This window comes from Lytechinus variegatus, chromosome 19 (genome assembly GCF_018143015.1).
Source record: "Lytechinus variegatus isolate NC3 chromosome 19, Lvar_3.0, whole genome shotgun sequence".
Taxonomy (NCBI): domain Eukaryota; kingdom Metazoa; phylum Echinodermata; class Echinoidea; order Temnopleuroida; family Toxopneustidae; genus Lytechinus; species Lytechinus variegatus.
The window spans coordinates 8347968-8420056 of NC_054758.1; the positions used below are offsets into that span (position 1 = coordinate 8347968).

At 35.7% G+C, this 72089-nt stretch overlaps 5 protein-coding genes across 5 annotated transcripts; 3 read left to right on the top strand and 2 right to left on the bottom strand.

Moving 5' to 3' along the window:
* Window positions 1–4268: 4268 nt before the first annotated feature.
* On the top strand, window positions 4269–6654 carry LOC121406378. Its single transcript, XM_041597418.1, has 3 exons — window positions 4269–4866; window positions 5295–5531; window positions 6164–6654. The coding sequence occupies exons 1-3, from the start codon at window positions 4586–4588 to the stop codon at window positions 6312–6314; spliced, it is 669 nt and encodes a 222-aa protein (XP_041453352.1). The 5' UTR covers window positions 4269–4585; the 3' UTR covers window positions 6315–6654.
* Window positions 6655–8350: 1696 nt separating this feature from the next.
* Window positions 8351–13336, bottom strand: LOC121406255 (the record flags this gene model as incomplete). The annotated part of the gene is made up of 6 exons (XM_041597274.1): window positions 8351–10130; window positions 10509–10657; window positions 11213–11384; window positions 11775–12032; window positions 12526–12712; window positions 13007–13336. Coding segments are annotated over 6 exons (1251 nt in total), but the record flags the coding sequence as incomplete, so codon positions are not given.
* Window positions 13337–14182: 846 nt separating this feature from the next.
* LOC121405669 lies at window positions 14183–21552 on the bottom strand. Its single transcript, XM_041596564.1, has 3 exons — window positions 21459–21552; window positions 14862–15029; window positions 14183–14428 (listed from the first exon to the last, which is right to left on the bottom strand). The coding sequence occupies exons 1-3, from the start codon at window positions 21513–21515 to the stop codon at window positions 14240–14242; spliced, it is 414 nt and encodes a 137-aa protein (XP_041452498.1). The 5' UTR covers window positions 21516–21552; the 3' UTR covers window positions 14183–14239.
* A 13840-nt stretch (window positions 21553–35392) lies between these two features.
* On the top strand, window positions 35393–42926 carry LOC121406076 (scavenger receptor cysteine-rich domain superfamily protein-like). The gene is made up of 6 exons (XM_041597086.1): window positions 35393–35462; window positions 36773–37105; window positions 39316–39642; window positions 40105–40235; window positions 40836–41055; window positions 42521–42926. The coding sequence occupies exons 1-6, from the start codon at window positions 35444–35446 to the stop codon at window positions 42601–42603; spliced, it is 1113 nt and encodes a 370-aa protein (XP_041453020.1). The 5' UTR covers window positions 35393–35443; the 3' UTR covers window positions 42604–42926.
* A 4325-nt stretch (window positions 42927–47251) lies between these two features.
* LOC121406256 (C-type lectin domain family 4 member F-like) lies at window positions 47252–64381 on the top strand. Its single transcript, XM_041597275.1, has 4 exons — window positions 47252–47569; window positions 58369–58523; window positions 60945–61051; window positions 64246–64381. Exons 1-4 carry the CDS (start codon window positions 47464–47466, stop codon window positions 64379–64381), a joined length of 504 nt encoding a protein of 167 aa, XP_041453209.1. The 5' UTR covers window positions 47252–47463.
* Window positions 64382–72089: the final 7708 nt, after the last annotated feature.

Genomic DNA, 72089 nt, shown 5'->3' on the forward strand with positions numbered 1-72089 from the left:
GATGTTTATTGTCAATGTTTTACAAAAACCATCTCTGAATACATTGAATTCATGAATGAATGATTTGTTAATGCTAATGTCAAGACTGTCAAAGTTTTAATTGTGATAATGTGAAATAGACCGCTATTGCGTACGTTAATTCACTGAAATTGAAAACTTGCCGACAAATATTGCTTTGAAATTAGGCCTATAATTTGTTGTTGTTGTTGATAGATGTTGGTAAATGAGATAAAATGGAGGTGAAACATGGTAAGGGTCCTAAAGTTTAAAAAATGATAAAGGCTACGCAGGCCTATAACTTAGCTACACCGTACACACCACTCATTGCACATACTATTTCAATGGTAAAATGTGCACTTTGTGTGTGGAACTGTGACTGGACGGAGTGACAAACGATTCCTATTCAATTTTTCGAGGAATTATGCAGAGAAAACTGGCGCTAATGCAGTTTTGCACCGGCCGATTACCAGCATACCTCATCACCAAAACTTGTTCCAAAATGTCATGACAGGTCCCACAGTCAGATTTCGATGTTAATATACCCAACGCTTTTCAAAATATTGGGAATGACTGTATTTAGTCTGCGATCTCGACGTCGTTGATCTAATCCGTACACATCACTTCGCGGATCGCTCGGATTCGCTGTAATATTTATATGGACTAAAGTTAGCAACCAAATCATGCTAACATGTGGCGAACAAACTGCCAGCATGCCGCATGCGAATATTTTGATCGCATAACTTCGGTCCATATCAACATGACGGCGAATCCAAGCGATCCGCAATATTTTGAAAAGTGGTGGGCATATTGTGTATTGATCTCAAAATGTGTGTAGACAATTCTGGTGGGGAGTTTTGCTCGAAGTTGCATGCACAACGAACAATTGTCCATAGACTGTGTACAACGGATAGATCGTCTCCGCAAAGCGATTCGAAGACCGCTGATTGGTCAATCGCGCAGATCACGTCATGACCACGTGGTCCCAAAAATAATTCCTTTGGACTGCGTGCGGAAGTATCGATAGCGATATCCGGTCACGTTGTGTACGCGGTAAATGGTCTTGGTTTGTGATCGGATCGCTCCGGTATCGATCGAAAATTATCGAAACTCTGCAATTTTATGCATATTCACGCGACGCTCCGAAACCCGGAAGCCAATTGACTTTGTGCACGTTGCGATAGACTCTACAAAAGGGGACACTAGTGTAAGAAAGCCACAATTTTATCAAACACATCGACTATTGCTCTCAAGGTGGGGGCACAGGTCAAATGTGCCCACTTAGATCTGCTTCTGCGATTGTCAATACCAGAAAATTGGAATTTATGTCATCGATTACCCTCCTTTTGAAAATTGCTGCTCTAGAAATTTGATTTCAGATGACATAGCTATTACTAGAATAAAGCATGCACAGTTATAATACAGCCTTGTCTGAACTACGCTGAATACTATCACATTTCCTTATTTTTATCCTGAATTCTGGGCTGGTCAGAGATCAATGAAAAATATCTTTGACATTAAAGTTCTAAGATCATTCTTTTTCTATTACTATATTAGTATTCTATTTTTGTTTGTATCTGCACATACATGCAGATTTTACAACACTCAAATTGATTTTATTTCATTTTCAAAGTTTGGACGACGGATACACTGGATGATAAGTTAGATGGTCCAGCCTTATCTGGGAATGACACGACGGGTGTTGAACACAGAAAACGTGCCGTGTACAAGAAACAATTGGAGTTTATGAAAGGTAGGTGTGTAAGAATTTTCTTGAGTAGAAAAAATTGCAAAGCTTCATGAGATAAAACAGATTGTATTCCTGCAGTGGCATAGCTGAAAAAAACCCTTGTCAGGAATGGTAAAAAATCCTGAGAAAGGACAAATGTCATCCCTATTTAGAGGAGCACACGTCTTTTGTGACACCCCCCCCCCCCAGAAAAAAAAATCAGTATGTTGGCTGAGGGGGGAAGGGTGGACACTTTCCCCAGGTATTCATTTGTTGTGGTATTTGTCATCATTGGGGCAACCTCCCATTAGATAATAGGTTATTGTCTACCCATCTATGGTTAAACATAAATTTATTTATATTTTACAAAATGTTTTGTTGATATTTGTTAATTGGTATCATTCAATTGAATGGTAGATTATACTGCAAATTTCTCGATATATAAAAAATATATGAACTTCTAAAGAAAGCTTACACACACGACAAGCATTCATATTTTGAACCCTTAGCTAATATACTGTCCTTTGCATTGTTTTCATCCAATATTTTTTATTGCAGCTTCAAGGAATTAATCCTGCCGGGTACCCATTCACTTCATCTGGGTCTAGTGATGCACAGTGTGGATGAATTTCGGGCTGAAGGAAAACACACCATGGCTAGGACTCAAATTCACGACCCTCTGTTTGAAAGGTGAGAGAAAGAACCACTAGACCACGACGTTATAAACCAGCTGATGTCATATCCCCACTTGTTCTTTTGTATTTTATTACAAGAAGTCGCGCTAATTTACATTTTGTCCTCCGAGAACTATAAAAATGGAGTGAAAATTAATTTCAAAGACATGTCCACCATAACAAAAAAGTTGATTTGATTAAAAAGAGAAAAATCAAACATAAAAATCGGATGAAAAATAAGAAAGGTATGACATTTTTAAGTTTCGCTCAATTTCACTTAATAGTTACATGCACATCCAAGTCGGTATGCAAATGAGGGAACTGATGACATCACTCATTCACTTTTCTTTGTTTTTTGAATATGAAATATCATAATTTTCTCCTCATTGTCCAATGAAATAAAGTTTTTTTTTATTTTTTTATTGTCAAATCTGTAAAAATTGAAATATTGTACAATTCAAACAATGAAAACCAAAACAAAAAGTTAGGGACATCATCGATTCCCTCATATGCATGTGGGTAAATTGTGTATATAACTATTTTGTGAAAAATAGGCGAAATTTCAAAATGTCATAACTTTCTTATTTTGCATCCGATTTTGATGAAATATTTTGCATGATGCTTGCCTGATTTTCTCTGTTGATTCAAAGTGGTGGACTTGACCTTTAATGTGAAGTAAGCATTGCTGGAAATAATGATATGATACTTGTGACATATCATACACACATGTATGAAAATATGAAATAATTATTTCATTTTATACAATAAGCCTAACAAATAATCCTGACGGTCATGTGTACATTGGGTTAATTTTTTACCAAAATGTTGTTAAATTTCAAATTCAATAACTTATCAGATTTTAATGAAATTTTCAGCATGATCCTTTTCTGATTCATTCTCTCCCTACCAAAATCTCCCCTTTTCTCATGCTTTCTTTCTATGGTCCCCTTCATTCTCCTTATAACTATGTTATATGTAAAATGTAACCGTCGTCCAACCAATTTAATTGAAGGGCTATAGGTACTCGAGACTGAAAGCTATGTGATATAATTCAAAGTGTACATCAGACAAACAAAAAACACTGAAAATTTCATCAAAATTTGTTGAGGATTAACGAAGTTTTGACGAATTAAAGTTGTTATTTTTTGGTAAAACTGTTCTCTGCAAGTCCTCATGAATATACAAGATCACAATTTATATATTTTTTGTATTATATGAATTTAAATTTTGTCCAAGCTCGGTTGTAAAAAATTATGATTGACTACTGATTTACTGTGTAAGACAATAATCATATTATTTCTCACACATAGTTGAGTTATTCATTTGATTCAACACAACAAAAATAGAAAAGAAATAAGTGGGTATCTTGTATATATCATTTTCTATATATTTTGCAAAAATGGTCTCTATTTTTCTTCTGTTTTTTAGTGTTCCAAATTGAATAATTTTCTTTCCCTATTTTCATTATATTTTCTTTCTATTTGTGATATATTATTTATTTCTTAATGTATCATTATTGTATTTATGATAAACTTTTGGCGTGTTTCTACAGTAAATCATTAAAAACAGTTTATCTTTTCCGGACACGAATAACCTTATCATTCTTAAACCAACCTGTTTCTACAGACCTAATAATCTCATTAATTTGCATTTCGCGTCGCAAATACGGCGGAAATCGGAAAATTCAACCTATAACCTCACATTGCATTTTGGTATGTCAAAAATTGCATCTTGTTAGGAAAATTTTCAAAATTCATGGTAGATCTCACTCATTGTAGCAGGTACACATTTTTCGCGATCAGCTGGAGAGATAAAAAACGGCCAGAATATATGTATACTGTGAAATCGCACTTCTTGGTTCAAGCACTTAAAGGTTTTATGACACTGTCACCTCAAATTTTTTTATTATGGTGTGTTTTACTCAATTTTTCATGATGAATACGAATCTGGCAATTGTTTCCCGTAATTTTGTCTCAATTCGACACAAATCAGGAAAAAGATCACGGTTAGGGAACGCCCACTAAAATTGTTCGAAAGTCTACCGATTACGTAATCGTTGTGTGACGTCATCAAGGGAATATCAAGCAGTGGGATCGCTCCTCTATAGCACGCACGCGTATACATTGTTATCCATTCATTGAATTCTCACAAGTTCTCGCGATATATCTTAAATTCAAGCACAATCATGAGTGATCTTTCAGGATCAGAGAGTGAATATGATCCTGCCCACTTGTCATCTGATCAAGATTCTCCATGGTCGAATTCAGAGAGTGAGCGAGAAGAAGAATTTGCCAGAGAAAATCAAGAAGAGGCCGGTCCTGATATTCCTGCTCAGGCTGCTGGCATGCAAGCAGTGGGTATTTTGCCGTACCAATTCGAGCCAGAGTTTCAACCAGGGGAAGAAATTCGGAATGTTGGTGCCATCCAAGAAAATGACATTGAGGGTAGACTTGGAAACAACAATTGGTAAGTTTATCTCATACATAATACTCCGTAACTAGTACCCTGAGTGTCTGATAAACATGATAAAGATGTCTCAGCTGAGAGGGTCGGATTGGAAGTGACAGAGCAGTTGCGTGCGCTGCAGCCGCTGCTACCCGACGCTTCCGGCTGGAAACACAGCTCAGTTACGTTGCTAAGCCGAAACGAGGCTGGTGAACGGATCTGTGCTGTGGCTGCTGCCCGATGCTCATGTGGCTCATGTGAAAATGAATTTATGAAAAATGTGTTGATATTGACCCAGTAGCATTTTGGTGTACCGAATATTAATAATCTCTTCTCATTTTTGAAAAATTTAAATGAGAAACTAGGAATCATTTTACTTGACTAACACTTGGTAACTTTCAGTCTAAAAATGTTTTCATTCATTTTTCAAATTTCTGTTGTTCATGCAGGTGTTCATGCAGCGGAGGATGCCAAGCAATGCCTCGAGTGGTCGAGTCTTACTGCTGCAAAGAAGTGGCTCAGGTAGTGGCGATGATGGAGCGGTACACTGCTGCAGAACTGAACTGCATCACAGAGCACCCTGGATTTGAAGGGGTTTGTCTAAATCCGTGGGTTTTAGACACTGCATACTTGGGGTATCGGCAGCAATATGGTGACAGGGCACGGCATGATGCAACTGAGAATGAGTGAGTGTTTTTTCATGAACAATTGCACTTATTTTCTGCAATCAAATATTTGAATAAGAAAATTATTAAAAAATGATTTTTATCAACTCAATTGTCCTGAATGGTATCATGTTTTATATCATTTAAAATTATGAAAATATGTATCATAAGGTCAGTGTTGAGTGTTGTAATGAGCTACGGTATATATATATTTTTTGAATGGTTATTTAGCAGTCTTCAATTTTATTCTTTTTTGACTCGGAGGTGTTGAATACATGTACAACCCCCTCCTTACTTATGAATCACCTAACATATATGCACATGTAGTAGTCAGCATAGGCGGGGGGGGCGTCCCCACCCCCTAAGTTTGAGGTGGGGGACAATCCCCCCTAAATTTTTTGTCGATCACCTTTTTTTTGTCAAAAGGTTTCCTTGTTCCCCCTCTGAAATTTTGGTTGATAACATTTTTTTTTTGGAAGGGGGGGGGGTTGCTTGTCAAAAAATGTTGGTGTTCCCCTCTAGATTTTTTTTTACCTCCGCCGCCATTGGTAGTCAGTGGGATTTTGGGGAAAATTTAATGATGTAGATTTAGAAATCATGTGATGTTCTGTATGTGATTTACTTATTTTTTATTTCTATTTATTGTTTTGTAGGAAACGCAGGCACGTTGGCTATCGGCAGCTCGCAAGATGGTGTTGGGGATTTCTAGGCAGATCTGTGCGCGTCCCCCTACCTTCCTGTGCGGTGACTCACATCCGAGCTACTTATCCATCGGATATTTACAGAGGTTTTGAAGAAGCGTAGACCTTCTTTATGTTGATTTCAATGAAGGCACCTCTGAATCAACAGATGGCTGATTCCATTGCAATGACTGGATGTACTTAAAGTCTTAAACATTTTATCGAGTGCCATTATTATTTTGTGATCTCTCAACTAGAAGTACATGTAATTTTAAAGAAATTTTTTACCAAGTATACCTGGTATGTAGAAAAATTTCTTTTTGTCACATTTTTTTACTGATAAAAAGTCATAATGATTCTGTTTTTATCACTGCTAAAGACAAGCACTCAGAGCTGTTGTATTATTGTATGTTTTGATTAAATAACAGGAAAGTACTGAGTGTATTTATTTCTGTTTTCTTTAAATAAAGGTGTTCAAACCCACTTTATTTTCTTGCGTTCTTTTCCAAAGTCAGTTAAGGCAGTCTTATTACAGTCCACTTCTGTTATAATCTTGATATTTATGGCAGCACTCATGCAGTACATGTGAAATTGGTACTGGAAAACTGCCTGTCATTATAAATCACTATATCTGATTATAATTATAACAAGAGTGAACTAATGAAACCAAACATTTTGGGTATGTTTTGGCCTACAATCTAGGCAGTGGCCGGTGCTATTCTCTTTTGCTGCCAACTGTAAATGTAAACTAACAACGGTTTGCAGCCCACAGCTTATACATGACAGTCTTGCATTGGTCAATTTTTTTAAAAATTATGGTCAACAAATTGGTGTGGAAGTTACATACAAAAATTCTGTGTTATCCATTGTCGATAAACAATGGCAACTATTAATGCAGGACCGGAGTGTATAGGTTGTGCTACTTTGTTGCCCACTGTTAACGGTTGAACGCAAAAGACAATGGCAGTAGCCCCGAGCTAGACTACAGGCTAGGGAATGTTGGATGATAGATGAATGATTGAATGTGGCAAAATTGCTTCGACTTAAAATGATTATAAGGTAGACTTAGGCAGAGTTACCTGTACTTAAACTCAGAGGTATGAGCATTGTACAATGTAGATTTGATGGAAGTGGAGGACATGTGAAAGAGGGACACAAGAGCGATAGTGGAATCTGGGGCCTTTTTCATAAAGTACTGTGACTGTTGTAACTTTGCCATTATGGAAAATAACCATGGTAACATTGCTCAGCAGCCAATAAAAATCATGGTTACCATGGTAGTTGCCATAACGACAAAACTACCAACGGTTGTAACTCTTTATGAAACAGGCCCCTTGAGTGCATGTAAAGAGGAATCCAACCAAGATAAAAAGTTGTTTTATGAGGGGAAAGAAAAGTGAAAGTGGTGAAAGTGTAAACGATATCGGAGTAACAAGAAAGTTATTAATTTCTGAAAGTTTGTAAAACTTTGTAATTTGTATACCGTTAACTATCATGGAGGCTTCACCGTATTGATGCTGTCATCGTGATGGAGGATAGGGAATATTTTCCACTTGCCTAATATACGAAAATGTGTATTGCATAAAAAGTTATTTTTATTCACATTTTTACTTAAAATTATATATTTTTTGCTCAGGAACATAAAAGATGCTGATATTTCAAGTACGACCGGCAGGGCCCCTACTTATGGGTAATACACAATTCCCTGATAACTGAGTATACAGCCCATTGGAAAGTTGTCCATGTCACTTGTTATAATTTACTTTCCAAATTGCCAACTTGCAATGTACTGTACAGTCTCGGAGATCTCCTTTTTAAACCTACATATAAAAATCCTTTATGGTTGCCATCAATATTTAGTCTAAAGATAAAATAGTCCACTCCCATTATAAGATTTTCCAGGGCAAATCAATTACCTCTAAATAAATGCGGCATCGATTTTACACTTTATAGTTGCATAAAAAATATGTGAATGCACAGTTTAGACATTTGGAGCATTGCAACAAGAGCGTCCTTCCAGTGCACATATAATGGTAGTGGACTGTATAACCATAAACTATGCAGTAGCTGTAGAAAGACAAGAGACAGAATGCTTTTTTTTAACCAAAAAATTCTGTAAACTATTATATTCTCAGAGAAGCATTGATTTGAAAGCAAATATGAGTGCAAGAGACATAAATATGAACAAATATAAGTTGGACAATAGACATGTTATGGCTTAACTTGTTCAGGACAATCAACCTTATGTGGTTAACGTAAATAATTTTTGTTTCAGAGCTATAAAAAATACACCAGGTATATTAGTAAGAGAGAGAAAAAAAAAATATGCATACATTGTACTCGTTTTTGAGTGACCATACTGCCAGGAATTTTATGAAGATAACCTTTAAACTCCTTAAATTGGCAACACATTGGAAGAATTGAAGACCAGTGTGTTTCATCGAAATTGGTGTTAAAAAATATCAAAGTTCCAAACCATGTATGTTGGTTTCAAAGACATCACATTCAATTAGAAGCATATAGCTTTAAAATAAAAAATATTGCTGTTGCCCATTTAAGGAACAAAATGTGATCACTTTAGTTGTTAAATAATTCCTGTCCTGAATGGGTTAAGATAAGTATAAACATGGAGGTAGTTTACAGAATTGCATGTACAAATGCTTGAAAAAAAAAAGATATCAAATTTTAGTAGATGTTACATCAGGGAAAATTTTGGAAGCTACCTGAATCATCAAATTCAGCTGTTTAAAACATGGAACACTTTGAAATGCATTTCAAATGTATTTTGACCACTTCACCTACATTTATAAACACAATCACATTTATCCAAAGAAATATCTATGTAATACATGATATATAACTTCTTTCACAGTTGCTTGTACAAATGCTTTAAAAAAAATGTTTTCTGATTTTAGTAGCCATTGCTTCAGGTCATGCAAGATTTTTTTGAGCTACATGACACATACCCGAGTCATCAATTGCAGCTGGCTAAAACGTGAAATACTTTGACATGCACATCAAATGTACTTCAACTACTTCATCTACATTTATAAATACAATCACATTTATGCAAAGAAATATCTACTTCTTACATGCAAATAACACAGTAGAGAAAACATTCTGATAATGCTCTTAAATCTTTAACATTTTATACAATTATTGCAGTAACTAATATTCCGAAATTGTATAGACCATGAAAGCTTTTTTTTGGAATAGTTGTTGGAGCTAGTGGTCGTAACCGGCCAGCATGAGAGATTTTGAACCACAACTCATGATAAGAACTGACCACCGTTATAAATGAATAATGTTTCTGACAAAACTCCTTGCAAAGAATTGTGCATGTGTTACTGTTGAACAAATCTTTTCCAAAAGTATTTCCTTAAAATTATGTTACTGATCACTCACAATTATGTGGAAGACTTTACTGTTGAACAAAACTCAAACAAATATAAATCCATAATAGATATGATTCTTTTTGTTTAATAATTTTGAAGCAAAGGTACCAAATTGCTCAGTCATCTGATTTGCCTTCACATTGTTATTTGTACAACTACATGTACATCAGAGATGTATGTCTTCATATCAAATTTGCTAAAAAAAAGTATACATACAGTTCATCAGATGAAAAATGGCATGTTTAATCATAAGGAATTTGATCGTTTCTGGTTCAAAAGAGTAACTAAATTTTCTCTTAAATGAACTTATGTGTTCAATCTTTCATTAGTCCCAATTTATCATGAAGCTGTATACGATATTAGCATGATAGGATTTACAGTTCACTTATTTTAATTAAAACGACTTCGGTGATCCTGAACAAGTTCCTCCTTGGAAGGAAAGGTATATTCACTGCATAAAGATGGCGGGGCATCCTTCCTCTCTGGCAGTTGAGATGATCCTGTGCACAATCGTCCGACCTCATCCATCAGATCATCAACAAATTCTGAGATACAAAATGGTCAAAAAGTGAGGTTCAACATGTACAGGTCAGCTACACCAGCTAATGGATATTCAAATATGTTGGATGGTATAGTTTTTACCAGTGTTTTTCTTATGCCATGTTAGTATGCTATAAAATGTACCACCAATGGGCATCAAGGAAAAAAAATGCTCCCTAATTTTCTTCTCGAGTAATCTAAAGCCCAATAGATTATATTGTTCAGAACAGTTATTGTGATCAACACAACACATGAGAAAAGTATGATTTAACTGATGTTACTCTAGTAATGAATCATTGCCATGGAATCATCCTTTTTCACAATATGTTACTGATATGATGATGAAACTATAGTCGATAACACACAGAACAAAATAAACTCACTGAATGTTTTTGCTTCCTTAACAGCTTTCACTGATGCCTTCCCTGGCTTGTACTTTGGTTTGCTGACCATGTACCGCTTGTCCCCTTTCAACGTTTTTGCCTGCTGTCGGTTTCCATTTTCATTGAAGTCCATAGCGGCAAGTCTGAGCCTGAATGATAACCAGAAAATAAATGCATGGAGTAAAATCATGTCTAATACAGTGCGTCCCAGAAACAGAGAATTATCAAAGACTTATCGCAGCATAAACACAATGCAGCATGCAATTGCTTTATATTTTTCACCTGGTTTAACTAAGATATTTCATCCTTGCAAAAGAAAAACAGTTCAAAAAAAGGATACCAAAAAGTCACTTATCAGGGCTATCTGAATTTTAAAAATAGAAATGTCTGCTCTTTAATTAGATTTCCAAACTACATGGAATAGTCACGAAATACCAAAGTTAAGTTTATTCAAACTCATGCTTGAATTTCAATTCTATAAAATGAATGTGGCCTCTTACTATCTGTCAGACTTTTTTGGGGGGAGGGAGGGGGGGGGGATTATAAAACCCTTTGCATCATTCCATATGGGTTTACATTTGATCTACCTTTTTTAATAAGAGTCACTATTCTATCTACTTTTGCTTGGAATTATTTTTTGTGTATGCTAAATAAAGAAACATGCTCCAATGTAACTCTTCTCAAAGAATATATAGTGCAGTTACCTGCTAGTCATTCCTTCATACGAATAAGACTTCAGCTTAGGCGCATACCGGTTCACCAGACTGTGATATGACTCCAGGGAGGATGTCTGTTGGTCTCCAGACAGCTTTTTCACATCGTTCAACAACATGGTGCTTTGCACGATACCTGTTAGTTTTTCACAGACTTTTGTGCCTGAAAAATTGATAAAAAAGGAACCGAATCATTAATAACAATAATAATAATGCAGTTCTTATATAGCACATTTCAGACCTGAAAGGACTCTCAGTGCACTTTAATTAAACAATTGTTGCCTTGGGTAACCAGTGTATCATGCCTAAAGAGCAGATGACGTCATAATTAGTTTTCAAAATGGAAAAATGCAATAAAATAGAATCAACACACTTTATGAGAATAATGGCAAAAAATTATAATGAATGGTATTGGTAGGCTTGCTGCACACATAATGCTGAATTGCATACTAAGTTCAGGAAGGAAAAATACAATATTCATAAGGTTTGATTTTTCTTGTTTCATATGATACAGATCTAACATTAAACAAATGAATCTTATTCCTGAATTTACCTGGTGTGAGCCATTTTTTCTTGCGACCTTGAGCTTCCAAGTCACCATGAAGACACTTGGGAAAGACTTCAGAATGACCTTCATGGATCCCTTGGATGTGGTTCATAAGAGACTTCCACTTGGCCACCCTTAGATCGTCTTCATCCTCTTCACAAGTTGCAGCCACCCAATACATATGGTTGGTGATGCTTGGTTCCCATTGCACAAGTTCTTCACAATCCTTTTGCTTTGCCAAGGCATGCACCTTCTTTCCAACACCTAATATAGGTAATAAAAAATATACCAAAACTAAAAACAAAAACAACAAAAATACCTGAATTGATGACATCATGCGAAATTTTTGTCATAGATAACTGCCTCACATTTTATTTATACAAAAAACCAAATGCAAGCATGATGCAAAAGAGAAACAAGGATATGGAATGTGAAATAGAAGCATTAATTTCTGGACTAAATCACTACTTGCTTCACATGAAATGACATCACAGAATTCAGGCCTTTGACAAGTGAGATACTGCTGTTTTTTGAAGCTTGCTAATTTGAGTGCCTGTAAAGCAAAAAACTCGCTTGGCAAGCAGTTAAATTAGATAAAACTCCCATTGTTTTCTGAGTATTTGCAGCTTTCCAAGAGTATAGTTGCTTTTGCTTAGGACCAGGAGTTCAAGCACTAAATATTTAATAATAAACAAGTCAAATTAATATTTAATTTTAAATATATTTTGAATGACACAAATGCATGATAATTACTCACCTTTGGATACATGCCAGACATCATACACATGAATAATGTGTGGAAGTGTGATTCTGATGTATTTGGCAAGTTGTCTATGTCGGTCCGTTACCACCTTCCTGATTACTAGTCCCTTGTCATCAAGAAAGTTGACAACTCTCTTGAAACCTTCCAACTCCATATGGTATGAACCCTTCACCTCATTACTCTATGAAAAAACAAAAAACAAAGTATGAATTAACATTGCATAACACACAGGAGTGATAACATGAAATACCAGTTAGGGGCTTGAACATCTAAATAGCCTTTAAATTTAATCAATTTAAACTGACAGACATGAATACAAAAAGTAACCAAGACAAGAGGAATTATGCTTCAACTTAACCCGTCTTGGAAAAATGCAGATTATTTTTATTTACTTTCTATTTCATGAAATAAAACTAGGCACTTGTGGTCATATGTATCATGGGAACATGAACTAAGGACAGCAAATCAGACCCACCTGAACCAGCTGAAAATGGACAATCTTGTTGATATTCAATTCCAGAGCAGTGTATACCCCAAACTTTGCGGAATGTCCTGGGCTATCCGCTCTTCCATCGCCCCCAATGGTGAGTGGCAGACCCCGTTCACACAGTTCAGTGAGCAGATGGTTCTGTTGCTTCTGCCATTGGTTGGTGATAGCTGGATGCAGAACCTTCTTCTGGTGTCTAAAGAAAGTCCTGCGTGAGTGCGTTGCTACGTTGAAATGTTTCAGCACTCGCAGCGACTCACTGGGGCTCCCGCCAGCAAACAATATTGCTGCTGACAGCTGGAGGTTGCCAGCAGGATAGGGCCTATCCATGGCTGGCTCTCCCATGTTGTCGACTTCTGGTCACAAGATAGGCACTCCCTTGTCACAGAAAGGAGGCTTCCAACTTCTCTCTTTACAAGGGACACATTTGAAGACTTGCAGGATGGACAAAACTGCAACAGCTCCAAAAGCTTGGACTCAAAAACAATGTATTTTTTTTCCTTGTGTGGAAGAATACCTTTGGCTGGGGCTTCCCATGGGGCCTTTTTGCTTGGTCGCCTTTTCCTGTATTTGAAATAAAAGACAACAAATGATATTGTTTAGAAATACAAAAATAAAATCCTTAAAGACGATGTAAGAATTTCATCAGCCTGCTGTCGCTGTAACATAAAAGAAAAGTTATCTAAAATGCATTATTTATTGAATTACTATAATGTGTCTGAGGTTTTTCTCAAAAGAATTTACAGCACTAGTATTGATTTCGAACAGGATAATAAAAGAACGAACCGTTTTCTCCGTCTTTTTTGTGGCTTGGCAATTACACGCTCATCTGATGATGAAGATGAAGATGATGGTGGCTTGTATCCAGGTGAGGAGGGTTCTGCAGCGTCACTTTCTGGTGATGATATCCTTTCTTCCTCCACTTCCTTGAATCAACTTTCTCTTCTGGTATATCCCCTTTGTCAAAAGAGGTCCCTCTTGAAATAAAGGCTGGAATATCGGGTGGTATCTGTGAGCCTGTGTTCTGCAGAAGTACAACCCTTTGTGACCCTGAAAATGTACATTTATATTTTACTTTTACATGGTTGTGAAACAAATTTCAGACATAGGGGAACACAACATATCTGCAATCCAGGGTTTAAGTTATCTATGGCCCGAATATACTGCGTAGGACTTATTCTTTAAGTGGATTTGCAACATTTACACCTTCAAATAAATCTATTATCTAGAGCATATGTTTACAAAAACTTTCCACAACTTACCAGCACCAGCCTCAAAAGGAAAATTGACAATATAGATAAACAAATGAAAAATAAACTTACGCTTTACTCTTGTTGCTACAGAGACCTGTATCCCAACAGAGGTTGTAAGGCCATGCTGCTGAAATTCCATTGCTGGATCTTTGAACGGCTGTTAATTGGATATCAATACAGTAGCCAAGATATGCTGAATACATTTACACACTGGTCAGTGACATGCAAAAAAATATATACATAAATAAAGTATGGTTTCCAGCACAAATACTAATCAAAACTACACCTGAATCAATGTTTGGATAAACTGTAATTTCAGTCACAGCCAGGTATGTTAAGACTTGAAGAGACAAGTATTATGAGTTTTTCATGAACCATATGTCTTGTTTGAATCACATGCATTGTTTTCTTGGAAAGAAAAAAATGTCAAAATAATTTACATGTATCTTACATTCTACTGAATTCATTGCCATTGATAATTTACTCAATACTATCCTTTATTTGCTGCTAAATTAAACATACCTTTATGTTTGTTTGCTTTCATGTTTTTTTACGGGGAGGGGGTGCACAATTTGAAAACAAATTCATACCTGTTCATCAAAGGATTCTTCAGACTCAGATGAATGTTCATCTGTCCATTGGCTGCATCCTGGCTCATCAGTGTCTGATTGACTTTCCATTGATGCGGGCTCCACTGCTGACCCTTGTTCCTCAGCATCCCTAGCCTCAACAGATGTTGACAGCAATTCATCCAGCATCTGTGAGAATAATTTGAATAAAAAATGAGAGAAAATATACACAATAGCCATGTGTTCTTACTTCTAAAATAATAAACTTAAGGAATTAATAACGTATAAACATGCTAATTTTAGCCTTTGGGCTGTGTAACATGTATTTTTTTAATACGAAATAAACCATGATTGAATTGAATGAAATTAGAAATCATCTTCCTTCAGATGTATTTTTCATTCAGACCTCGGTTAGATTTCACTACCTACTTATAATGTATGATGTACGGCAGTGAGTACAAACTGTTACAAAGTCACCCACACAATTTCATCCATGCATTGTATGGAGTAATCATTGGTGGGATAAGAAAGTACAAATATTACATTTTAAATTTTCAATACGAGAAATTAGATGTATGCATATTTATTCTAATTTGGGGCATCTAATTTGCTGAATTGGTAAAATAAGCATTAAGTATTACAATTATTAAAAATCATAAAAAATAGAAAAAGTGAGAAATTAATTATTGGTGGGACATGGAACCTCTAACGTTCTAACATTTTATTACTCTGAGGGCTATGTATAATAATATGCAAATTAAGTCATGTCAAAAGACAAAATGATCTATTATATTTTGGGACATTTTAAAACTTATTTCGCAGAGTACAAAAATTGCATCATAGCATCTTTAGGCAGACTTTCTGACTCATCAAGTATAAAAATGTAATACCACGAAAAAATAAAAAATACATGTACAATAACAAATTAGTTTTTTGTTTAGGGAACAGAGCAAAAATATATAGCGTGAAGCCTGCAGGGGCCATGGGGTGAACGCTAGAGGCATGGGGTAATCAGAATTAATCCACCATGCCGGATGCAGCCAGCATGAACGGTTGTTACTAAGTAATTGCCCCGTTCAGCACGCAGGCAGCATTGGGTCAAAGCCATGCGAAATTCAATTTAATCCCCCATGCCGGATGCAGCCAGCATGGGCCTCTCTACAACCCCATTCAGCACGCAAGCGACATGGGGTCAGATCATGGTGCATTTTCAAGATAATCCCCTATGCCGGACGCAGCCAGCTTGGACGCCCACTAATAGGTAATTACCCCGTTCAGTGCGCAGTCGGCATGGTGTCAAAGTAAAATGCATTCAAAGCTAATCCCCAATCCCGGACGCATTACTTCCATAAAAAGACGTATGGTATTTCGGGCCTTCTTAAAAGAGAGAGAGAGGGGGGGGGAGATGAAGTGACTCAATTTCCCCCCCCCCCCATTACATTCTCGCATCTGGCAATCATGTGATGTTGTATATAATTGCTCATAAGTGCTAAGGTATTTTCGCTTTATTTTGTTATGTTTATATGTTAATGTTGTGTACAAGTCAGCTCATTGTTCGGGGGGGGGGGGGGATGGGGAACTTTAATTGACGACTGGATACCATGCGCAAAAGGGATGTCTTTTTCAAGATCGAGAGTGTCAGAAAACACTGAATTAATGAAAAGATTATATATTTTCCTATTTCTACACTGTATAATAATGAAATAAATACTATCATGAACATACTACAGACACGTAATAATATTCTCGTCCACTCCAAGCTCTAATTGGTTCTGAAATAAATTACCACTCAGGCTATACCATTCCCGTATGCTTGGTACCATATGAACTCTTGTGAGCGGCATCTTTATTCGACAAATTAAAATAATAAAAAAATCATTAAAACAACATTCAAAATAGTTAGAATGCATTTTTGTCTCGATCGTTTTAATCGTTCAATCTAAAAGTACAGAGACGGCGGAGTTGGTAGGAAGTTTCAGTCCTCACCCCCTTCAGCAAACACGTACAAGAAAAAGCCGAAGTCTGTATAAATTTGTGATTTTTGTTGGCCGTCTACTCCCTCGATCTCACATTCAACTCAACCCCTCTATTATAAAAAAATGCTCAGCGGTCCATGTTTTTTGTTTATTTAAAAAATCAGATATTTTGGTTTTGATAACCAGGGTAAGCGCCCCAAATGTTTGTTTGCAGTAATGGAAAAAAAATGCGTGGGTGTTTTTTTTTGTATATAACGAGTTTAGTTGCAAAAGGGGTTAGGTCCACTTTTGACCATTCCGAGAAAAAAACATGTTTTTTATTCTCACTTACTGCAATATTCTTATGAGAAACTAAATTGTCATGATGTACTACCCTATCATGCGAACATAAAATTGGGTATAAAAGAAATCTACCAGTCTTCATTTTTTTCTATATATTCTTTTAAAAATCATTATCGTGGACTTAACCCCCTTTGCAACTAAACTGAAATGAATCCAATCGATTTTGATTAAAAAGTGATTTTTCCTTGCCACTTTTATTCATGTTTGCTTGTCAGTTTAAAAAAATAGAGGTTTTGAGACAGAGAACAATAAAATTTATGAAGAATGGACCAAGCTCCTTTTGAAAAAAATGATTTTTCTTTGCCATTTTGGATCACTTTTGAATAGGAATTTCAACTTTTCTTTGGTATCATCTTAATATAGTATTAAAAATCTATACATTGAGGCCCAAAAATCAAATTTGATGAAAAATGGTTCTAACCCCTTTTTCGAGTGAGCTCTTTATATGATTCTTTTCTACCACGCTATTCGTCGGTTAAAAAAAGAAAGAAATTGGCGAAAAGGTAGGAACATCAATAAAAATTAGATCGGTATCAACATATTTTTTTTTTGGGGGGGGGGGTAGGTCACAAATGAGTAAAAGATTGTAGGATTGAGAGGGTTCTGTGGGGACACGCCAGACAAACATGTTTTTTGCAGGGATGCCTTAACGTAATTTCTCCTCCTATATTATTTTATTTCAAGAGTTTTTATTTTTATTACAAGAGTAATAATAAAAAGTCATCAGTCCGACAAGGGTCTGAGGACAGAGTTGTGACAAACAAACCGTGTTTGTTTTTTAAAGTGATATAATCAAACTTTAGATCGGTATCAACATATATTTTTTTTTTGGGGGGGGTGGTAGGTCACAAATGAGTAAAAGATTGTAGGATTGAGAGGGTTCTGTGGGGACACGCCAGACAAACATGTTTTTTGCAGGGATGCCTTAACGTAATTTCTCCTCCTATATTATTTTATTTCAAGAGTTTTTATTTTTATTACAAGAGTAATAATAAAAAGTCATCAGTCCGACAAGGGTCTGAGGACAGAGTTGTGACAAACAAAACGTGTTTGTTTTTTAAAGTGATATAATCAAACAAATATTCGTTTAAGTAGATATTCATTGAAATTTAGCAAAAGCGCACTTGTCTATTCTCCCTTTTTATCTCTGTCTCTCATTCTCTCTCGTTATCCGTGACATCTGAGCATTTTCTTTATTCTAGAATTGCCCTAAATGATTCTTCTTTCATCCTTATACTTGTTATCACCCAGGGGAAGCGCTTTTACGCAATATGACTCACTGTCATAAGCACCTGTGTTGTCGGTAAATGAAACAAGGTTTTTTTTTTGAGATACTGGTTGTTGGTCGAAATAAAAAAGAGTATTCATAAAAGCTTTTTGTATTGCTAAGTTCGAAAAGCATTCAACAGGTCGTCCTGCCGATAAACACTAATCTTCCTTTTGTTCGGGGCGTTGACCATCTGTATCCTAGCTGCTCTTTTCGGAAGGAATTTGTTTGAGTGGCCGCCCAGACATTCTTTTGTTCGGGTAATGCCGATATATCATGCACTACATGGACGTTTCCCTTTTGAAAAGAGCATATGAATGGTGTGCTAAACTGCTTTCTTTTCTCTCTTTTTTTTCTTCAAAATAATGAGAAGAAGAGGGATGATGGGGTCAAAAGTGCACCGAGATCAGCTCAAAGTACTATGTCATTACTCTCGTCACTACAAGATTTTTGTTTTTCTGAAAATACAATTACAAATATATATATCATTCTAGAGATATATCTCCTTGATGAAACAAATAATAAGACGAAAGTGGTGAATAAACGCATAGCTTATTACGTGACGATCTTGCAGAAAAGATGTTAGCGTATACTCTCAGAACGATATGGATCAAATTACATGATCAGGTGCCTATTGCAGAAAGAGTTGCAATCCATCGCAACTGTAAAAAGCATGCGCAACTCGATTTTCAACCAATCAACAGCACGCATTTGGGACTTGTGATTGGTTTTTTGGCTTGCGTTTAAACGTAACTCTTTCTGCAACGGGCCCCTGGCCTAGTGCTCGCGCGCGTAAGTGCTCGTCATAAAACTTATTTCCCCGTCTATCTCCAACGAAAAAATCGGGTAAAGTCGAAATGATTTCCTATTTTCGGGATTTTTGTTATTGAAATAATTTTATAAAGGAAATAGTACGTGGCACAGGTTTTAGGACATAAAGATTTCAAAAAATTAAAAAAACTCCATCGAATCAAACCAAACAAATCTCGGCTTCTGTAGAAGCCCGTCGTAGCCCGTCGCACCCAAATGATTAAAATTTATCACGGCAGCACGCAGGGGGCATGGTGGATTATTTTCAAGAGCAACTGGCTGCAGGTGGAATGGTGGATTAAATTGGAAAGATTTTGCACGGCAGCACGCAGGGGGCATGGCGGATTATTATTTAGAACATCCGGTGTTAGGTTGCAGGGGGAATGGTGGATTAATTTATAGAGATTAGACGCGGCAGCACGCAGGGGGCATGGCGGATTATTTTTAAGAGCAAGTGATTACCGCCTGCAGGGGGCATGGGCTTCTTAATTGGAGCGTGCTCTAGGGGAAGCCTGCAGGGGAATGCTGTGATATTTTTGCTCTCGTCCCTTAATATACATTGTCAATTCATTCATTCCACTGTATAGATCTGCAAACTGCAACCATAATGACAATTGAGATGTTTCATTGTATTTATATCTCATTCAACCACTTAACTTCATTTAATTTTATTCTGCACATTGTATACATTAATCCCTGTATTGTAATTATTAAATCCATTCAGTTATGTTGTATTTGCTATCATAATTTTCATGCCTTATTATATATCTAAATCACTTCTTATAGAGCCCAATAGTTCATACCATTTTCATTATTTCTGTACACTATTAAAAGATTATATTTCTATCAATTTTTTTTTCATCTAAAATTTTATAGATCTACATGTTATAGCTCCATGGCATAAACTATTTATACAATCATAATTGTGAATATTTTAACTCTGTAAATTATTGCATGAACAACTTTGTACAAACATAAAAACATAAAACATATAATACCATGTTATTGAGAAGGTTCCTTTCATGCAGATTTGTTTACCCTTCTCATGACTTTGTGTAAAACAAACACTGAATTGAATTAATATAAAATATGACAATAGGCCTGGAATCTGGATCTAGAACATAATTTTTTTTTTGGCTTTTTAAAAATAAGGTAAAAATACTCTGTTTTAATTACCAGGGTAGCCACTTCAGTTAGGAAACTGGTCTACCACCAGGCCCAGCATAACATAATAATTAATACCTGAATGTAATTGTAATTATTATCCTTCTCCAAATCTAAATGTAGAGTGCCTAGAAACTAGTATTTTAGTAAGGCAGGAGGTCCCACTTTTTATGACTCGGTCGGGGATCGAACCCAAGACCCCCGTTCATACGGCGGGAGCTTTACCACTAGAGCCATCATACCCAAAAAAAAGGTTTGTATATTTCCTTACTTAAAAAATGAACCACAATGGCACAAACAAGAAAACTTTTAAACATTTGTAGACTTTGTAGACCTGTTGCCAATGTCATGAATATGGAGCCTGGACTCTTGAGGAAAGTTTGAGGATCACTTTAATTTCCTTTTTCATTGTTTTTTATTTTGAAGGCATATCCTATGGTTTGTTCCCCCAAGTCTGCGCACATGCATATCTACGCAATTCTAGTAAAAGAAGATACGCAACGGGCACAAGCTCTACACATGCAATACATTGACAGGTATTGAAAAAAAATATGACTCAAAATGGTGGAAAAATAATGAATTTAGGGCATTACATGTGACAGCATAAAAATGTAGCCTCATCAAAATCCTCGAATCGTGTGAAAAGATCGAGTGCGCAGACATGGGGTAGGCCCTATCATTTTTTTTTTCAATCTGAAAATGACAGCCCGAGGCTTTTTCAAAAAAATCCTATAATTATCTTTCCTTTTTTAATGAGAAATTTAGTATTACCATTTACCATTACTAAAATACTAATAATAATATAAGGAACATTATTAACTGAAAGATTTTGTAAAATAAAAGGAAATTCATGTTAACTCTTAACTCAAATTGTTTAATTCGCAGACTGTCTTGGGTTGGGGCCCACCATCATAAAGTGATAAACACCTTCTTCAAAATAAAAAGAAATAAAATAAAATAAGGAAATTGACGTGATCCTCACACTTTTCGTCGTTGGACTTGAATGTTTAACTGACTGACCACAACAATAGCAAAGATAACAAAATGTATTATGCTCACCCTCATTTTCTTTCGTTTGTCCGCCGCTGTCCGAGATCCACTCCTCTTTACTTGCATCGATGTCCCGCTCCTTATTTTAGGCACAGCGTCAGGCTTCAGCCCCCGGGTCCTCTTCATGCCAAAGCAGCATGCAACCCGTCATCAAAATCTGCATCTTCGAAGTGGCTACTGCACACCACGCTCCAGTCACTGGGGCCGCTCCAATTTGCTCGGGTCAACTTCACTTTCGAGACCCATATTCTGCGTAAATTTGCATCTTTGGGAAACAAATGTAAGCTGGCACCATCCTTCGTAGTGTTGCTGCAGCCTCCGACGATGCATCTCGCCGGCATCTTGATATTATCGCAAATATCACAAATGTACAAAACTTTTCCAAAAAGAACTCGGTAAACTTTCTTAACAATACAGCGCTACAATACGTAAACACAATAGACGAAAACTTTTTACGTGGGCGATCAATTGCGTTTGCTTAGCTGCCGGATTCCCTTGATGACGTATGGTCACGTGACTCGCGAGCTCAAGAGTTTTCGATCTTTTTCTGGAGGCGGGGCTTATGAGCGTGAGAAACTAAGAAATTAACTTCTAAAACCAGTAATATCTTATTAATCCGAGATAAATAAATCAAATTAATATTGTTAAAATTCTTAGAAAAACAATTGAAAACTAATAAGAGCAAAGTATAGTTGCATGACTCAGAACCTTTAAGCCAGACACGTATGCTATTTTGCCCCGTGTTTTTACAGAAAAGTAAAACGGATTAACATGGCAATAACCACCTCTCAGAGAGATGGTTATGAGAAACCGTATTTTGCGCGATGCAATTTATCAATAAACCGCATCGCGTCTGTTTCTACAGGAAAGTTATCCGGGATTCTGGATACTTACTGTAGGCGGGTAATACCTTTTAACAATTCTATGTAGAAACATGCCATTGATATATCTTTTTAGGTGAAAAGAAAAAAGAGACCAATTTGGGAGTACTATTTTCCCCCCTTTTGGGGATATTTCATTTCTTCTAGGTGTGGCACCCTTTATTCATTTGGCCATGAGAAGGCTATCACACATTTTTAGTTTAATCTTCGAAATTCGGTGTTCATTACTTTGTTGTCCAAACTCTGTCTTACATGTCAATGTTTATAGGAAGATTAACATAATATTTATGTGGAGTGCAATCATTGATCTCTTGTGGAGTCGCACAGTCACATGTATTCATAATATGGTGCTTTTATGCCATACCTCTCAATACTCTTTTGTTCTTGAACTTATTAGTAAAAAAATGTGTATTAATGTCGTTGAAATCAATTACACACAACAGATTTAACATCAAGTTTATTGTATTACAAGTATCAGGTTTGTATGCAGAACAGTGGTTTTGCCAAGTACTCAATCCATGTAAAAAGCAATATGAGAGAACAGGTTTATTCTTGGAAATGTTAGTCTTCATTTGTTGTGTTTTTCAATCAAACTCTGTCTTGATGCATGTTTATTTTTAGATAACAATATTGACAGAGTATAGATATCAACGAGTAGCTAAGTCATATATATTAATAACTTATGTGCTTTAATTATAAAGTCTATACTTGTGAATACTCTGTGCCATTTAGTCTTCATTTGTTGTGTTTTTCAATCAAACTCTGTCTTGATGCATGTTTATTTTTAGATAACAAGATTGACAGAGTATAGATATGAACGAGTAGCTAAGTCATATATATTAATAACTTATGTGCTTTAATTATAAAGTCTATACTTGTTGAATACTCTGTGCCATTTAGTCTTCATTTGTTGTGTTTTTCAATCAAACTCTGTCTTGATGCATGTTTATTTTTAGATAACAAGATTGACAGAGTATAGATATCAACGAGTAGCTAAGTCATATATATTAATAACTTATGTGCTTTAATTATAAAGTCTATACTTGTGAATACTCTGTGCCATTTATGCTGTACTTAAACTTCTTATAGTAAAAACATTTTATTGACGTTCTTGAAATAAGTAACTGTTTTCATTTTTTTTTCTTGTGTATACTTATTCCATTATTAAACCTACCACTAACCCAGAGATATGCTGTTCACCATGGTCTACCATTCACTGTACTTTATTGGCCTACTATACATTGCACATCGTTGTTCTACTGTCTACCATTCAGTGTAAACCATTGGTCTACCATTGAATTTACACTTGTGGTCTATAGTGTATGACCAATGGTGTTATTTGAATGGTTGACTAATAGTATAATGTGTATGACAGTATTGTATGGTAAATGGTAGGTCAATGGTGTGCGGTGTATGGTAAGCCAATGGTGTATGGTAAGCCTATGGTGTACGGTGAATAGTAGTTCAATGGTGTATGGTAGGCCAATGGTGTACTGTAAATGGTAGGTCAATGGTATACGGTGTATGGTAGAATGGTGTAAAGTGAATGGTCAATCAATGGTGAACGGTGTGTGGTGTACGACGAATGGTAGTTGAATGGTGTATGGTGAGTGGTGAATGGTACACGAATGGTGTACTTTGAATGGTACGTGAATGGTGTACAGTGAATGGTACGCGAATGGTGTACGACGAATGGTAGTTGAATGGTGTATGGTGAGCAGTGAATGGTACATGAATGGTGTACGGCGAATGGTGTACAGTGAATGGTACGCGAATGGTGTACAGTGAATGGTGTATGATGAATGGTACGCGGATGGTGAATGGTACACGAATGGTGAATGGTACACGAATGGTGTATGTTGAATGGTAGGCGAATGGTGTATGGTGAATGGTGTAAGGTAATTGGTAGGCCAATGGTGTCCAGTGAATGGTGGCTGAATGGTAAATGGTAGGCCAGTGAATGGTGGCTGAATGGTGAATGGTGGTCAATGGTAAACCTGTCTATAGTGGCCATATGGTAGATCAATGGTGAATGGTGTTTGATCAATGGTATATGAATGGTAAATGGTGCTCATGAATATGGTAATAGTAACGTCCGAATTATTTAAATTAGTTTGAATGGTATACCATTGAGGCTTGAATGGTATACCATTGGTGTATGGTGGGTGCTGTGCGAATGGTATTCCAATGGTATATCAATGGTGTATGACAAATGGTAGTCAATGGTATACCATTCAATTTTTTTTATAAGGGTAACTTTGCATTTTATTGAAATTACCATGGGAACCATGATTATGAATGGCTTCTGAACCCTGTTACCATGGTTTTTTTTTTTACAACAAGTGTCCAAGCCTTTTCTGTGATGTTGCCTACACTATACACATGGTGGCAGCTGTAACAATATGGAAGTCTCAGAGATGAAGACAGGAAGACATCAACCAGTGTTGGGAAGTTAAAGCTTTCACAATTGCTCGTGCGATCGCTTGCGATCATGGTCATTATGTTGCACAGAATCGCAACGGATGTAATCAGTCGCACCACCAATTGTGAAAGGGGCTTAACCCACACAGAAAAGCCGAACATCAATGGAATGCCTTATGCAGAACATGCACATTTGTCTCGGGGCGACAATCGGCGCGCCGATAGACGCCCCGAGACAAATATCCTGAATAAGAATGATCATTTACGACTGTGTTAAATCACTGACACAAAGGTATGCATCAGAAGATCACTTTCACTGCATCAGCACATTTATTAAAAGTCGATAAAACCTAAATTACATACATTTATGGAAGTATAAAAATGGACCAGTATTTTTTTTAATATTAATTGTATTGTCTGGTGTGTGAGATTTGAGTGGGTAATGACCAGCAAAAAAAATGATTTTATGTGGTTAATAAATGGAAATTATTGATATTAGAAAATGTGAATAAATGGTAACACGGCTTGATATACGATCGTGTTAATATATACCAGATTATGTAACTGCAAGAGAAAGGCCATTGATCAATCATAAGCCTTCTCATACGATCCGGGGGGGGGGGCACTTACATTGACGAGTGGATACCATGCGCGACCAAAAAAAAAACACGTAAAAAGGATGTCTTTTTCACGACAAGGCACGTTACGTACGTAACGTGATAGGGGTGTCAAAAACACAAAAATATTTTTAAAAGGGTATCTAATTCGCTAGGAAGATTACCTAATTAAGGTCGAATTTGCGGGGATGATAAAACAAAATTAAAATGTTTTATATAGGATGTCCTTTTTGCCCCAACACTTCGTGTTTAGAGTCCGATTTGCGTGAGGTGTAGAAGCTTGGGTCGTACTAAACTAAATAAAGTAAAGCCGACGACCAAAGGACCCGTAACAATAAAAAAAATTCCCGTACTTGTTTGGGGGTTCATTTCAGGGAATATTTGCCAAGAGTATCGTTCTTTCCAATACTTGTTAAGGGTAGGGTTTCATACGCCAGTACTTGTTAAAGGGTGCATTTTCAGAATATTGCAATTACGTGTTTAGGTTGCTTTTCGAGACGCCATGGTCGCGCATGGCATCCACTCGTGAATGGAAGTGCCCCCCCGGGCATACGATCCATCTTATGTAAAAATATATTTGAATTCTCCTTTTGAATGAGTTCAATATTTGACTTTCTTTTTTTATGTGAAAACCCTACGCGATGTTTCACGACTTTTTAAACAAAAAATATAATTGTTTTACATGGAGTATTATTAAAACAAAAAGTAGGCGTATAAGTTTTCCTTCTTCCATGGAAGAAAGTAGGCGCGAATATTTTTTTATAAATGATAAAATATTTATTGCCTCTATAGTGCATCCTTGAATGACAAATAATGAAAATATTGACTTAGTTGCCAATTTGGTTATCCCTTGATTGCCATTTGTGAATTTGTAAAAATTTGTGTAAACATGGTTGGTAATTAACATCCATCATGTCCAAGTATTGTGTAAACATCGCGTTTTGTTTCACTTCCTATTGATAATTCATATCCATTATGTAGCCCCGTGATACAAAATTTCATTCGAAGAAATTAGATATCATCAAATCTTTGCAGGAATCGTGAATAAAAAAATTACAAATGGACTTTTATGCCTATCAATGCTCAGTGTCAATCAAAGAGGAAAATACAGTATAAAGACCAGTTCGAACTATAACACATATTCAACACAGTCTCCTCATTAAGGCTAAAAATATGATTTGAAGAGGTAAATTGAAATCCGACAAGCATAATAAAGAAATTTCATTAAAATTAGATAAGGAATATATACGTTATGACATCTTTAAGTTTTACTTTAGTTCAGTGAAGCATTTCTTTTTCCTTGCATGCGTTCATGAATATGTCATCAGCAAACTATATGTTGTCATGTCTCCATTTATTCTGTTTTATTTTATGTTATCATAATCAATCAAAGTGTTTCCAACGAGAAAGGGGATTGATTGAATAGTAATTTTGTGTGTGAGATAATCATTACAGCAACTTATTTTCTTGTAATTGAGACATACACACATATATGGAAATAATATGACATAATTATGATTTCACATAATATGATAAGAGAAAAGCCAATGGGGACATGACATCATTAGCCAATCTTTTTTTAAATTCATGACGGCGTGCATTTACTCAAAATATGTGTGATAACAGCCAACACACACTCAAGCAAAGACACAGCAGTCATGTAAAAAAAATCATGCATACAGACATTGTATAGTAAGGAACTTAATTTTGCACACAGTTTTCCCTAAATATATTCCCTGCATATTTATACAAGGTTTGGTGCCCCTCCCAGGAAGAGGGGGGGGGGGGCAGCCGAATCAACTCTTAATCAGAAATTATTCGCAGACGAAAACGAAACAAATAAACAATCGAATGGAGTGTTTTCTATATTAACCAATTGACCTTGAGCGAATTTGTGTAGTTATTGTTTTCTTTTGCAGTATGACTAATTTTTATCCACACAACCACCGGGAAATAATCCGGATCTGATTATTTCCTGCACTCTGTAAAATAAAGAATTAACACTAAATGTGCTTGTATTACAGTGACTGCACTTTAGAGTACTAATTTTCATTATATATTCATTTTTAGTAAAGAATCAGCACTCTGAATTGCAGTTACTATGCAAGTTCCTTAAGTGCTAATTGAGCACTTTCTTTTTTATAATGTGCTGCCATTGAAATATATTATATTGGAAAATATCTAGTTTCTATAAAGTCACACTTTAAATTCAACGATTTCTTTATTTGTGTAAATCTGACTTTATTCATTTATTTCTATTTCGAAAAAAAATTGAATAGATATTTAACATAGTAACAAATGGTATTCAAGCAATTAATAAAAAACTTTGCTTCGCGATATAAACTTCTGATATTTTCGAACAGTGTCAGTTGCATGCAGGTTAAGCATTTTCATACACGATGTCAGGGGCCGCGGATGCGATAGAGGGGGTACTTTTTTTCCAAGAAAGTAACAAAAACGTAACAATTACCATATGATTGTGATTTTTTGCATGATCATCCCCTCCCTGCTTTTAGTTTTGCGTGTCTTAGCCCCCCCCCCCCACTTTAAAAACCGTTCCGCGACCCCTGGATGTGATTGATAATTGCTTGCCTGGTATATACATTTTTGATTATCTTTTTCCAATGACAATCGCAAATACCAAAACCAAAGAAACATAAAGCTAATGTACGGAGAGAATTAATTTATTTTCTGGTCGTCTAGTCACGTGATATGATAATCACAAGATTTATCACCATTTTTTAAAGGTATGTCACGTTTTATTTTTGTAAGGGAAAGTACTATAGAGATTTATTTAAAGAATGTTTTAATTGTAATCTCTCAAATCAAAATACACATTCATATTTCAAAAACAAGTTGTACAAATTATTTCAAGCATGATTATAAACATACATCAAACTTCAGAGACACTGGAAATTAATATGATGTGTTTCAACAATTATAAAATGGATTGTTTACAAGATGTTTTAATTGACATGGGAGAAAAAAAACGAACAAAAATAATGTCCCCCCCCCCTTCCCAGTTATATAGAGCGCCCTCGCCGTTATGACTATGCCCCGGGGACTCCAATTCCCCGTATTATAGTTTTTCTGCAAAAAGAGGAAGAGAAACGAATGTGTTTTTGTTTAGTTGTTTTTGTTTTGTGGTTTGTCTTTCGTTGTACATAGCTCTCTGCATCTGTCTCCCTATATAATTCGTTAATTTAGGTTTTCCCATTTCCCTAAATGTAAATACATCTTGCCTCTATCTAACGCTAACCTTTTTTTCTTCTTAAAATTTCCTTTTAATTCAATCCATGCTTGTGAGTGCGTCCTTTTCCCTCCATTTGAAGATTTTTTTTTTTACAAAGATTACAAAATGATTGACAAAACTTTCCTTTCCCTTTTCCTTTTATTCTACACTTACAAGAATCCCCCACCTTCAGTTACCCATAGATATAAAACAAAGCATCTCCTCACATCATTATTGCAAAACAAACACCGCTTTACATCATAACAAACATCTCCTTACAGTATTATTCCAAACCAAACAAGCATATTTACATTCCAAATATAGATGACGATAAACTTCCTCCTTTTTTAACCGGTGTGTTGGCTCAGTTGGTAGAGCGTCCGTCTCACATCCAGGAGGTCGGGGGTTCAATCCCCAGCCGTGTCAGACCAAAAAAAACGTTTAAAGATGGGAGTTGCTTCTACCCTGTTTGGCGTTCAACGATTAAAGCGGCTGCAGGGCCCACGATCAATTGGGCTAAGCAAATTTTTGGAGTATTTCATTTCATATGTATTTCGAACAACAAAATATGGATTTGGTTCATTTATTTTTTCAAATAACAACAAGTATTTTTATGGTATTAAGAAGGTTTTTTTTGTCAACAACTTCAATTCATAAATGTCATATACAAAATGAAATACATCCATAAAAATATATCTTTACAAATATATGGATACATTGAAAACTCATATAATTTACACTTTACATTTACTTTTTTTTCTTTAGTGTTGAAAAAAAACCTAATAAAACTCAACGCACTCATTTTTTTCTAGTGTCCAACAATCACAACACAACAGATTTTCCATATGCACAAAATCAATCATTATCACAATCTAGTCGAATTGAAGCCATTAACAAGGATTTTCATACCCCCCCCCACAGACACCTAGGCCTCATTCCTCAAATATTTCATATCTTATAACAACATCAGTGTCGGCCCTGAACCCTACCTACCCCCCCCCCCCATTTGTTTTTTATACTTAGGAATTTGAAAATAGCCAAGAAGCAAGAAAAAAAAGGAGGCGGAAGCAAAACAAAACAATACAAATGGATACATGTTTATATCGATTCACAACATCTCATTTTTGTAAAAGCATCTTTGGGGTGTTAACTCATGGTTATCGTTGCAGTTCTATACGTAAGTACTCTAAATATTTCATTTTAAAAATAATGAACTAGATTTTCTGTATTCTGACGTCCGCTTTTAGTGAGGCCATATGGTTTAACTCCGTGTTAAATTATGAGAAGACAACAACTTCAAAATTGCGCTCACATAATACTAGCCATACACCTTTGCTTGGTTTTCCTCAGTGGTTTGATCATGAAGAGTCCTGTTTCCGTAATTACTCACAGCCCTTTCATACGGTAAAAAATTGTATTTTCAATGATTCCAGTAAAATATAATGCTAAATAATGACGAATATTTAGCACATGGGAAACCAAACTAGGACATGATTAGAATCACGAACGCTGATCATAGTCACGATTACAATAGCAGTCATAATTACAATGATGATTCAAGATTGACGTATGAAAAGACCCGTTTTCAGTTATGGATGATGTTTCGAGAGTCAATAAAGCTGTCAAATCGAAATTGTACTGTTTAAGATCACAACCTTAAATCCTGGTTGTTTTATTTACTCTCTCTCTCGATTTGTCCTCAATGTTTCTTGAGGGAGTTATATTTACAATAGTATTTCGTTTAAACATCCTACCTTGCCATGCCATCAGAAAGAGAATCGATAGAATGATCCACTGTGACGTAGAAATTGGAGTAAGAGGTGACTTCCTAAGACCACACGTTGTGTATAAATCCCCCATAATTCCTAAGTGTCAATCGTAGCACCGTCTGAATATCCAAATCCACTACACGCTGCTATTTTATCCTCATCGTGTTTTAAAAGCTCCCATAGTTCGGCTCGGCAAATCCATTCAAATAGTAATACAACTTTCCAAAAGTATTGGTTAATTACTGGTTTGCAAACCTGTAAAGTATTTTCCCGACGGGAACTGTGTGTGTGTGCATATATATATATATATATATATATATATATATATATAAAATATGTAAAGCTATACATGACGGCTTGTCATTGTTCAAAACCCACCTTCACCCGACAAAGGTAATTGGTATAGTGTCGAAAATCTGTCTTTCTGACGGTCAATCGGATCTCGGTCGGCCTAGCCACTAGCCCGTCTCTGTGGTCTAGTGGTTAAGGCACCGGCGTTCAAAGCTGGGGGCCCGGGTTCGATTCCCGGCAGAGACATTTTTTCGGCATAACCAATTTTTCCAAAGGGTAGATAGCTCTGGGGAACCTTGATTTAAAGCTACGTCTACCATTGTTCTCTTCATCCATTTCTTTACAATATATATATATATATATATATATATATATATATATAAATATATCTCAAACGTATAAGTTTCAAATGATGATGTCTATATTTTGATGTTAAAAGATGCTCTGTCTTATCTTTCAAATGCCATTTAGTAAATTCAGTTCGTTCATGCTTGAGCGAACACGAAACGTTTTTTTTGTCAGGGGTTGAAAAAAGGCTTTCGCCAAATGGGACAAAATATTGATAATCAGACTTCATGCTAATAGATTATTTTTCATGTTCTGTTGGAAGTAAATCTGAATCAAATCATCAAACCTCCTTTTAATCTTTTCATTATCTTTTCCAAAATTTTAGAAATATATTCCTTTTGAAATCTATTCATTTACTTGAATTGTTCTCTTCTTGTTTTTTCAAATATGGTATCTTTCAGCGGTGATTTTTTTTCAAAAGCTAAAGGAAATTGACCCAAGTAAGTTAGTTAGTTAATCAAATATCTGTATTATGTGCTGCAAAGGCTATGGTGCCTTTTAGTTTGAAAGACATGAATCCTGTTAGAATTAACATTGTCCTGTCAAGAACACAATTTAGCTTGTTCAATGAATTAATGTCCCCTTGACAATAGGGTTCATGACTTTCAAAGGCACCATAAACTTTGTTGCACATGATAAAAGGATATTTTACAAGCTTTCCTCATGAAAAATGGAAATATCCTTGGTTAGGTCATGGATCTATATATATTTTTTTCTTACTTATCGAAGAATATTCAATGCTAAAAGATAGCATATTTACATGAAACAAGGTTGTTTGTGAACCACGGATCTCATCTGATTACGCGATGATTAAAATATGAAATATGATTTTTTTTTACCCCAAGGTAACCTTTGACCCCATCATCTTAATGGATACACATGTCGTATCACCCAATGTTCATATTTATTACGTATGAACATAATTGGTGGAAAAATAAAGAAATAAGAGCAAGTTGAACAAAAAAAATTAAAAAGGACGGAGATGGCCACATATCATTTTACATTTTGACCCCTAGATGACTTTCGACCTCATCATCCCTTGAGCACATTTGTGGTATTACTCAATGATCATATTCACCAAGTATGAATATAGCTGATGCAGAAATTTGGAAATGGGGACAAGTAAAATAAAAACTAGAAATAAATGTGAGGTTTAATATTTTCTAATTTGATGCCATTTGGCGCAAGCATTTTGTTTGAACCCTTGACAAAAACGTTTCTTGTTCGTCCAAGCATGAATAAAACTAATTTTAAAAATTGCATTTGAAAGATAAGACTTAAGAGCATCTATTAACATCAATATATAGACATCTAATATTTGAAACAAAATTTTGAAAGACTTTTCAAAACTGTCCTATTTTTGTTTTGATACGCACTGTATATTACAGTGCGTAACAAATAAAAATTTACACTAAGAACAAATCTTGTAAAATGTTGCATTTGTAATATTTTGAACATTTTTCCACATTTTAACATTGGTAGAGATCCATTTAAGCAAATGACGATATAGCTGTGTAAAAATATTTCCGCTTGAATGAGCACCACTTACTTTTGAAATATATTGACAAATGCTTTGCGCAGAACTTTGAAGTAGTTATATGCAAATGAAACTAGACGTTAATCATGAAAAACGCGTTAGATTTAGCTTTTAAAATTGATTTAAAGGCACCTTTTACCCTTTTTAACATGTTAATCTGTCCAAAACACTTCGAAAAAGTGCATTGCGCCCCACCCCTCTCCCCCACACACCCGAGCCCATCGTGACGACATTTGCTTTACACTGAGCTCTGATCTACATAAAACGGCTTAGGCTTCACTTTCATTTTTTTTAATCATTGTAAAGCCTGGGAAAACTGTGGAGAAATAAGTATTAGTGAAAAAGGAAATGTAAACTCACTTTAGATGATGAATACCTAGTGAAAGAAATGCTGGAGATGTCTGATATAAATTTTTGTTCAGATTCAGTTATGTCCTCAGATCCAGCTGGCACAAAAAGGTAAAAGTTGTGCTTACTTTCAAGTTGGGTGGCAAAATTTTAACAAAATGCTTCAATGTATCCGTTTTATTTCAATTGACCAAAAGTGCAAGGGAAATGTATGAGAAATGTTTTGCAGGGTAAGTTTAATTTCGCCCTTATATCGTCGGCTAGTACCAAAGGGCCTAAACCAAATTTTGCGGTGATTTGAATTATTTGTGTCATCGTATACGTCTTTACATACTTATTTTAAAATAATGTCCATAATTTGTAAAAATTCGTTAAAATTAAAAAGATCATTATAAATTCCATAACGCCCGTAACAAGTATCCCGATTTTTCCGTCTGCCAAAGGGGCTTTGAATAGGATGATATTGAACACAAACATGACAAAGGTATTAACTTACACAATGCATTACAACATACCTTTTGGCATCATATTCAACGCGCCTCATTCATATTTCTTCAGGTCAAAAAGTCACTATTGGATGCGCACACTGTTTAAAGGCCTTTTTTACGAAGACACCAGTTGGTGTCTCATGCCAGAAGGGCACAATTTAAATAACGCATGCATATTTTTCACGTTGTGTATATAGCTCCATCTATTGTGGAAACAATAGCTGGCTTTCCTGAATATGGTCGGATAGAAGTAACAATGACTGATTACTGATTTCGAGGAACCATCTGCAATGACACGATGACTCAGGCTGTGGCCGACGTGGTCTGCCGGGACGCAGGTTTTTCACGAGGAGCGCGAAGGTTCTTTACAATCGGAGAAGGGCAGACAAGATACATATATGCAGTGGCGTAGCTAGGATTTTTTTCCCGGGGGGGCACTGGGGGGTCCTTGTTTTTTCAGGGGGGGCACCGGCCATTTTTCCGGTGTGTATGTGTCCACAACGGCGGATCCGACTTTCGCCAATAGGGGACGGGGCCCGAAATTATATCTTCACCTATATCAGTCACTTATTAGTTTTATTCTTATAAAACAACATAAACATAAAATAATCTCATAAGCCTTATAAAAAGTGCGAGCGCGAAGCGCGAGCGATTTTTTTTTACTTTAATGTATTTTTTTCCTGAAATTTAATTTTCTGGGCACTGTTATGTGTGATCCTGAACAAGATTCGTTTGTACCCCCAAGCGCGAACAGAAATATTTATCAACTGTTCTAGCATTATCGAAAAGGGACCTGTTAAGGACTGCTTACAGTTTCCCACGAAGACGGTATATATTTCAATAATGCGAGCGCGAAGCGCGAGCAAATTTTTTGACATTCCGACCTTAAAAAAAATGGTCATTCTAAGCACTTTTTGTATTATTCAATGTTATAGGTATGTAACTAAACAATTGATGCGAGCGCGAAGCGCGAGAGGAAGAAAATTTAGATTTTAGACCTAAAAGCGGGACACTCTATTCATATTTTGTAAGTCATAAATATGATACAGTCAATTGGGTATCATTGTCATTTTTTTCAAGCAATCTGCTTATGATGACAATCCTTCTCCTGCAAATTGTGAACATCATATAGTTAATCATTTTTGTCTGGAATTATCTTTTTAGTAATCTTTATTTACAATTTATGCCAAAAATGCTAACATATTATGTTTATTATGTTATGAAAAATGTATTATACAAATGTTATGGATGCAGAAGAAAACAATAAATCAAATCAAATTAATAATGCGACCGTGAAGCGTGAGCAGACAATTATTGATATTCTGATGTAAAACTGGATAATTTAAGTACATTTTAAATAAAGAACATGCACGCTATCGCGCATGTTAAATATTTAGACCTAAAATCTGGGCATTCTGAATACATTTGTTTAATGGAACATTATGGAATACACGTAGACAATATGAACTTGGCAAACCAAACAATGTGACCACGCAGCGTGAGCTTAAAATGCTGATATGTAGACCATAAAACGGACATTTTACAGAGCACTTAAATTTGTAAATGAAAAAAAATAAATAATGAAAGCTTGATGTCCGAGCTAAAATATGTTTTGCATATTGACTTCAAAACTTGCTCCACATCAGCCTATTGAGCAAGATATGAATCCCATCGAACAGGCAATTGTGGCGCGAAGCGCCAGCAAAAATTTATATAGTAATGAAAAGATGAAAACATGAAAAGATTTATTTTTAATTGCAAGTCTTCCCCTCACATTATTTCATTCAGTCGTCTTCCTCCTCTTATTTTCCTCTTCTTTTTTCTTCTGTCTTTCTTCTTCTTTTCCTTTTTCTTTCTCCTTTTTTTTTTTTTTTGCTCTGCCAATTTTTTCTGGGGGGGGCACGCCAAATCTCAGGGGGGGGGGCATGTGCCCCCAGGCCCCCCGTAGCTACGCCACTGCATATATGAAAACGTACACTGCACTGGAGATGAAGCCAGCTTTGCCGATTGCAGGAGCCAGCTAGTCTCAGTTCAAGACTCGAACTGCAATCACGATCAAGACATGGGAGTTGAATGTTTTGGTAAGCCTGTTTGTTACTTCGAAACCCGGGCAGAGATATAATAAAAATATCTGAAACAATTTTCCTGTTTTTGCGACACAGCTATTATGTCGCCTTTATACCGTAGTGTCTTGTTAAAACGAGGTAACTCATTTCAACGAGATAAAAAATAGTTTTATCTTTTCCTTTCCGAAGCTCCAAACAAATAATTGCATAATCTGCACAAATATCTTCTTTTGTTCATTTATTTAACTTTTTTTTATTTATTTATTTTGTAAAATTATTTTTGAAGGGGAGCGATCGGGATTGTTGAAATGTACGAGAGCATACTGAAATAGGCAAAGAAGTAAATCGACATAAAAACAATAGATTAAACCAAAAATTGTCTATAGTGTTAACTTTTTGTGGACTTTTATGAAAGCATGTATTACGTTTGTGTGTGTATGTATTTAAGGAGAATGTACAGACACATTAAGTATTGTATTTTGACCGTCATGATGTCATTTATCATTAAAAACAAGGGTGCATGGAAATGTTTGTTTGGGGTTACATACACTAACAAATATTATAATCATCAATCCAAACTCATTTTCGGACAGTGAAAAAGTGTGGTAACCGGTGACGCATTCTACTATCCCACACAAATGTAATTTATTGGTCGATCGGAATCATGAGTTTTCTAAATGAGACGGTTTGAAATGAGATGAGGAATCGATTTGGACCGGGGACGCCCCCGCTCGACAAATAAAATGTTAGAAAAATGTTACCAGAAGCCGGTCATTACGTATCCCTGTCAAACATAATTACACGCATCCACCAACGTTCCCACATCCTTACGCCCACCCACACACAATTTCGAGGAGTGATCTATTTAATACGTCCCCATGTTTTGCGACATCTGAATGGATGAAGTTTGGAAGATAACACTGGTGTCACTAGTTTATCACTGACAATTGCCCTTGTCATGTATACTTGATTTCATTTCGTTTATGATACAATTTGACTTGTTTGTGTGCGTAGCTTTAATAATAACATGGCTGCATAAACACGAACAAATCACTAGTGCTGTCAGTTGACAGTGTATAGTATTTTCATTTTCTTTGAAGATGGAAAAAAGAAAAAAGGGTCAACACAAAAAAGTTATTAATTTAGCCCAACACCATGCTCAGTGTTTGTACATCGATACATAGGCTGCAGTCACACTGACATTTTCCGATTCAAAACCGATTGTTCGTGTGTCATTAAAAATAACGCAGTCGATTAGGTTGGGCAGGGTTCGATTTCACCGTTGTGACTGTCGTATTTCTCTGTGATTTTTTTTTCATCTACAGCAAATGACATCGATCTGATTTACCTACTGAGTGGGGCAGGGTCGTATGAGGGCGCTGTTCTTTATCGAGAACGGGATCGACGGGCGTTACTTTGTGACGATACTTGGACCAACCGAGAAGCAAGTGCAGTGTGTCGCATGATCGGATATGAAAGTGGAACTGCCGTCAGAGTGATCGGTATGATACCAGATACTTTCGATGACGTCTTCCAGTGGGACTTCGTGTGTGCTGGCGATGAGGAACGACTGGAAGATTGTACGGTGACCAAGAGAGAGAACCCTACAACATGTGCTCCTGGAAGCATTGCTCAGGTCAGATGCGGCCCAAATGTGGGTAAGTAATGTCATTGTAGTTACCATCGTCTTTATTTGGGGGGGGAGTACCTTTTATTTTGTAAATAAAAATATGCTAAAACGTCTAGGTGTTGTGACTCAGTGGAATTTGAACCACAAGGTTTATCTACATTTGCCACTCTCGACCCAGGTGTAGAAATTGGGTACCCGGTAGGAAGGAATTCCTTAAATGCTCAAAGCGGCCGATCAGGGTATCCGTGATAAAGAGGTAATAGTATGCAGGGCTTAGAAACATTTGTATTTAGCGCTATACAGTGCGTATCAAAAGAAAGTTTACACTTTTAAAAAGCCCTGGGAATTAAAAATATACAACATGTGGGTAATTTTTTCACATATAATCTTGGGTTTGGGTCTCATCTATCCAATGAAAATAAAAGTTTTGTCAGAATGTTACAATTGAGTGAGCGCTGTCCATTTCTGTAAAGCTCGCAGAAATCTGTTTGCGCAGAAATTCTCGTTTTCACGCTGCAGGGCGGGGAAAGGGCGAAATCAAACTTATCCTGCAAAAGATTTATCACACATTTCCCTTGCACTTTTAGTTTATTGAACTAAAACGGATACATTCAACCATTTTTTAACCATTTTGCCACCCAAATTGAAATTTCAACACTTATTAAGCACAACCTTTACCTTATTTGTGCCAGCTGGATCTGAGGGCATAACTGAATCTGAACAAAAGTTTATTTCAGACATCCCCTGCCTTTTTTCAGTTAATTTTTATTACTGAAAGTGGGTTTACATTTCAGTTTTCATTTAATACTTGTTTCTACAAACTTTTCCCAAGCTTAGCAATGATTAACAAAATGTAAATCAAGCTTAAGCCATTCCATGTAAATCACAGCTTAGTGTGAAGCAAATATCGTCACGATGGCCTCGGTGTGTGGGGGAGTGGATAGGGCGCAATGCACCCTTCGAAGTGTTTCGGGCAAGGAAACAAGTCAGACAAGCTCAAAGATATCTTCAAATCAATTTCACTAGATAAATTCCACGTGTTCTTTATGATCAAGGTCTACTTTTATTCGCATAACTATTTCAAAGTTCTACGCAAATAATTTTTCACTAACTTTTCAAAAGTAAGTGGTGCTCACTCAAGCGGAAATATTTTTCGACAGTTATATCGTCATTTGCTTTAATGGACATGTACCAATGCTAAAATGTGGAAAAAATCTTCAGGATATTACAAATGCATAATCTTACAGGATTTTCTCAAAGTGTAAACTTTTTTTAATTCTCACTGTATAAATGTTGCATGCTATTATTAATATCATTATTATTCTAAAACACTAATCTAGTGCGTTATCACCTACTCAACCGCCTTTCACCTATTATAGATTGAGCTCCCCTCCCCTTCAAAAACGTTCCACAGCCCCTGATATGTATGGATGTCTTTCCTTCTATTACGCGTGTTGTTGTGAAGGCATTATTCAGGATTTTCGCAATTACAACAGAGATAGATTCAGGAACACAATGAATGTACTGGAAATGCCTGTTAAATGACAATGAATTGTTGGAAGGTCTTTGTCGAGAATTGGTGAACTAGAAGTTTCGTCCCTAAGATTTGGAGCAGACGAAAATTTAAAAATTTGTCGTTTGTCCTGAATCCAAGACAAAACTGCTGTCTCCATTTACATTTTTTTTAAACAAACACTTCTTTGTTGACACAAGGAGCATTTAAGAATGCAATTTCTTTGTTATTGAACATGTTTTGCGTCTTGGTGCGCAAACTCCCTTTCACTCTGTGTTGCTGTGAAGCTAAACTGCCGATTCGTCTACTGCCAACTCGTGCATTCATCACATGGTCTACCTTCATTAGTCTAATGCCATTACGTCCATGAACATTTTATCCAAGAACCATTTTGTCCAATAATCACTTCGTCTAATCACCAGTTCGTCTTCGACCATTTCGTCTAATAACCAGTTGGTCGAATACCCGTTTTTTCATTAATTTCACCCGATCAACACTTATCCAATTACTGACCAAATGGTTTATGAACTACATGGCCATTGGATCAAGTGGTTATTAGTCGAAATTGTGAGTTGTCGAAATGGCTATTAGACCATGTGGATAGTGGACGAATCGATTATAGACCAAATGATAGTAGACGAGTTGGTAATTGGACGAATTGGCATTAGACCCATTGGAAATAAACCGCTGTGAACGCAATGATTCTCTATTTCTTTAAAACCAAGATGGAAACCTTCGGATAACCGGAAGTGACTATACTGAACAAGGACGGGTAGAGGTCTATCAAGATGGACAGTGGGTCCATGTCTGGCTGCTTCCGACCGCCAACAAAGATAAACGTTTCTATGACAGACTTTGCATTATCCTGGGATATGAAGAGTCGGTTTACCAATACTTTGGACTTGGACAGATGCCTTTTGAAGCAGGATCCGGTACCTTGGGACGTCTGTGCGAGTATGTACTGTCAACCGGACGTATCCACTGTCAAGATCTTACAAATCAGACAGGAGGCGGGGAGGATTTACAAGTTGGTGTCGTTTGTAAGCCAATTGGTGAGCTTTGAAATATTCGTATGTCCTTATACTAACGAACTTAGAGGGCAGCAACACTATTTAGTCAAAGTAGTGTAAAGTGTTGCTGCCCTCTGCGTTCGTAGGTACAGTTATTATAATTTTATTAAAACAAATAAAATAGGGCGGTACTTGATGAGGGCTTTACCTTGAGAACTGAGAACATAATGATAATAATAATGATGATAAAAATCTCCAGAAAAAAACCGAAAAATAACATTAATCAGACTCCTGATATAGACCTCTTGACACCACCTGGCTATATTATGTATCTGCATTTGTAAACGTTTAACCATGTTAACGTGTATATACTAATTTTACTAATCAGAAGACTTTTTGTCATATTGGGAGACAAAACAAATCATTTTTCTTTCACGAGCACAAACGTAATGATTCATAGACGCCGTATATAAGTTTATATTATTCTTCGGTCTCTCTTTACAGATATAATTGCATACCATCCCATAAGACTAGCAGACATGAAAACAGATGAGGTCAATAACCAATCTGGTTATGTAGAGATGTATCATGATGGTCAATGGCGTGGTATTTGTGAGAACATTCTTCATTCTCATGTGAGATTAACGAAGGGTATCCCCTTCCACCATCAATTATCATGAGACAATTTGCCAATCAAATAATCAATTACAATAGTACTTTTCCCTTTTCTACCCCAATACGATTTCTCAGGCAGATAAATATCCACACATTCAAAACGTTAATAATTATAACAACAACAATAACAATATTAATGATAATAAAATAAACCCGACATTACATCACTGTGATTGCAACAGCACCGAAAAATAATTCAAATGGAGCAATTTGGCCCAGTGGATTAGTCTCCCGACTTTGAAGCAGAGGTTCGTACATGTAGGTTCAAAGACGAGCCATGGCGTAGTTTTCTTCATGAAGAAATTTATCCACATTGTGCTGCACTTAACCTAGGTGAGGTGAATAGGTACCTGGCAGGAATTTATTCCTTGAAATGCCGAGCGCTGGAAATGCTGCTTGAGCTACGGCCGGGGTAATAATATTTAAGTCATTTGGAAGCACATAATCACAATGTGTAATGCGCAATACAAGAATTGACTAATATTATTATTATTATTAAGTGTCCCACTCAACCTTTATGAATTTAAGAGATCATTTTCTGTACTTGACTCTTTATCCAGCTTGTATGTTCTGAGCTTGGTCATATGAACCTCTCCCAGGCTGCTGCCATTGATACACCGGTGATTGCTGACGGAAGTCCAGAGCTCTCCTCAGTCTGGTTCAGTTTTACAGAAACAACTTTTTGTAACACACTCTATGGATGTCGTCACAGCGCTTGGGGAGACCCCCTCGGTGATTGTAACAAGCTGGCGGTTCAATGTGTCGAAGTGGAAGGGAGAGGTAAGAAATATGACAATAATCAAAGTAATAATTGTTTCCAGCCTGGACGTGTTCTTACATAAATGAACTTAATTTGTAAGATAGATTGTACGATTCCCTCTCTCTCGCTCTCTTTTGAATACCGAACACCAAATCTTAATGTGTATTACCTGTCAAAATGCGCCAGCCCCGAGTGCCATTTCCTCAAAAGAGTGACATTCAGAACGACTGGTGATCCTATCTTCTGGTAAATGATATTCACCATTAAATGTTCATTATTATTTAGCGCGTAAGAAAGGTTCACCAGTCGTTCTTAAAGTTGCTCTTAACAACTTTATGAAACACCCACCCGGTCTGGATGAACGCAGAAGTGAAGTTTGCCCATTGGACTGCATTATGGCCAAAATGCGTGCACCATGCTCGCTTCAGACGCGAGTTTTCGCAACGATACTCAGAGCGAACTCAAGAACACAGCAAAATGAAAATACAAGTCAAATCCCGATGAACAGCTGAGAGGTCATTGTCAAATGATTGTGAACCGGAACACCAAATATGAAAGAACCGCACTGATTGGTTCCTGGTCAGTGTTTTAAACCAACTGCGCGTGTAACATTGACATTGATTGGTCAGTTCATTTAGCGATTGATCGCTAATATTTGTGTTACGGAGCCCAGATCGTCGTAAGTTTCGGAACTGACGAAAAATTGTAAATATATATCGCTTGTCCAGAGGCCAGGACGAATCTGTTGTTTTGATTTACTTACTTTCGGCAAATAATTCGTTGTCATGAAGGGCACTTGACAATACATTCTCTATGTTCCCGAATCCTTCGTGCGATGTGAGAGCCAAAACCTCCTATTAATTGTCTTCCCCATCAGACGTAGGCCTAAATGCCTGACCATCCACGTAATAGCATAATCCTCTCTCTTCTTTGTCTATTATTCTATTAAGCGCATAGAGACGCCCGTGGGTAGTGATATGCGCTATACAAGCAACGTCGTATTATTTATTAGCATCAGAGTCGTTAGGGCAAATACAAAACATGCAACACTTGCCTAGTAAATTTATAGGCTAAGATTGACATTTCTATAAACATAACACTCAGTCACAACCATTATATATGTATACTGGGCGACCGCATTGACCATTGTTGATTGTCCATCGCGTATAAAAATCCATACCCTGCCCATCACAAGTACACATTCTTTGTGTTGGGACGTTCCTACAAATAGAATTAACATGTTCAAATCTACCCCTGATAATGGAAATTCAGACGTATGAATTAAGTACCCATATTCGAAATGAAACTCTACATTCACGAGATTGATAACAATATACATATACGAGATTAACGTGATTAATTGAGTATACACTGGGCTTGAATAAATGGGTCAATTTCTTTATTCTTTGATTTAATTGACCCTATGAACGTGTATTATTGACATGTATTTTCTTTCCTTTGTTTATTTCTTAATTATTGCATTAGCTTCGTCTTTGGAGAGTCTTACTCTTTCTGTCATCCTCCTCGTGGTCGCAATTGCAGTCGAGCTCGGCTTCATTCACGTGTAAAAGTTCAGACGTTACGCATTTGACGCCATAATCTAATAGCGCACTCACTGAGAGGCTATAGGAGTACGCGTAAACGGAGTTGTCAGAGATACGCCAGTGCAGATCACCAAACACACGCAAGGCAAAGGACCTGACCGCTATGATGGCGCAGAGATGTCAATGCATAATGTCTAGTTCATCTAAGTATTTCGGATTTTACTTTCACGTGCCTCTTAGACAAGTTTAAAGGAGGATTGTAACTAATTAAAAACTTCATAAAAAAACATATATAATCACAATATAGGGGTAGGGGCGGGTTTACGTCTTTATAACGTCTTAGGAGTAAAATAAAAATAATTAAAAGAGAAAGGTATTGTAATTATGGGAATTTTGACTTCGCTTCCGTTATAATCAACCTAATATCAATTAATTTATTCAAAATAAAAACAACACATGTAGCATGTATAGATATTGTTTACTTTTTTGTATTTTTACTAGAAGGGCATTATTACAATTAAGTTGTGTCAAATTACTTCCAAAATCCAGTTGAATATATTAATGTTGTATTCCTGTTCATTCCTATATTGAAATATAGGAATGCTTACAATTATTGACAAGAGCACAGGCATGTGGTGATTTCATGTAATGTCGCCATTGACTAAAGATTATCAAACAATATAAATATAAAGTGCCTACTCGATATTATAATGGGCATATAACTCTTTAAAAATCTTTCATTTTCTCGCTTGAAGAATTTTTATTCCTCATATTTTCTCCCTTCGGAGCCCTGATGGTGTTGGGGGCTCTCTGTAGGGAGACCTTTTAAACTACAATTTCTTGCTTTTGGCATGTTTGGGTGTTCCCTAACCAATTTTACTTTGTTTTACGGTATGTTGTATTGTACCTCGAATACTGACCATCATTGTCTTAGTCTATTTCCCCCCTATTTTCAATAATGAAAGAAACTTGAATTATTATATTTGTAACACATCCATTTCAGTGACGATGTCTGTAAAGCTACAGTATTTATAGGTATTCATTTTCCCTGTAAATATAAAATATACTTGTTTACTTTGTATTTGTGTTTATAGGTATAACATTTCCTTTCCTGATAAAGTAATATACTGGTATGTCCTTCTTGAAAAGTGTGATATTTTCACTCTTCTTTCGGAAGATGCTTATTTTTCTGAATCAACAGGATTAATGTATATTATAGTGAATGACTGATTTCTCTAGAAAGTAAATAAACATTCAATTAAAATTGATACATGGATCTCGTTTTAGTTCACAAATTCCATCCGCACTAATTTGATCGATAATAATTATTAAATTACGTTTTACATAATGCTCTTTTAATTAAATTCCAACTTTTTTTGTTTTTGGGGTGTGATATTGTGAAGCAGATGTTTTTAATTCTTTATGATTTGTTATAAAAAACATGAATTTAAAAATGAAAATGGAAGTTTTTGTGGACAATCTGTTATTCATATTTCTAAACTTAATTACTTATTGATAATCAAGAACATTAAATATCGGCTTTCTTCTATGTATCGAATTTGCCAACTAGGATCACTGCATTTTTTTGTTTATATATGTAATCTAAGGATTAATGTAGTATTATTCATAAAATACATTTTGAAATATTACTGATGCTAAATATATTACATAATAGGAAAAATACAACATTAATGCTTACTAAGTTATTGGAAGTGAAAATATAATGGAGAGTACTGTAATGTGCTTTTTCGAACACAAATTCGTCGAATATTTATTTATGGGATTTCTCGTACGATTTCCTAACGCACACACCCACCCCACCATTACACACACACATACACACACACACACACACACACACACACTTTATAAAAATGAAGGAAACAATAATACTGTCAAGTTCATATAGTAATATATTCTATTCTCCTTTTGAATGAGTCCAATATTGGACTTTCTCTCTTCTTATAATGTGAAAAGCTCGAGCGATGTTTTAGAAAATAATAACATATGATTGATTTACACCGAGTATTATAACAAAGGATAAGCGTATTAGGTTTTCTTCTTCCATTCAAGATAAGTCGGCGAGAATTTTATTTATTGTTTTGTTTTTAAACAATAACATTTTTGTGTTAAATTTATGGGAAGCAAACAATTTCACAATTTCGGTTACATGCCCAGTAAAATAAACGTTGTTGAAGCCCGTCACTAAAACAACAAGTTGTGCTATTGTAAACTTATTTAAAATGTTTAAACCTGAAGCCAACAATTTCACAGTTTCGTTTACATACCCAGTAAAACAATAACACGTTGTTTAGCCCGTCGCTATAACAAAAAGTTGTTCTATTGTAAAATTGTTTAAAATTTTTAAACATGATTAAAACTAAAACAAAAAGAAACATCAACACCTGGTTAAAAAAAGAAGTCTTATTGTTACAGTGATAGGAATAAAGTACGTGCTTAAAATTGAAAAATGTTTTTTTACAGTGGACTTATTAAGTAGATTACGTTCTAGTATGTTGTAGTGTATATATAGTATAAGTATAAGGAGTGGTATATCAACATTCATGCCGTCATAAGCTTATATACAAATTATACAGATACTTTGTAAAACCCATGTCATTAACGCGCTCGAAATCATTTTTTTTTTGTTGCATTATAAATCTTATGTGAACTTTCATCTAAAAAGTTGAGTCATGATAGTTTAAGATAACTTCAGGTTAATAAGTAGATTCAGAATTAACTTCAATGATAATTTATTTTTTGAAAGAGAATGGCCCACATGAACTCCAGGCAGTTTACCGACCTTGGTGTAAAGTTGTAGTGTACCTACGGATGGTCAATTCTAACAGCTATTACTAGAACAGCACAAATTCAATTTGTCAGCTAATTTGACACTTGAATCATCATTAATAACTTAGTCCTTTGCCAGGACTGTTCTACTTTTCAGTTTACGTTGTTGATCAATAACACAATCTTCGACCTCTACGCCCGAAATGAAAACAGCCGCACGATTTCCTACCGTGAAAGAGGGGATAGCGCGATCACTGGGGAAGGCGCGCAGGGGATGGAGAATGAGCAAATGGAGAGAAATAACAAGTACACCGACGTCTAGAATCTAGACTTTAAAGCAGATCCCTTAATCACCAACCTATTGAGAAAAAAAAACAAGCAAAGATATGAAACATAAATACACTGTAAAAACGCGGTTTAAAAACTTAAGCTCGTTGTTTAAGCCCGTCACCCTAACACCTCTTTCTTTAATAACGTTTAATCAATGTTTTAACTTTTTAGTAAAATCTCTAAAACTTTGATTACTCAGCTTATGTGAAACTTTTAACCATGCACTTGCTTAAAACTATAAACGCCTTTTCAATACTTTAAACCATTTTCTTAAATCTTTGAAAAATGGAATAGCGTGTTTACAGTGTATGGAGTCCGATGTTTCACTTCTTCACCATTTTCATTTTTTTTTTTGGAAACAGCTCACTGGAAAAGTACGGATGTTGATTTTCTCTAGTCTTTTGTGAGGGAACACCATTTCAGTGCACCGGTTTGGTTTTGGGCCAACATCAGATAGACATTTAAACAACTCTAGATATAAAATGCTAAAACCCCGGGGGGGGGGCCACTTCCATTCACGAATGGATACCATGCGCGACCACGGGGTCTCGAAAAGCACCCTAAACACGTAATTTCCATATTCTGAAAATGCACCCCTTAACAAGTATTGGCGTGTGAAATCCTACCCTTAACAAGTATTGGAAACAAAACGATACTCTTGGCAAATATTCCCTGAAATGAACCCCTAAACAAGTACAGGAATGTTTTATTGTTACGGGTCCTTCGGTCATCGGCTTTACCTTATTTGGTTTAGTACGACCCCACCTTCTACACCTCGCGCAAATCGGACTCTAAACACGAAGCGTTGGGGCAAAAAGGACATCCTTTATAAAACATTTTAATTTTGTTTTATCATCCCGACAATTTCGACCCTAAACACGTAATTTTCCTAGTGAAATAGATACCCTTTTTTCATTATTTTTGTGTTTTTGACACCCTTATCAAGTTACGTACGTAACGTGCCCTATCGTGAAAAAGACATCCTTTTTACGTGTTTTTTTGGTCGCGCATGGTATCCACTCGTCAACGTAAGTGGCCCCCCGGGCTAAAACAAAATCGGTTGATTCTAAATTGTTGTTAATTGTTTCAACACTACGGGATTTTTCGATATAGATACTAGATTATTAACAAATGCTGGCTGATCCATGTAGATATTTAAAAGTACATTAGATATGGAAAAAATCCTGCCTTTCTTATAGCTGTGTTTCTTATTTTAAAGAGAAAGATATCACAATCAATTTTTTTCACTTTAGTATTGCACATTTTATATCACAGACTATATCGAGGATTACCCAAAAGTGAATTGCGAAAAGTTTAACTATTTTGGTCCTGACCTTCGTCTGTCCATGTATACATTTGTATGTCTCACAAAAATGCGCACTTATCATAACAGTGCTAGTCATATTTGTATTTGTGTGGAATCATACTCCGTGCAACATCAACAATATTCTTTGACAAAAATTATTTCAGAGGACACACGTAGATGAATTGGTATAGGCCTATAGCTGCATTCGGGTATGCACGTTTGAGGAAGTTAAGACAGATCTAATACCATCTTCTAACATACGCACACACATTCCCTTTCGGGAAAATGCCTGCAGAGAGGTTGGCAAACCAGTAATTTACCAATACTTTTTGGGAGTTTTATTACTATTTGACTGGCTTCGCCGAGCTATGGGAGCTTTTCCAACACGATAAGGATAAAATAGCAGCGTGTAGTGGATTTGGATATTCAAACAGTGCTACGATTGACACTTAGGAATTATGAAGGATTTCTACACACAGTGGGGTTCTAGAGAGTCACTTCTTACTCTAATATCTACGTCACAATGGATTATTCTATCGATTCTCTTTCTGATGACCGGGCAAGGTAGGGTGTTTAAACGAAATCATATTGTAAATTATTCATTCAAGAAACATCGAGATAAGATCATGAGAGAGAGAATATGAATAATATAAAACAATCTGTTTGATGAACCATTTAGACATTCCGTGTCAGTCAGTGTCAATGTGCACATTAATTTGTCTTTTTAGGGGTGTTGCATACTCGCCATTTGAGAAATCAATTCTTATCAGGACTGCTTTAGTTAATGTGTGCTTGGATTGATGGGTTGACGGTGTGTGGGCGGGTGTTTTGTGAAAAGCTCGGGGGCCACTTCCATTGATGAGTGGATACCATGCGCGACCATGGGGTCTCGAAAAACTATTTCCATATTCTGAAAATGCACCCCTTAACAAGTGTTGGCGTGTGAAACCCTACCCTTAACCCTAAATCTCCCGGGGTATTTTTATTCTTGTCATTCCCGGGGGGGGGGGGGCATTATGGCCCCCCCTTAAGATCTCGGCCGCCGATCGCGCGAGCGACGCAAAAATTTGCACGCTGGTAGTGTGCGATGTAATCTACAAGGCTGTATGGTAAAATTTTCCAAAATAATGAGATTTTATTTTATATGAATTAATTATGCTAATTTATGCATAAATCATACTTTTTGCTCTAATTCACTAAATAAAGCTCCTAGAATGCTAATTTTTGGTAAAAATTTTCTTTGTAGCATTCTTAACAATCGTAATTCAAAAAAACTTTGGTTTGGAAATAAATTTCTTATGTATTTTATTGTTTTATGAATTTCTTATGTATTTCTCTGTTTTTTTACTTTTTGTTTTTTATTGTTTAATCAGTAAAAGTAGAAATAATGATACATTTATGAATTTTGGCTAAATACGCAATTTGCATTGGATTTGTACATGAAATCACGTTTATGAGCAATTTTGGGTCTGACATGCACTTGCATAATGTTGCGTAATGTCGTAACCGCGTACCCGGGCGTCACAACTTTGGTCTCAAAATTTGCGCGAGACTTGAATGTAAAAAGTCAGTGAGCTGCGAGGTGAAAAAATTTCGCGCAGCAGATATATCGCGAAAATTGTTGAGGGGGGGGCATTTCTCGTGCAACGTCATGGAGGACGGCCGCAACCCGTTGTCTTCTGACTAGAAAACCTCGCCTTGGCCCCAATTCAGGATGTAATACACCTCAAACTTTGGAAACTTATCTAGTATGAGTGACTCTGCAAAGCATAATCCAGGACGTGACCCATATTTTCTTCGTCAAAAGAGAAAAAAAGGTGATAAAGGTGACTCAAATAGGGACTCAACTACTCGACCACGTGCACCCGCACCGCAACACACAGACGCCCCATCTACAGGCAGCATTACACCAGAAAACACCGCAGAAAAGGCGACGTTTGCTCATCCCATAACTTCACACACAGATACGCAAGAATCAAACATGGCGGACAAAAACGAACCGGTGAGTCATGCTGAATTTCTAAAGGTCACAAACACAATTATTGACAAAATTGATAATATGAACTCGAATGTTTCTTCTCTGAGAAAGGAGATCATAGACATCAAGAAATCAATAGCTGATTTAGAGAAATTTGCTACTGACTCTTCTGATAGGCTAACAAAAATTGAAAATGAATCATTGCCAAGCATGCGAAAGGAAACACAAAGAGTAGAGTCTGACTTGAATGTGAAGCTTAGTGCACTTGAAATCTACGATAGAAAAATGAATCTGTTGCTATATGGGGCAAAACGAGAAACTGATGAGAACATTGTCCATGTGGTGGGAAAGGTCTTCAAAGAAATGGGTATCCAGCAAGATATACTCCTCAGTAATGCTCACCGCCTACCCCGCCGTGCTCAAGGCGGCACCCAACAATCGCCAGAACCAGTCATCATCAGATTTGTCTCGATGATGGATCGAAACAAAGTCTTGAACGCCTACCAGCAACGGACATCAAGAAGAGGAGACAAGACGCCTACGCAGTCACAACAGTTCCCATGGAGATTTGTCGTAGATTTACCTCCTCAGTTGAAAAAGCATCGATACCTACTCGAGAAAGAGGCCTACAGAATCCGTAAAGAGGAAAATAAGTCGACTAGAATCAGGCTGATTGGAGTCAAGTTATATCTACAAACCAGAGAAAGGGGCTCAATCCACTCAGAATGGAAAACTGTGAATGGCTAACTTTGCAGATTTACTCATCATCAAGTTTGGATCATTATACTTTTGAGTTTCGGACTTTCCTGAAAAAAAAATCATCCCAAGCGGTTTATATTACCTTCATTTAACTTTGGACTACATCTATTCCATTTATCGTGCTTAGTTTTCATTTTTTGAGTTCTTAATACATTGCTTTTTCCATGTCGTACTAAAGAAAGTAAGTACATGTTTTCAGATTTTTGCCTAAATGAACTGATGGGCAATGGAATGTTTTTGTTGTTGTTTATTACATGAAACAAAATGAATAGGCCTATTTTCCAGTACAAGATAACAATTTACCTGGATGATAACAAAATGTTTTGGAAAAAATTGAAAAGAACTTGTAGGGGGATTTTGTGCCAAAATGGAAAGGGCATAGAGAATACTTAAGTTTTTTTATGAGACCCGGTATCAAAATTAAAAAAATCCTTTCTGCTTGTTTTGTACTGCTCAAAAATAAAGAAAATTGAGTGTTTTTATGTCATGGTTTTTATTCGTAGCATGGATGATAAAGACTTAGTTGCTGCCTTTATATATATAATATATATTTTTATGCATCTGCAAAAAATAGAGATATCAAATAAGGAGTTGGTTAACCTTTGAAGGAAATTTTAATTTCACGTTTTTAAGGCCTTTAGAGTTGGTTAAACCTTTCAACATGTTCAAGACCTAATGATTTAAGTTTTTCAGTTATGTATTTGACTTGGAAAAAAATGTGGCTGTACTTCAAAGTTTCTTTATTATTAATTTTTTTTTCTTTGTTTTTTTTTTTTTTATTATTATGGGGTACTTTGTAATAATATGAAAGAAAACAAAGGAAGGAAGGTAGTATAAAAGAAAGAACGTGAATAACGTGTAGCTCAAGTAAACTGGTATAGTTTTCACCAATGTTATTTGTATATCTATGGAAAAGTAGTAAGTATGCGAGAAAATAAGAAATAAGTACATGTACCAACGGTTTCAGAAAATTTGTTTTATTTATTGGATGATATTTTTAAAATGCTGTTAAAGTGATTGGTTAACATTGGTTTGACTTTTAAAAAATCTGAGCTAGAAGGTCACACTTGTCACCTGTGTCTGTGATATGTTACAAAAATGAAGCCCCAAAAAAATTGCGTTCGAAAATAATTATTTAGTGCTTCAAAAATTGAAATATAAAGTGACCGGAAACGCCATCTTAATTTCTTCCCATACACTTATGTGTACTATTTAGGTGTCTATATGACACCTATTTACAAAATCGGGGTTTAATTGCCTTGTAGTCTTAGCTTTTCATTCTCAATAATGGTTGTTTTCAGGGTTTATTAGTTCTAATACATGCACTTGTACACATGTTTCATCTTGATTTGAGATTTTTTTAAATCGGCTGCTCACAAAGTTAAACAATACCTTTAAAAAACCAAGGACTTTCATGTACATGCAAGGCTGTGCATTCAATTGACTAAATCTTTATCATTTTGATAATGCAGAATGAGCCCTGGCATTAACAACGCATACTTCTTTCACTCAGATACTGGTTGTTTTATGTAGATTATTTCTGGTTGCCTTGCGCACGAAATTTTTGCACGAAATGTACATAGACATTTTTACAGTGCCTAAAAAGTAGTGGATTTCAGTTTCTATTCTTGGCATAATATTGAAGGCCCGGATAAGGACCTAGGCGCGATGGTATGCGCCATGTCTTTCTTGTTCGTTTCGCGTGAAATTATGTTTAGTGTTGTCTTGTTTGCGTGTCAAGTGTTTATGTTTGTTTATGTTTGTTGTTTTGTGTTTGTGTTGTCAGTGTTAAAAAAAAATTAAAAAGCCTCCACAGGAATTATTGTTCATAACTCAATGCTAGATTCAATGTATGATGGGTAGTTTCAGTATAATTTCTTTGAACTGTCGAGGTTTAGGAAATAGTAAAAAAAGAAATGATGTCTTAGAATATATTAAGGCAAAAAAGTTTCATATCTGCTGCTTGCAGGACACTCATTTTGTAAGTGAAGACGAAGTTTCAATAAAACGTATTTGGGGAGATAATTGTTTTTTTAGTCATAAAACGTCTAATGCTAGGGGTGTAGCCATTCTTTTTGCGGAGGGTGTTATTTTTAATATAAATCAAATTAAAAGGTCAACCGAAGGGAATTTTGTTGATCTGTTAGATCTCCAGATATAATTATGATTATAATATAACGTGAATATATCTTCTATACGGCCCTAACCAAGACAATGTTAACTTTTATTCAGATGTTGAAAATGTTGCATTAGAATTTGAAAACCCTTTAACAATTTTTTGTGGTGATTGGAATTTGGTCCAAAATTTTGATAAAGACACATTTAATTATGTTCGTTTGAATAATCCAAACGCAAAGAAAAGAGTTGATGAAATGAAAACTAACTTAAGTTTGGTGGATCCATGGAGAGAATTACATGAACATGAAAAGATATTTACATGGCGCCAACCCACTCCATTTAAGGCAGCCAGATTGGATTATTTTCTTGTATCTCATGAATTAATGTCTCTTGTCAACAGAATAGAAATTCTACCGGGATATAGAACTGATCATTCGTTGGTGAAGTTATCATTGAATCTAAATCATTGCAAGACAGGACCGAGTTACTGGAAATTTAACAATTCATTGTTAAAAGATGATATTTATATAGAACTGATTAAAGGTGTTATTCAACAAACAATTGATACCTACTCAACTCGACCGGTAAGATCCGGTGGAAATGTAGTCGATGGTCAAAATCCTTTGTATGAGTTTAATGTAAGTGATCAGCTGTTTTTTGATACGCTGTTAACAGTTGTTAGAGGTGAAACAATTTCATATGCTGCTGCAAAAAAGAAAAAAACCGTTAATCTAGAAAATGATTTAGAGAAAGAAATTGTAAATTTAGAAAAGAATTTGGTTTTAAATACAAATATAGAAAGGGGGTTAACTGTTTTGAATGAGAAGAAAGCTCAGTTAGAGTCATTGAGAAAAGAAAATAATGAAGAAATAAAGATGAGATCCAGAACTAAATGGATGGAGTTCGGAGAGAAACCATCCAAATATTTTTTAAATTTAGAAAAGAAAAATGTTGTTAATAAAAGAATATGCAAATTGATTACCAATGAAAATAAGGAAGTAACAACACATGAGGATATTACATCAGAAATTGTTTCTTTTTATTCATAACTATATGAAAGGCACCCTGTTATAAATGCTGATTTAAATGCAATAATAAACAATGTTGAACTAAATAAATTAACAAATGCTATGTCACGGAATTTAGAAGGAGAGCTCTCCACCGACGAGGTTTATTATGCCCTAACAAATATGAAAAACAATAAATCTCCTGGTCTAGATGGATTCACTGTTGAATTTTTTAAACATTTTTGGAAGGAAATCCATATATTTTTAGTTAGATATTTAAACTCTTCATTTTTATCTGGTATGCCTTACATACAGAAGTTGGGAGTTATTACTTTAATCCCCAAAGGAAATAAAGATAGACACTATTTAAAAAATGGGAGATCCATATCATTATTAAATGTCGTATACAAAATAGGATCTACTTGTATAGCTAATAGATTGAAGAATGTACTCCCTCTTCTTATTCATGAGAATCAGAAAGGGTTTATGTCCGGACGCTTTATCGGAGAAAACATCCGCTTGTTATATGATATATTATTATATACTGAATTAAACGATATTCCCGGTTTATTGTTACTTATAGATTTTGAGAAAGCATTCGATTCAATTTCTCATGACTTTATGCGCAATGTACTACACTTCTTTAAATTCGGTCCGACCATTGTTAAATGGTTTGATGTGTTTTATGAAAATGCTCAATCTTGTGTTTTAATCAATGGACACCTGTCTCCCAGATTTTCAATAGAGCGAGGCTGTCGCCAAGGAGATCCATTGTCTCCATATATTTTTCTATTATGTGCTGAAATACTTGGCGTTTTGTTTCGACAATCAATGTCAATAGATGGTTTGAGGATGCCCTCTGGTAAATGTAATAAAATACTACAGTATGCAGATGACACTCCTTTGACATTAAACGGTTCAGAAAGAGAATTGAGTAGTGCTTTTGACATCTTGGAAAAATATAAAACAATATCAGGTTTGACTGTTAATATAACAAAGACACATGCAATATGGATTGGAGGATACAAGAACAAGAAAGACTGTATTCTTGCCAACAGGAATTTGAATTGGGTATTTGATGAATACTTCAGATATTTAGGTATAGATTTTTGTACAGATCTTCAGAAAATGACAGTGCATAATTACAATGAAAAGTTTAAAGAAATCAAAAGTCAAATGACTTCATGGTTGAGACGTTACCTGACGGTCCTTGGAAGAGTTACGGTTGTCAAGTCATTGTTTGTGTCTAAATTGAACTACTTAATTCTTTCTCTCCCGAATCCAAGTGAGTTATTTCTAAAAGATGTAAATTCCCAATTTCATAGATTCATATGGGGAGAGAAACCAGATAAAGTAAGTAGAAATCAAATGTCTCAGAGTTATTCTGAAGGTGGAGTAAAAATGATAGACATAAATCTGCATTGCCAGTCATTGAAAATTTCTTGGATGAAAAAAATGATAAACGGTTCCATTGACGGTAATATTATTTGTCTTCTCCAGTCTTTTTTGCATAAAACTCAAAACTTGGATCTTTATATGGGAAATAGCTATTTTTTTTAGACTGGCACACGAAATTAAAAATACTTTTTGGAAAGAAATGTTCTTAGCGTATAGCACACTGTTATCTATGCACTGTAATGATATACCTTGCCAACCCTTATGGAACAATGATTTTATCAAAATAGGTAATAGCTCAATTCACAGTAGATCTCTAAATAATAGGGGTGTTCGTTTTGTTAATGATATTTTAGATGTACATGGCAATTTCCTCTCTTTGAATGACCTTCAGGAAAAATACAATGTTCAAATAAATTTTCTTCTTTACCGTGGATTATGTGATGCTATAAGAGACGGTTTTAGCAATGGCACACCACTTTAGCAAGTTCCAAGAACCTATTATCCCTGATACAATAGCACTTGTTATGAAATATGATAAAGGTTGTTCACACATCTATACGATGCTTAAAAAGAAAAGAAAAGTGGAGTGTAAAAGTTTTCTTAAGTGGAAGTGTATATTCGATATGAATGACAAGCAATGGCAGTCGTATTGCTCTATTGGATTCAGTTGTACTACCGATGTAAATTTACGTTGGTTTCAGTTCAAAATAATGCAACGCATTTTATATACAAATGAAATATTGTTTAAAATTAATTTAGCTCAACAAAAAGAATGTACTTTTTGTAATGTACACCGTGAAACAGTCACTCATCTACTTTGTGAATGTACATGTATTAAACATATATGGGACAGGTTTGAGCAATGGATATTTCTTAAAACTGGAAATAGAATATTTTTCTCTAATAAAGAAAAATTATTTGGCTTAAGAGGTTCAAGTAATCATGCATTAAATTGTTTATTGATAGTGATACGGCTAATGATTTACACTTCCAGAGTAAAACATCAATTACCTGTTTTTGATAATATCAAATTTGCACTTCAGAATTATTTCAAGAATGAAAAATATATCGCAGAGTCAAATTGTAAAATGGTAAAGTTTACAAAGAAATGGTTTCAATTACGTGCCATGTTTACATGAGGTGATCTGTTCAGTTCCCTTTCCATGTACAATTATACTTATGAATATTATTGTTCATTTACTCCTCGCTTGTTTCTTAAATTGTTTACTATTATGTGAACCTGACAGTTCAATTTATATATTTGTTGCAATTACTGTTGTACTGTATTTCGTTGTTATTAATTTGATTTGTCATTGAAAAGATATCTTGTTATGTTTGAATAATAATAAAATCCCTGTGGAGGGGAAACAAATTGAAAAAAAAAATTATGCCCCCCCGGAGAATTAGGGTTAAGAAGTATTGGAAACAGAACGATACCCTTAATTGGCAAGTATCCCCTAAATTGAACCCCTGTACAAGTACAGCGATATTTGTTGTATGGGGTTGTATGGCCCGGTATGGCCCCATCTCCCACACCTCACGCGAATCGGACTCTAAACAAGTAGTGTTGACTGTTCGGGCAAAAGTACTTTCTTTATAGAACATTTTAGACTCTTTTACCCTCGCAAGTTTAACCCTCATAAATACGTAGCTTTCCTAGCGAAACAGATACACTTTTGTCATTATTTTAGTGTTTTTGACACCCTTATTACGTTACGTACGTAAAGTGCCTATCTTGAAAAGACATTTTTTTATGTTTTTTTTTTTTTTTTTTTTTTGGGGGGGGGTCGTACATGCTATCCACTCGCCAATGTAAGTGCCCCCCCCCCCGTGGTTAAAAGTAATGTGGAAGATTCCCTCTCTCACTTTAGTGACGTTTAAAATTTGTATTGACCTTTTTTTTTGGAGGGGAGGGCGTATTCTGTAGATTGTTAGCGTATCCTCTCACAGCAAAACACAATATTCATGATAAATTCAAGTCACCGTAACAAGGCACTGTGATTAGTGTCTGGACCGCATATACTAAGATATTGGACCAAACATGATATACACGTAAATTTGGAAACGATGCAAGTTACAAATACCCACAAAGCAAAATTTGTTTTAGACTGGCTACCAAGACCTGTAACAAAATTAGTCAGCTTTTAAATAATTGAAAAATTATTTCGGTGCAGACATGCTACAGAACCATTAGACATGTTAGAGAACTTTGACATCAGAGTACATTACTGTTTGGTACTATCATAATGATAATAATAATAATATAAAGCATTTATGAGGGGCCGATCTATCTAGTTGCCTATTCAGTGGCGCGCTATAGACCAATTTCACAACGTGAGAGGGCAGCAGACTGGTCGCCATGCTGCGGTGGGCGAATCAACTTTTATAGTACACAAGTCAATAGGGTATTTGGTACATTCGTTCGATTTTCTTTTTATTTTGGACCAATTGAGCAGATTTCTTGTAAGATTCACAATGAGCATTAATCGGAGAAGTTCAGGTCGCAGCTGTGCTGTGTTCAATTGCCACAACAATTGGAGAAAGCTTCAGGATTGGAAGCAAAGTGAATGGGAAATTCACTCGCCTTGGACTCATGAAGCCTGTTTGTGTGTGAAGCCGTACTCCCTGCATAGGTTTCCAGGCCGTGATGAAGGAATGCGTCGCCAGTGGATAAAAAACATCAACAGAAAGGACTTAGATGGAAATATCAGTCCCTCTCTCTCTCTCCCTCTTTATCTCACACTATCCCTCTCTCTCTCCCTCTCACTTAATCCCCTTCTCTGTATTACACTCTCTCTCTCTCACACACTCTCTCGCTAGCCCCCTCTCTCTCTCTCTCACTACCCCCCCCCCCTCACTATTCCCCTCTCCCCTCTCACTATCCCCCTCCTCTCACACATACTCTCTCCCCCTCTCCCCTCTGTCATTCTCTCTCTCTCACTCTATGTCTCGTTCACTCTCCCGCTACTCTAACACAATTTACTAGCAACAAGAAGTGAGCTCCCTGATGAAAACCAACAGCGATTCTTGGTCATCATCAACTCACTTTTACTGACAAAACTAAGGGGAAAAAGTAGCCAAAGCGCAAAAATTCATCATACCTTCATCGGTCAGATATGGCCATTGTCTTACATCGTCTACCCAGGTGTCCATGCTTTATTTTATTGTTTTATGATGAATTTAATGACACAATATCAGAGCTTATCTGTAATCTTTCATTGAATTTGTACACAGAGCCAATCGCGGTCAGCGCACTTGCCCACCGCAGCAATGGCGTCGCCGATAGAGGGCCAAATACATAAACCGGCCGTGAAATTGGTCTATATATTACCCCCGCTGTAGCTCCAGCTGCTAAAGGCGCTTGGTGCATTCAAGGAATTAATCCTGCCGGGTACCCATTCACCTCACCTGGGTCGAGTGCAGCACAGTGTGGATAAATTTTTTGCCGAAGGAAAACATACCATGGCTAGGATTCGAACCCACGACCCTCTGTTTGAAAGGACAGAGTCATAACCACTAGACCACGACGCGCCCACACATCGTGGAAGCCTAGGTCAATGTCAATCATATTTTATCGTCGGTCCGTATAGTATTCAGAAAAAATAACATTGGTCCGGATCCGATGGGGAGTAGTCCTGCCCTCCCCTCTTTCTCCCTCGATTTTCATTTCATTCTTTTATCTATTTTCTTAATTATTATAATTGTTTGTTATTTATGATATCAGAAATTAACCTAACACCCAGAGTATTATTGTTAGTACAAGAAGTAGTAGCAGCAGCAGCAGCAGCAGTAGTAGTAGAAGACAGTAGTGGAAAGTAGTAGTAGGTAGGTAGGTAGTAGTAGTAGTAGTATCATTATTCAGGGGCCACGGAATGGTTTTGAAAGAGGGGGGGGGGGGAGGGAATGACCATGCAAAAAATTACATCCGTAGTTATGGTCATTTTAAAAGTTTTGTACACGGTTTTTGGAAATAGTGGGGAGGGGGATGTAGCCCCCCCCCCGGTTTTGCGGCCCATGTAATTTACATTATAATCATTATCATATTACTATCATCCATATTTTTCTATCACTGTTTCGTATACTGTACAATTGTTTCCATGCAGGGAGTGGTCAGATATGCAACACGCCTAATTGGCGAGAATATGGCAATAACCAGTACCTTATAGTGAATGTCCCGGGTAGAACATGGAATGAAGCTAAGGATTATTGCCGATCACAGGGCGGAGACCTCGCAGTTATAACTTCTCATGAACAAAACGTAAGTACTTGTTCCTGTTGTGAACACATCCATGTTTAAGGCAATCCTTTTTTTTTTATATCATTTTGTTTAGATATTCATACAGGATCAGATGACATATACAATAAAACATTTACATCATTGAAACATATACAAATAATAATTTACAAACATAAATAACAGAGGAAGTAAAAATAGTCCAGGTCCCGGCGCATTACTCCCGAGGCATTTCATCAAAATAGGATGCAAAATAAGAAAGGTATGATATTTTAAATTGGTGCTTACTTTCACTACACAATAATACGCACATTGTGGTTGGTATGCAAATTAGATGACATCACCACTCATTGTTTATTTTGTTTTTCATTTTATGAAATATGAAACACTTTAATTTCCTCCACATTTACATATGAAAAATATTTTTATTCATCCCTGAACAAGTTGAATTATCATTGATTTAACAATTGTGCATCAGTGAAGTTGGTGATAATTGTTGAATCTGAAAAAAATTAAATATCGGCTAAAATTCAAAACAATAAAAAACAATATAAATAGTGATTAATCGACATCACCGATTCTCTCATTTGCATATCACTGACTTGTGTGCATAAATTTTAAGTGGAAAATAAGCGAAACCTTAAAACGTCAGAACTTTCTTATTTCACACCCGACTTTGATGAATTTTCATCATCATGCTTGGGAATTTTTTCTATTGATAAAAAAAACATTCTTCTGACGTGGGCTTCATTTTGTACATGAATTGTACAGGAATGTAACACTTTGGCATATTTTTGATATGAAATTAAACTTTTTAAAGGCCTCAGGTATGAAAAATTATCAAATAATTATTACAATAAAAAAAAATGAGTTCTTGCTCAGGAAAATGAACGTTTACGGAGAAAAAATTCAGAATTCCGTGTAGCAGTTTGGCGAACCTCATGCAGCCATACCAGATGGAATAAAAATCGAAGGAGAGGAATCATTTTATAAGTTGAAAAAGGCGCCTGTTTTTTTATATTTAGTGTAGAGGCTTTGTGTTACTCACCTGGCGCTGTCTTGACATGTTTAAAGCAAACATGATTAACCTTACCGACAGATGAGGCCCGGAGTAACCAGGCCTGAAGAGATGGACATTCAACGCTTAGGCAATGATTTCACTTTTTTTCACTCAATTGCTATGTGACCTTATAGAGACATTTTAAGGACTGTGCCATTAAACGGATATGTATCTCACTGATCAAATAATGCGATGGGCGAGCTGAAAATTTTTGTCCTAAAAAGGGACATTATAAGCATAGTTTTGTAATCATGATTCACTCTTTTGCCATTTTGTGACTTTGGATTATGGAACCGATTTCAGGGGCTCCAGCCTTGTTATAAAAATCAATCTTTTAATTATTGACACGTGCTTAGTAAAGATTATTGAAGCTAGCCCGTGTCAAAATTGTGTTTGTGTAGTGCGTTTGTGAAGTTTGATAAGTTTCCTTTGGAACCCAGTTTACTTGAGAAAGCCCTGAAGCACTAAAGTTCGTGATTGGAACTTTATATTTCACAGATTTTATGCGCAGTTGATAACGAATCACTTAAATCGCAGAAAATCGATGTGCAGTTCTTGTTTCATTTGGTAATCTTAGTTCAATGTGTTTTATTTGAGAAATATTTTAATACATAGGCAAATTTGTCATTGATTGTTAACCATTTAAAATTCCATTTTCCCAATTTTCTCCATAATATACGAGGCACATAACGTGCATAAAGGGTGTAGCTATCGATGTTATTTGCGTCCTTGCATTCGTTGGGAAGTGTCCGGATAGAATAATGGGATATATACATATATTTATATATATTGATTTATTTATATATCATAAATTTCATAAATATATCATAAATTTAATCAAGTTTCATTAACAATGAGCAATGAATTTTTCTGCACAATTACTGAAGTATGGTTTTGCGAATTTATATTGGGTATAAATGGCTTATATTTACTTTTTTGTTACTGAATTTATCCACTGTATATGAATGTGTTTTTACTATGACATATTGTACGATTATTCGTATGACGATGGATAATTATCTTTTGTGAACAGTGTTTTGTTGATATTGTAATATAGGGTCAAGCGGGTTACGTCTATGCAACATGTATTTTTTTAACTAAGCAGACCTAAACAATAGAGAGTTTTCGCACAACGACGTATACGGACGGTCAAAGAACAGAGAAATGTGAAGAAAACATGCCAGTCATAACAAAGAAGAACCACGAAAAATTATCGTCTAAAAGTTTTCAATCAAAACATGCAAAACGGCAGTTTTTTTTTCGTTTTACGGACATTTTCGATACATTTAATTCGTTCATGATGTAGGCTGTTAGGTCGGGAATAGGATACTGCCCTTTTTTTATTCAACTAACGATTTTGATGTTATCTCTGTTCATTTTCAAAGTCGTTCTTGAACACTTATACATTGAAAGGAGAGGATGGATATTGGATTGGCCTGAGTGACATAGATGGTGATGGGAAATACACGTGGGTAAACAACACGCCATCCGGGTAAGTGTTAAAAAATATTCCGTTCACCGTTACATATTCCGAAGGGACGGGTGCAAAAACTGGTATAGGCCTATCGAATATATACATGCTCTTATTTTTTTTCTCTAAAAATTCACTTTGATAAAAATTCCGCTCAATGGTTAGATCATGAAGCTATTGCTCTTATTGAACATTTCTGACAGCCTTCACTTGATAAGAGGATAGAGCTATATATAGAGCTATAGAGCACATATTTTCTGTACTCACTGCGCTATTGTTTTGGGGAATGGAAATAATTAATAAAGCGCGGAAATGGCTGAACCCAAAAGTATATTAGTATTAGTTTGAAGTCTCCGTTATTTGAATTTATGAGACTGTAGTGAACAACTAGTCTATAGTTTGCCCAAATAGAAAGTCTCAGTTAGGGTAAAATAACAGGACTTAGAAGCGATAAAGATTTTGCCAGCGCCATAATGAGGCTGCGATGAATGCAAGGAATGCTCCCCCAGGGAGTGGAAATTGTGCACTTTTCGTGCGGGATTGAAATGAATCCAATGACCGGGGTAATAATATGCTGTAACGCGCTTTGGGCCATTCTGGGAAAAGCGCTTTATAAAAATTGGGTATTATTATTATTATTATTATAAAGAGAAAACAATAATGTTTATTATTCATGTTAACATAATCGATAAAAACAGTGGAGGGTAGTCCAGTTCAGTTAAAAAACTGTTTAACAACGGATAGGTATGAATATGATATAACCATATTTTCCTTCCGTCTTGACATATAAATTGTTTCTGGTTTTAGTCTTTTAAAATATATATATTACTTCCTTCTGGTATGAAGTTTGTATTTTCTGTCCAATATTTGAAATGTTTATTTCTCATTGTAGGATTTCCTTTTATTGAGCTTTTGAGAAATCTGTCCAAGGGTGTTCTCAGTGGTAGTAGTGGGGGATATAAAAGAAACTCCTAGTCCCCGCCCTAGGGGTTTCGTACCCCCTACTTATATAAAACGTGTATACGTCAGATTCTCACACTCCCAAACAACACAATGAATAAAACCATTAAATTATGATGAAAAAAATCTTTTCGAAGACCCTACAGTTTTGGTAAATCTCCACCCCCCTAAAAAAACAAGTGGAATGCCTCTGGCCGTCTCACCTGCACCACGCGACTCAACATAGCAGCAGTGCTCACTTTGAAAACTACTATAACTCGTACAAGATGTTCAGTGATACTTGTGTTACTCTTATTTCTACGTTTTATGAACTTGACTTATACACTTACAGAGATAGGATGGTAATTCAACAAATACCCCCAACGTGGCCAAAAATCATTGACCTCACATGACCTTTGACCTTGATCATGTGACCTGAAACTTGCACATGATATAAGATTATTCTTAAGATTACTCTTATGTCCAAGTTTCAAAAGTCAGATCAATAAACTTGCAAAGTTATGATGGTAATTCAACAGATACCCCCATTATGGCCAAAGTTCATTGACCTTTGACCTTCGTCATGTGACCTAAAATGCGCACAGGATGTTCAGTGATACTTGATTACTCGTATGTCCAACTTTTATGAACAAGACCAACATACTTTCAGAGTTATGATGGTAATTCAACAAATACCTCCATTTCGGCCAAAGTTCGTTGACCCTAAATGACATTTGACCTTGATCATGTGACCTGAAACTTGCACAGGTTGTTCAGTGATACTTGATTACTCTTATGTCCAAGTTTCAAAAGTCAGATCAAAAAACTTGCAAAGTTATGATGGTAATTCAACAGATACCCCCATTATGGCCAAAGTTCATTGACCTTTGACCTTGGTCATGTGACCTAAAATGCGCACAGGATGTTCAGTGATACTTGATTACTCTTATGTCCAAGTTTTATGAACTAGACCAACATACTTTCAAAGTTATGATGGTAATTCAACAAATACCCCCAATTCGGCCAAAGTTCATTGACCCTAAATGACCTTTGACCTTGATCATGTGACCTGAAACTTGCACAGGATGTTCAGTGATACTTGATTACGATTATGTCCAAGTTTCATGAATCATATCCAAAAACGTTTTGATTGTAACTCAACGGATACCCCCAAATCGGCCAAAGATCATTGACCTTTGACCTTGGTCATGTGACGTGAAACTCATGCAGGATGTTTGGTGATACTTGATTAACCTTATGTCCAAGTTTAAAGAACTAGGTCCATATATTTTCTAAGATATGATGACATTTCAAAAACTTAACCTCAGGTTAAGATTTTGATGTTGATTCCCCCAACATGGTCTAAGTTCATTGACCCTAAATGACCTTTGACCTTGGTCATGTGACATGAAAATCTAAGAGGATGTTCAGTAATACTTGATTAACCTTATGGCCAAGTTTCATGAACTAGGTCCATATACTTTCTAAGTTATGATGTCATTTCAAAAACTTAACCTTAGGTTAAGATTTGATGTTGACGACGCCGCCGCCGCCGTCGGAAAAGCGGCGCCTATAGTCTCACTCTGCTATGCAGGTGAGACAAAATTCGATATCGTTTGTTTTGTATTGATTTTTAGGATAATATTTTTATGTCCAAATCCAGCTACTGAACTCCGCGAAAATAGGTGTGAAATTACGAAAGAGGTACATGTAGCTGGGGGTCAAATTTATAATCTATAACGGCTGAAAACCACAAAATTGTATTTTTAATGGCCGAAAAAAGACAACTCTGCTTTGACGCATTGGGATGTTGGACAATAATGGAGTGAGTTTTGCGTGTGTGTGTGTGTTTTTTGTGCTTGTCAATCTTTTACCAGCACCCTCATTAAAAAGTCGTTTCCAGGGCCTGGTATTTCGTATTTTTAATGCAATGAAGTACAGACAAGTGAGCGATTAATACACATTTTGGTAAATTTACCGAATTGTGTCGTAACATATAGTAATGGCACATTTTGGTACTTTACAAAAATGTACAATTTACCAAAATGTACGGCAACAAACGGTCAAATAAATCGGACTATGGTCGTGCCCATAGTTAGGAATGGGCGCATAATCAACCGCTTTTCCTCCGCAAACAACATAATCAATTCATAGTGACGCGAATATCCTTAGCCGTAATTATAACTGTTAATGAATGTACTTGCAAATTTGAATTATATCTGATTTGTTCTTTCAACTATACTTTTTTGGTTGACTTTTATACAAACATGACAAAGGTATTCAAAGTTAAGACCCCAGGGCGAGCGAGAAGGATGTGTTGTGGTCATGGCTCAGGCACTACAATGGGAGAGCCTCGACTGTTCACTAGAACGTCTTCACATTTGCCAGCGTGATTCAGGTAATCTAACTTGAAAATTAATTACTCTATACACAAGCACGGGGGTAAGGGGCTCTCCTTTAATTTTTTTGGTTGTTTTTTTTTCGCCAGCCAGGGGAATCACCCCCCCCCCCCCCAGTCTCCGGCGTACTGCCCGTTGTCGAGAATATCAACTATTACATTTCCCTTATAATCAATATTATACAGTGCGTATCAAAAAATGGGACAGTTTTGAAAAGTCTATAAAAAATTAGTTTCAAATTATTATATCGATATTTCGATTTTAATAGATGCTCTAAGATCTTATCGTTGAATGCCATTTAAAAAATATTTTTTTTCATGCTTGAGCGAACACGGGACGTTTTTGTCGGGGGTTAAAAAGAGGCTTGCGCCAAAATGGCAGAAATGAGAAGTTTGATGATGAGAGTTTTCGCTAATCAGCAGACTTTCTCTTAATCTTTTCATTATCTTTGCCATAATTTTCGAATTATGCTGTCAAATTTCATTTACAAACTTGTATTTTTACCTGAGTTATATTGTTTGTCATTCAAACTTCTTTTACCTTAGAATTTTCCTTCAAAAGTAATAAAAAAGAGACTTTTTGTCAACCAAAGTAAGAAGATTTGCATTATTAATTGGGAGAATTTGTAATTATTTAAATCCTTTTATTATGTGAAACAAAATATGTTTTGGTACCTTAAATAATCATTAGGTGAAACAAATTATGCTATGGTACCTATAAAAGACATGAATCATATTTCAAGGGGTTATTGAATCCTTCACCAAATTTAATTATGTGCTTGATAGGGCAAACAGGAAAGGATTCATGTCTTTCAATGGCAATGGTGTATTGAGTCAATTTTGAAGGACCAAGATATGGCAGATCGGGTAAAATGTATTAAAAAGTTGTGAAGCGAGCAAGCAAAAGTTTCCACTTTTTTATTGAAATATCCTATCTTGTGATTTTGACATGCTATTCAGAAAATAAAATCATATTTCACTTTATATGTTTTCTTTTATTTTCCTTTCCACTTTCTTTCCTTGGGCATAATTCTTTTATTTTTATTTTTTTTTTTTTGGGGGGGAGCACCCCGAGCCCCCGCCCTCAGTATATGCCACTGTTCAAAGGCACCATAACCTTTGTAGCACACAATAAAATAATTTGAAAAACAAAACACGCTCTCCAATACTTTGGTTTAAAAAAAAGTTCTTGTCTAAAGAAGGAATATTCAAAGCTAAAAGATAACATATTAAAAAGGAACAACAACAGAACTATTCGAGCAAATAAGTAGATTTGGAAATGAATTTTGACCGCATAATTTGAAAATTATGACAAACATCATGAAAAGGTTAAGAGAAAGTCTGCTGATTAGCAAGAAGTGCGACCATCATATTTATAATTTCTTGCCATTTTGGCGCAAGCCTCCTTTTTTTACCCCAGACAAAAACATTCCGTGTTCGCTCAAGCATGAACAAAACTAAATTATTTTAATGGCATTTGAAGGATAAGACTCCAGATCACGTATTGACACCAAATATAGAGATCATAATTTGAAAAAAATAGACTTTTCAAATCTGTCCCTTTTTTATACGCACTCTAGAGGGTATCTTACCTTATACCCCCTCTTCAGAACGCCAGAACATTGCGAAAATCAAACACAAGAGAACATTTAAGATGTACGACCAAAAGGTTTCGCAATAGTTCCATCCAAAATTTAATCGATATACCGAATCGCCAATAATTACTTATCACTCCACATCTATGGTGTTGAAGTAAATTGTACATGTAGTGTAGCTATTTAATATCAATGACTTTTTTGATGTTGTATAACTTGTATTATTAGCATATGTAACATTACTTGAAACATCAACTCAATTCATAGTCCCAATGGCGGTACTCATTGGAAAGTTAGAAAATGTTATCATATTTATATTAAATAGGTATTGCATATAATGTAAACTTGAATTAACTACGTGTAGTTTTCTTTATTGTAACATCTCATTACAAAACATGATCTAAGACATCTCAAACGCATTAATTGTTCAAAAATGTAAAAAAGATTTTGTTACTTATACACACGATATTTTACTGATCCGTTTAATCATTTTTTTTTTGTATTAAGTCACTGTTCATACAAAGTGGCTGTATCTTATTGTTATCCCCATCTCTGTGACATGTACCCATTCCCTTTCTTTTTAACCACACCCATACCTCACTCTGTCCACCTGACGTTTCCCGATTGTTGCAGATTCTACTACTACTACCATTAATACTACTACTACGACTTCTGCTTTATCTATTTTATCTATTTGAACTTTGGAGCTTTAAAACTTCTTATTTCTACCTCTTCTAGATGACTTCCTGTCTTCCCAACTTTCCTCCCCTTCTTTGCTCTCACTCTCTCTCTTTCTCTTTCATATCTTATCTTCCTGTTCTATCTCTGCTCCTTCTTCTTACTTTTTTTTCACTTCTCTTATATCCAACTGTCCTTGCTGTAATGCCTGTTTCGAAGTTTAAGTTGATGGACATAGCGTGTGTGTTTTAAATGAATTGTCTTTTTCATGTGTTTATACTTTTCTTCTTCAAATAATGCATGATATATCACATACTATACACAACAAAAAAAGTAAGTCCCCCCTAAATCAAATTGCTGTATCTTTTAAACGGAATTATTTTGAGATATGATATTTCGTAGGTGGTTTTCTACACCCATTAAACAACTCCTGGGGGAAAACGGGATTGATTGTTTGAGTCATGCATGAGTGATTAAAAATTGAATTAAAAATTACAATTTTTGAAAGTCACAAGAGTCGAGTTTTAGATTATGTAAATACATAGCTGGGCAGAGTTTTTTTTAATGTGAATTTTAGGGTGTAAATGCTGTTTTACAATCCATCGTTTAGCCACTCCACACACAATTTTGATATCGTATGTTCATGGTCGAGTGAGCACAATGTATTGAAGCGGGTGAGGGGGGGGGGGGCTTCAGCTCCCCACTTCATTTTTATCCAAAAGCATGTACAAAAATGTAAAAATAACCATACAATTGTGATTTTTTGCATGGTCAGCCCCTCCCCCCCCCCCACTTCTTAAAACCGTTACGCGGTCCCTGTATTGTGACGTATCATCATAGGGGTTTATTGCAGTATCATCTGCAACTTGCTAGATCATGTTAAATTTGAAAATATTGGTGGCTCTCCCGACTATAGGCCCCTCCCTCATTTTTAAAACGGCACAGAGTGGGGCCAAGGCCTTGAAATTTCTTCTCATTTGCATAATTTTCGAAAATTGTGTGCGCACTAATGCATCAAACATCGGGATTTTCATAAAAATGAAATCAAATGAACTATGCAAGGAGGTTTGTGACAGATATCCATAGTTACAAATTGCATTTTTTTTCCAATAACGTATAATAGAGCTAATCACATTCTACATATTCATTTAAACGTGAATGTTTAATTAAACGCCTTTGAATCATTGAAGCATGTTAATTTGTCATGAAAATAACGAAAAAAATGAGAGAATATCATTTTAAGTTACAAAAATATAACAATACTTTCCTATGATATTTGAATATCGTAAGTTTCGTTTTCAATAAATGTTCATTGAACCGTGAAACGATGAATATTGTTGAATATACTCTTCCCCAAAATAATTGTCATCATATTCTATTATCTTTGTTGATAAAAATGTAGAAAAAAATTTCAATTATAGCAAATTTGGACGTGTGTTTATTCAACCGTGAAATTTAGCCAAAAAGTTGTTTCGTCTGTTAGAAAGTACACTCTAAATTACAGGGATTTAAAATAAGTCCACATGGACTGTAGTTAGGGACCAATCGATTTCTGGATTTAGTTTTAATCCTAAAGACTTCAATTTAAATCTCAAATGATTTAAATTTAAATCTTTCGAGATTTAAAAATGAACCTTAATGATTCAAACTAAATCCGGAATTCGATTGGTCCCTAACTACAGTCCATGTGGACTTATTTTAAATCCCTGTAATTTAGAGTGTACCTTTTACAAGCCTTCTGACTATTATTCATGATGAGAATGTGGAATTAGTTCCAATATAATGGATTCAAAGTCATGATACTTAGCTTGTGACTTTTGAAAAGTGACATTTTTGCCTTCTGACGGTGCTCACTGAAGCATGACGTAAAATATGTCCATAACATTTACTGAGAGGGCAGCTTATAAAATTACCTACACGCTCATGTAAAAATATGTTAAAAACTTGCATTGGTTCGGAAATTATTGGTTCGGAAATCAAGGGGACTTACTTTTTTGCTGTGTATATTTATCTAGGCAAGTTTGTTTAAAAGGATTGTATAACTATTTTGATTTGTTTATACGAATTGTGTAATTATGTTACTTATTATCATATTAAGATTATTATTTGTAAAAAGATTCTGCAATTCAGCCTTTGGCTGCTACTGATTTTTTTAATAAACCATTACTATCAATATACATGTATGATAATGACTGGCCTTGAGGGGAACACCAAATAAATTGCCCGCAAGAGAAACATATTAGCCCGAGTCTTTAGACGAGTGCAATATGGTTCCTTTAACGGCAATATATTTGATGTTTTCCGAAAGAAGACCCAGTCAGCATACATCTAGAGAAAAATCGTAAACATTTTGATATTTTACAGTTTAAGAATATGAATATTTTTCCTGTTGAGGAAATTGTTCTTGTAAGCTAAATCATTGTAACTTATTTAAAAAGTCGCTGTATCCATCAGATTGGCATTATTACGTATATTGTGCTTCGTGGATCAACATGACAGGAATCTCTGTCTTCGCTTCCTCAATGCCCGGATGTAAGACAAAGGTACAAAGTATATTTCACGTAGTCTTTGCATGCAATGTCAGTCCGTGCAGATAGACCGAGGAAAGTACGAATCTCTTCCGATAGATATAAGATCTTGGGCAATACGGTTCGATAAATGACCTGCTCAGGTTTCTGTGACGGGTAAAAATAAACTTTTCTGTATTTCATTGTTTGTTTAATTGCTTAGAAAAAAAGTAAGATATCGAAATATTTTGCTTAGATTCATAAATATTTTTTCATTATAATTCAATGGACAGATTTCTCAGTTGAAATAAACATCAATTGTCATTTTGTAGATCCTCGTTGTTCTTGGCACCAGTACGGGCAATCATTCTACCGCTTCATGGGAAATGGGAGGAATTTTGATTCAGCACAGACTGAATGCGCGAATATCGGAGGAAGATTGGCGATTATCAGATCAATGGAAATTAATGTAAGTGCGATGGAGGTTTTGAAGGGGCATGATGTTCAATTTAATCTATGATTTTCTTGAAAATATTTGAAGAATGTTTGTGTTTGCCCTTTTAAATGAATTAAAGTTGCATTATGTCAAATTCAATTAGGTATTTATCCCAACACTGTCTAAAGAGCAATCGCATGTATTCAGTGAAATTCGTAAATGCCATGGAGTTTAATCTGATAACTAATAATTACAAATATAACCATTTGTGTTTTCACTTCCTTTACTTTTGTGTACTTCACCGATAATATATCCCTTATAAAAAGGAGTTTGGTTAACATTCTACATAAAATTATAGTTTGTTGTAAAACTTTTCTCTCATAGAAGTACGAGTGCATGTTGCATTATACAGTGCGTCCCACGAAAATAGAGTTAGATTTCACAATTATATTTTTTTCATAAATTTGATACTTATGGCCAGAGTGGAATATCATCTTTAATTTGAGTTCAACCGCTTATCAAATCGTTCACGCATGGCAGATTACAAACAATAAATATTGAGGCATATCAAAAATGATTTGTGCAGAAACTTACATGTTAATCTGAATCCATTCTCATTTCAGGGACCAGTGAGAAAAACCTTCAAAGACTACATAATAAATGCTTACAATGATGAATGATAGTAACAATACTCAATTTTCATATATCTCAAATTACAGTTAAGTCTCCTAGCGCTCTAAGAGGTAATATGAGAAAGAAAAGAAAGAAAGGAAGTATTCAAAAATCAATAGACGAATAAGCACTAACCAATCTTGTCCAATTTATTTTAGCAACCTGATTCTGACACTAAAATTTCAAACTCGTCTTGCTCATTAGTACATGACGTGTTTGTCTCATAATAGGTATCAAAATATAGAGGAATAACTGAATCGTATGATGATGTAAATGGAATGCCATTGATCACTTGCATTTGAAGAAAAAAAAACCTGGCTATCTCGGTTTCCTTTTTTCTGGGACGCAGTGTAGTTTCACGCTACACCATCTAGTAAGTCGATGTCATAGAATGAGTATGGTATGAACCTGATGAATAATGACTTATTGTATCCTACATCTCATTTGTTTTGGTTTTCTTTTCTTATTCTTGTTGATTGCATTAAAAATAGATACTCATGAATAAATGTGTCACAAATTAAAATACTTCCCTCCTTGCATCAGTTAAAGTGTAGTTGTCACTTATTTTATCGTCATAATTATAGCGAAACTTAGTTTGAAGACTATCTATAGTTTGGTAAATTCCCCTCTCCAAGTGCATTTCACTATTCCACTTCATTACTAGATGGTATTAATGCATTTGCCCAAATTGATTTGGGCCACGCCTCCTCGTGAAGTCCGAAAAATACCATATTTGGCATCGCAACATATCTCCACCTGGGCAAGGGAATTCGCCTGACCATGCCCCTTCCATGCAAACACCTGTTACGTACCGCTGGCGAGATATGTTGTTGTCCAGCTAGTCTGACCTGAGATAACCTCTCATTAACTCGCTCTGCGCTTTAAGAGGTATTGTGGTGAGAAGGATATAAATTAAATTGTGTATTTTATTCAAATTTCCCGATTTAACATCAGAATTTGATTCGATCGGGTGCCTGATCAGAGGGAATATCTGCTCAAATTTGTCTTGTTTATGAAACACCTTCTCAACCAAGGAATGTGCTGACAATTTCAGGATTTAATTTCTGTCAGTAGCTTTATACATGTATCTCATTACTAACTATGTCAAGTAAGTGAAATAAAAAGAATAGTATGATCAAGAATAATGTCTTTAAAGGTGATTTATTCTACAGTGATATAATTGAGACCATTATGTACAATTGTATCCTTGTTAATTACACCATTTGTACGTTTGTTTGCTTTTCTCAGAGATTCCTAGAATCGTTTGTAACACCTGCTCTTCCATCTCCTCATTGTTACTGGTTTGGTTTAAGTCGAAGCTCAAATAGTGAGCCATTTATCTGGAATGATGGTATTAACTTGAGGTGAGTATTCCTTTTATTCCCCACGTATTCCTTACGTATTCCTTTTATTTTCCACATGGTCATAAAATTCCTGACGTATGATTTGGAAAAAAGGGTCATCGCGTTGATGCTGATAGTAAATTTCGCAATAATCACCAGCAATAGCAATATGAATCGTTCGCTGTTTTAGATAAACTCGCTGCTTTTTAAACTTCTTGGGATTAAAGTGGGTTTAGGCATGTCAGGGCGCATCCTTTGCATAAAAAAACACTTATGGAACTGTACACTGAATGAAGGGCACTATCAGTCTCACAATATTCTTTGTAGTTTTAAAACACTGTAATGGGTTGATATAATGAATAATATAGACATAATTACGGACGTAAAATTCACCACACCCTAGTACATTCATGAGGAGTACGTATCCGAATATATGCGGCAAAAAAGGAATCACGAGTTGGACATGTTGGACAAGAATCTTTTTAAGGATA

Coding starts and splice junctions, on each gene's coding strand:
- LOC121406378 (XM_041597418.1), top strand. CDS start 4,586: ATGAGTGATCTTTCAGGATCAGAGAGTGAATATGATCCTGCCCACTTG. Junction 4,867..5,294: donor AGACTTGGAAACAACAATTG/GTAAGTTTATCT, acceptor TTGTTCATGCAG/GTGTTCATGCAGCGGAGGAT. Junction 5,532..6,163: donor CATGATGCAACTGAGAATGA/GTGAGTGTTTTT, acceptor ATTGTTTTGTAG/GAAACGCAGGCACGTTGGCT.
- LOC121405669 (XM_041596564.1), bottom strand. CDS start 21,515: ATGCAAGTAAAGAGGAGTGGATCTCGGACAGCGGCGGACAAACGAAAG. Junction 15,030..21,458: donor ACAAACGAAAGAAAATGAGG/GTGAGCATAATA, acceptor TTATTCTCACAG/ATGCTGGATGAATTGCTGTC. Junction 14,429..14,861: donor AAGAATCCTTTGATGAACAG/GTATGAATTTGT, acceptor TCCAATTAACAG/CCGTTCAAAGATCCAGCAAT.
- LOC121406076 (XM_041597086.1), top strand. Junction 39,643..40,104: donor TGTCGTTTGTAAGCCAATTG/GTGAGCTTTGAA, acceptor CTCTCTTTACAG/ATATAATTGCATACCATCCC. Junction 40,236..40,835: donor AGAACATTCTTCATTCTCAT/GTGAGATTAACG, acceptor CTCTTTATCCAG/CTTGTATGTTCTGAGCTTGG.
- LOC121406256 (XM_041597275.1), top strand. CDS start 47,464: ATGAAGGATTTCTACACACAGTGGGGTTCTAGAGAGTCACTTCTTACT. Junction 58,524..60,944: donor TAACTTCTCATGAACAAAAC/GTAAGTACTTGT, acceptor TCATTTTCAAAG/TCGTTCTTGAACACTTATAC. Junction 61,052..64,245: donor GTAAACAACACGCCATCCGG/GTAAGTGTTAAA, acceptor AACATGACAAAG/GTATTCAAAGTTAAGACCCC.